This window comes from Amphiura filiformis, chromosome 1, assembly GCF_039555335.1.
Source record: "Amphiura filiformis chromosome 1, Afil_fr2py, whole genome shotgun sequence".
NCBI classification, from domain to species: domain Eukaryota; kingdom Metazoa; phylum Echinodermata; class Ophiuroidea; order Amphilepidida; family Amphiuridae; genus Amphiura; species Amphiura filiformis.
Genome location: NC_092628.1, coordinates 1,180,661 through 1,252,749, shown reverse-complemented (window position 1 = coordinate 1,252,749; position 72,089 = coordinate 1,180,661). Strand labels below are relative to the sequence as shown.

General features: G+C 37.0%; 1 protein-coding gene across 1 annotated transcript; it reads right to left on the bottom strand.

Moving 5' to 3' along the window:
* Positions 1-43,427: 43,427 nt before the first annotated feature.
* LOC140169003 (ATP-binding cassette sub-family C member 9-like) lies at positions 43,428-62,976 on the bottom strand. The gene is made up of 20 exons (XM_072192300.1): positions 62,933-62,976; positions 62,395-62,493; positions 61,531-61,696; positions 60,526-60,663; positions 59,727-59,907; positions 57,125-57,330; positions 55,742-55,914; positions 54,418-54,487; positions 52,673-52,830; positions 51,998-52,090; positions 51,009-51,111; positions 50,762-50,869; positions 49,692-49,803; positions 48,100-48,224; positions 47,169-47,247; positions 46,028-46,136; positions 45,532-45,635; positions 44,811-44,944; positions 44,406-44,468; positions 43,428-43,617 (listed from the first exon to the last, which is right to left on the bottom strand). Exons 1-20 carry the CDS (start codon positions 62,974-62,976, stop codon positions 43,474-43,476), a joined length of 2,409 nt encoding a protein of 802 aa, XP_072048401.1. The 3' UTR covers positions 43,428-43,473.
* Between the last annotated feature and the right edge of the window lie 9,113 nt (positions 62,977-72,089).

Sequence of the window (72,089 nt, the reverse complement as noted above, 5' to 3'; positions counted from 1 at the left end):
TTCCCCCCAGAATTGCAGTGCCCACAAAATGTGAGCATATTGTCCCAGGGGCAGATTCATTCTGGTGGGAGCCCAAGGGGTCAGGAAATTTGTCAAAAATAGCCGTTAAAGCATTAACAATCAAACAATTTTCTTTTAAGCCTTACTAGCAAAATTTTTGGGCTATTCCATTTTGCGTTTTTGCGAGGATTTTTTTTTACTTTTTGCTATCTGCCATTTTGGGGTCAAAATTTATTATGACTGAAAATGTTTGAAAAACAAAGGGGGTATTTTAGGGTCATTTTAGCCTCCAGAAAAAATCCTGACCGACCGACTATACTTTAAAACTCTGTCTGCCCATAAAACAGGTTTCTTTGTCGCCTAACAGGATATTTGTTCACTTCCCTTTCTCCAGAAATATCAAAATGTGTTTACAAGCACAACACAAGCACAGCTCATATCCTCATCAAGTCCAAGTTGTTTCTTATGTTTAGTTTTTCAAACACGTTTAGACGAAGAAAAAAAATTGTTTGCTTGCCCTCAAATGAATTTTAACAATTGGGTTGGTCGGTCGGTCGGTCGGGATTTCTTTTTCTTTTTTTTTGATTACTAGCAAACTCTACTGCTCAAAATATGACAAATCAGACAATTTTGGGTGTCAAAATGAATCAACTAACATTACAAAACAACTAAAATGTTGAACACAAGCTCTAAAATACTTTTTTTTTACTTCTTCAGAAAAATTTGAAAAGAAAAACAAAATTTCAGGAATTTCCAAAACTAGGGTCGGTATTCTTTTGTACAGTAAAAAGAAAAAAACACACCTTTTTTCTGATTTCCAAAATTAGGGTCGGTCGGTTGAGGGCAAGCAAACATCTTTTTTTTTTTTTTTTTATATTATAACAATTAGACTTGTGACTAATAAAGCTAATTGATGATAGGCAACAATTAAAAGATTTTTTAAAAGTGATGGAAAAGAAACTGTGGGTATATAGTGCATCAAATAACCTTTGATGGCTCTCTCTTGCTGATCAAACAGATCGATTGTAAATAGCCTTTATGTATCTTTTCAGATGCCGAAATCACAGATGATGGTTCCAAAAAGATATAGGTTCTAACTAGTTGGGGGTTATTTTGGACTCCAGACACGTAAAGGTACATCTGTAGAATGGAAGGGCAACTGATATAAGAAGCAGGTCTTGACAAAGGCAAAAATATGTTATACAACAGGGCCGTAGCAAGGTTGAAAAAATGTGGGGCGGCCATCACAAATGTGGGGCGGCCAAAATACAAATATATGCCCAAATTGAAATAAAGATAAAGCCAAACATAACAAATTTCTCAAAAAGTGGGGCGGCCATGGCATCCCCGGCCGCCCCGCTTGCTACGGCCATGCGCGGATTTAGAGGGGGCACAGCCAGCCCGTGCCCCCCCTTTTGGCGGATCCCAAAAATAAAAAAAAGAAGAAAAGAAAGAGAAGGAAAGGAGGGAAAGAAAAGAGGAAAAAAAAGAAAGGGAAAAAAGAAAAGAAAAGAAAGAAAACGGATCAACGTGAAAATCCTCGGGCCTATAGCCTAATAAATCTGTAGTGAGTATCATACACCGGGTGACACTCTCCAGGCACGGATTCAGGGGGCGGCCCTTCCTCCCTCCCAAAAAAAAAAAAAAAGCAGAGGAAAAGAGAGAAGAGAAAGGAGAAGGGGAAAGTTAAATTGCACGTAATTAGTAGGCCCATGCCAAATAAACCGCACAGTAGCTCACAGTCTGGTCTATCAAAAGTAGGCCCTATAATACTAGTATATAGGCCGGATTCTTTTAGGCAGTACTTGTTGATTTCTGCTGGCCCGCCGATGATGCAAGGCCAGGGCCCGTCACATTTTGTCACCAAAGTCAGTATTTTGAGTACGGACTCCATGCTGACTTCGATCCATGCATGCTTTAAATTGCGAATCTCCGAGTCTTAGGCTATTAAAGTGTCAGTGTAACATTTGACCAATGTGACACGATCTGGTCCATAAGGGTCAAAGCGCAAATTTGAAACTGAGATAAAGGTAAAAATATGGAATAAAAAAACAATAACATACATAAGAAAATAGACATCAAAAAACTTCATAACTTTAGAACCAAGTATGCTAGACCTTTGGCGTTTTCAGTACATGGTAGCCTATTGTATGTGTAATGTAAAAATTACAGTAACTCAATTTTCAAAAATGCCTCCTTTGGCCCCCATGGAGCAGATCGTGTCACAAATTGAGTTCGGCCCTGTTATGTTTTAAAAAGCGATGATATACTCTCGTATAGTGTAAAACAGATGCACCAAATGGCTTCAATTGGACCTTCAAAATTTCCAAATTTCGGAGGGGGAACATCAGACACCCCCTGTCTATATAAACAACTGCCCGTTTTAAGCTTCTGTTTATATTTCACACCCAGCACTCTGAATTTATACAATAACAGTGAAAAAAGGTGGCTTCAATTGCATATTGGCCTGTCATTTCACAAATTTTATATTTTCGGCTTTTTCAAACTCAAATTTTACACCATAATAGTGCCAAAATAGTCCACCAAATGGCTTCAATTAGGTTTTTATTTTGCAAATGTTTCTCATTTCTCAGGGGCATCCCCTCAGACACCCCCCATGTCGCGCAATGTTATGGTACATAAAGCAATAATTTTACAAAAGAGGTCATAACTTGTCCACGAATGGCTTCAATTGGGCCATTTTTTGGCAAATTTTAGGCTTTTTCAAACTTAAATTTTACACAAGAATGTTAACAAAATGGTCCACCAAATGGCTTCAATTGGGTCTTCATTTTCCAAAAGTTTCTCACTTCTGAGGGGGGCACATCCCCCCTCAGACACCCCCCTGCGTCGCGCAAGCGCTCCGAGATGGCCGCTTTGCGGCCATTTTTTATTTTCAGGAGTGTGCCCCCCCTTTCTCGAAATCCTGTACCCGCCCCTGGCTACGGCCCTGTTATACAACTACTCATTCCCCTAAATATTCAAACATTTTATCCATTCAAGGGAATGATCCAGGGGCATAACCCGATTTTCAGTGGGGGGGGGGGCAAATAAAATGATCCTAGGTTCGAACCCCATTCTGTGCTACAGATCGTGTACCTATATTACTCATAGGGAGATAAACTACTGGGAACCACATATTATTAGAAACCACACACTATGCTTGCTGCTTTCTTCGCTATTTGTGGGTGTTGCAGTCTCGGATTTGCAGCTTGTCAACCCCCCCCGTTGTCTTTAACAAAGACTAACTAGCCGTAAACTCTGGAAGGATTATTAAAGTAATTGTGATCTGGCAAGTATATCCAAACTAATTGAGACATGGATTCTTCCATCTGTGTGTGGTTTGTCCTCATATTTATAGGTCATCCTCTCCACAGGGACACTACACCAAGGATACCCATCATGCATTACTAGCTCCATCTGGTTTGTCCTCATAAGGTCATTTATCTCCACATGGACATTGGGCCAAAAAGCCATTATTAAGGCACAAAAACACCCTGTTCTATGGACCAACTTCAGTGGGGGGGCCTTTGGGTGCTGAAGCTCCCCCACACTTTGTTAAAAATCATGTAAAATCAGCCATTTTTTGGTGATTTTAGCCATTAAGCCCCCCATAACTCTGAAAGCCACTCTGAGCTCCCCGGAAAAGATCCTGGACACACCAGTGAACTTGGACCCATATTTTTAATTTTTAGCTGTAATCATGACTCAAAAATCATGACTTGAGACTCAAATACATGACTCGAAACTTGAAAGTAAATACAAGCTCTGCATGAACATGATGAATGTTGTAGCCAAACACCCCACCAGCCAGCCATAACAAACCCCATTCCAAAACATCCATTGAACTTGATTGTGCACTATCCCGGCCCAGCTCAGTCATCGCCTCCTACATGCAAACATCAACAAACTTGGCAGACATGTAATGCCTGAAGGATGCCTTCCCAGAGTATATTACAAGATCTGGTCCAATCAAGGGGCACATCCATGATCCCCCTCCTGTCAGTTATGAGGACTGGCTTTCCAAAAACAAAAGCACCCTACCACTTGTACCAGGCCCATAGCCAGGGACAGGCGATTCTTGTGCTGAACTTTCTTTCCGCGCAATTCCATATATTTAGGGATACATGATTTGCACTGAAAAAAAAAAGTTCTGCGCAATTCCGCGCAATTTGCTATTTTTTCCGCGCAAATCGCCTGTCCCTGCCCATAGCTAGGATTCATTGTAGGGAGTGTGGCGTTATCAAAAGTGGACCTTAGTGATTTTTCCTTTAAAAAGGGCCACTTTCAATGATCAATGGTGAATATTTCAAGAAGGGTGATTTTCAATGTTTTTTTACAGGAAAAATGAACTTTTCTTATTGGGATTGGTGAGGGAGGGTGTATATCACACCCCACACCCCCTGGCTGCAGCTTTACCACTGTCTGCTAGTAACACTATAAAAATGGTGTCTTGGCAAAAGACACTTTACGTGTCATCAATTGGGAGACATGTATCTATTTAGACACAAAGTCATGTCTCTGTACAAGATATGTTCAAATGTAACGTCTCTTTGCAAAACACTTATTCACAAGTCATCAATTGGGAGACATGTCTGGATGGAAGACGTGTCTTAGATTATGTTTTTATTGGTTCTATTTTCTTTATTCTATTGTTCAAGACATGTCTAATCGTCTATTGCCAAGACATGTCTTAAATATGATGCCAAGACACCATTTTTACAGTGAGTAAGGATATGAATGATTTGAGTCGAATCCCATAACTGGCAAGCCTGGCTATCATGGGCTGATGTATATGGTTTTGTGTTTATTTTGGTAATGCAAACATCCCATTATTTAGATTGATCCATTCATTTCATTCGGCTGAATACCAATCCAATTAAACTTAACATTGAATTGCCTCAAGTATAGCAACGCTAGACCAATTGAATTCATGTGAACTGTTAGCCTGACTTAGCACACTCATGGAATCGTATTCAGTGAGAAAATGTTAGAAAGCTCATTTGAGGTGATATCTTTCTAATCAATTTGACCATATGTGATGCGATCGGAAATATTACATTCTCAGTTTCTTATTGGATAGTAAAAAGCTAATTTGCAAAGCTCCATTTTGCAGAAAACTCTGTTGAAATTGAGTTCCAAAGATATGAGCAATTATAGAGTTTCCAAAACTACATGAAACAAACAGAAATATTGCCTTTGTTTGGCTATCTCAAAATCAATATTTCCGAGTTCCGACTGATTTTGCTTGATCGCATCACATATATCTATTGTTAGTTTTTAAAATTCATTTTCTTTTCACAAAATGGTATGGTCAGTGGCGGGCTGGCGGCGCCAGTTTTTTTTTTTTGGGGGCATTGAGGGGCAAAGTGAATTTCAGGGGGGCAAAATCAACAAATTGTGCGTAAAATTGCTGTAAAAAGTAAATTTTTCGCAATTTTGGGTTTTTACTGGGGAGCAACAGGGGGAAAGAGTTCTGACTGTGGCATAGTGGCAGACAAGTTAACCTTAATTACACATCATACACAGGATTATGGGAATATTAATTTGTAAGCCAAATTAAGGAGGTAAAATGAAAGAAAATCCACTTACTATCTTGGCCGATTTTAATATATGGAGCCCTATGAAGGTGGGATTTCATGTTGTAATTATAATGACATTATTTCAAAATTGCTCTGTTGTGCTACAAATGATTAAAGTCTGATTCTTACTCGATGTTGCGATGCTTTTAAAACCTCGCAGCATCGAGCAATTAAATTAAAATGTACATTTTAATTTCATCGCGATGCTGCGAGGTTTTAAAAGCATGTGGAGTCTGCATCTCCTTTTATGGTCATTCTGCTGACCATGATTTTCCAGCAGCCAATCACAAGCGTGCATGGCTGCGATATCGCAGCGCGATGCTATAAAGTTGAACAAAATCCAACTCAATCGCGGACCAAAATTTCCACCGCGCGATGAGATTTTTTACCGCCGAGCTCGTAAAAACCTGGCTCATATTTCAGTTTTTATAGCATTGCATCGCGCTGTGATGTGGAGTAAGAACCGAACTTAAAACAACATATTTGGCTAAAACCCAATATGGTAAGTGTATTAAAGTTGGGACACGTGTGTAAGCATTACAATTATGCCAAAAAATTAAAATGTAATCACTTGGGACAATTTTTTTTTACATGTATGCATAGATAAAAAAAAATTAAAAAATTTAGATTGGTTGACCTGTAGAACAGTTTGTTGTTGTTGTCGCAATGTCACCTAGTGACTTTTAAATCGATGGAAGCTTGAACAGAACTCTTGAACCGAGAATGATTGAAAAATAAATCAAATAAGATCAAATTGGATTCTTGACCCCTCACTCATTTAATTATTCCAATCCATCTGCTTCGTTTTGATATCAACTTTAATAATTTGGTGATTACACATGCATGGGTGCGGCCATCGTCATCATAAGGGTGCGGTCGTCATCATCACATATTACAGTATGACTCTGTTCCTTAATTAGCTTTAATTGTTGCTAATTACTCATTCACTGACCTTGACAAATGCTGGTTATTGACCACAGTTAGCAAAACTAAAAGTTACAATAATTGTTTCTTTCTGATATCAACCATTTCGAGTAATTATGGACATGGATCATCGATGATGCATGATGCAAATCCATGAGGACGGGTGTCGACTGTAAACAACAAAGTTTTTTTTATTTCTTGTAAATTTTCATGACCATTTCAAATTAGCATAAAAAATGCATTAAAATGAGTACAAACAAGCCTAGTATTGGTTCAATAGATTGCTCTTGATATTTTTAGGAAATATGTCAAAACTTTGGATTTTTTAATGTTGAAACCTATGGCTAGCACGCAAGGCATTAAATGAAGGAGGGCCTCAACCTCAGCAAGTCCTCTGTATTCAAAATAAGGAAATAATGAAGTTCAATGAACTCTCATTACGAGTTTTAGATTTTGAAATGTGGCCAACCATGCATAACCATGGCAACATCAAAAGCCAAAAGTACTGCATGCAGGATGTTGTATGCAGGATTTTTTGAGGTGCAGATTTTGAAAAAGGGGACATTTTTCTCCAGCAGAGGGGGGACAATTTTGTGAAAAGTGGACCTGCTTCCCAAAATTTTCCCCTTCTTTGACAGAAAAAGCATGAAAAACATTTTTTTTGCTTGCTTAGCTCACACATTGAAATTTTTGGGACTTTTTATAAATAATTTTTCAAAAGTATTTTCAAATACAGGGATGAGCCACCCCCATGGGTCTGTTTTTTCACACGTTCCTAGACACAGGGGTGAAGTTTTCCACAGAAAATCCTTTTAATAGATCCATTTTTGAAAAATCATCCAAAAATGGTGTAGCCAATTTTGGGCAACAAAAATTGCTGCAAAGAGTGGAATGTTTTGGTAATCTTGGGTTTTTACTGGAGACACAATAGTTCTGACTGGGGACCCGCATGGTGCCACCACTGCCCACAAAATATAGAAGAAAACTGTTTTCATCATGTGCGATTGTGTGATATGTTAAACACAATAGAGAGGCCATGGCCACCCCACCTTTTGAGAATTTTGTTATGTTTTTCTTTATAGTTTGATTCCAATTTTTGCCCATATTTTTATGTCAGCAGCCCCACATTTTGATGGCTGCCCCACATTTTTCAACCTTGCCATGGCCCTGCTGTAGCCCCAACCCTACCCTAGTGATTGACCCTGTCACCAATACCAAGTTCAAACTCAAACTCTGACATTCCATCATGCCCCATCAATGCAGTGATGCTTCCGACATTGACTGATGTGTTTGTTTGGATAAATCCATGAACTTGAGAATGATACCCAAACTTCCTGAATACACCCAAAAAGCTCCAAAACATTGACTTTAGACTACTATGTTATGTATGATTGCATTACCCATTTCATAACACATGACATGTGAAGACCACAATCAAGCTGATAACATTTGATGAGGCTTTTCAGAATGGAAAAGGCATTGACCTATCTGCAGTAGCTGTTCTGTAGACATTTAACAACTGCATGTATATTTTTTTTAACTCCGGCTTCTTTAAACAAAAATGAAGGATATAAGACAGCAACAGAAAAGAATTTCTAGCAACACACAAACAAACAGAAAACATAAATCTTGTGAAAATGACTCCCACTAGTTTTAAGGTTACACGAAGAAACATATAAAAAACGTATAAAAGATGTATAAAGTTGTTCTCTAAAACCGTGTTTTCTCAGCAATCAAATATCGCAGTGAGGCAAATGTTGGTGCATCGGCGTATCTTAACATTATTTTTGTGTCTTTATACAAATTTTAGAATCCGTTTGAAAATCCTTTGTTTAAATCATTTTTACGCACCGTGTTCACAAGATCAAAAACACGTTCCATGCAGTTTTTTTCAAATATTCGCTCCGTATAAAACTATGCCGAGTGATTGTTTTCTCCTTTTTTGTATTGAACTACAAATCGACCAAAGAAATAATGTTGCCATGGGGAAGAACCAATAACAGTACCGATTAAATTTTATTAGCCCGTTTTTGGGAACAATTTTCGAGAATCTTGTACCACAAAACACTGTTATGTTACATTATCGATATCTGGATTGTGGAACATTAAATTTGATTTCTAACTGCCTACATTATTTCTCAAAAGTATGTCGATTCCTTTCCCATTTGAATTTCACTCCAAATTTAAGCTACTTTTGCAAAATCGAGCTTTTTAAGCCATCGATACCTCCGACATTTACAGCGGTGATGAGATTGTTTATCTTAAGAGCCTGGTATGCACTATTCCATAATAGTCAGTTTGAGATCAATCGATTTCACAGATCACTCAGTAGCTCAATCGGTTAGCGCGTTGGGCTCACGTTCGACTATATAATACTATATTCGGCCTATGAATATATTTTTACAAATTAGATTAACAAAATATTGGTTGTTGGTTTTGTTACTGTTGTTGTAGTTATTGTTGTAGGCCTATATATTGCATAATCAGGGTATGAATAGGCATACTAGGGCTATTATAGCCTATAGAAGCATTGATTTATTTCACGACAGATATCATCCAGGATAATTTTAAAAATTGAAAATTTAGAAAATCCAAAGGAAAATTGCCGAAAACGGCTGCCCACAATCACCCCCCCCCCTATCAGCCCATATGGTCCTATCATGGTCGCCCCTTCCCTATCCCTGCAACATATAGGATGACTCACGAGCCGCGGTTTGTCCGTGATCTAGTTCAGATTGATACACTATTGTATGCGTGAGTTCATTCTTTTCTGCATGGCTGTTTCCATTATTAACTTCCGCCCCTCTGGAATCAAGCCTTGAAAATCAATTGCATTTAACCTTAATAAATTCAGCTGATAAAGGCAAGCTCAAGCTACGTATTAATCCTTAACTAATCAAAATAACAATATACATTTCAGATGTATCCCCTCCGTTATCAACATACTGTTTTGTGTATGCCATGGTGTATGCCAAAGTAACAAAAGATCCTTATTTGATTCAACAATATAACATAAAGTCCACTTTCAGTAAAAATGTTCAAAAAGTCCACTTTTGAGGGTTTAAGTCTTGCAACCCCAGGTGCACCCCTCTAAAATTAAACAAAAACCCTGTTTATGCAGCCTAGTCACATAATGAAATATTCTAGTTGCCATGAAAACGCCCATGATGAGAGCAAGTGATTAGGCTGCCACTTTGAGCCGCCTCCCTCCCTCTATCATTAGTAATCATCTACATAGAGCCAGCTGATGATCATTAGTCCAATTATTATAATTTAATAAATTGCTATCATTAATATGATAAACTTCACAAACAATGCCAATATGTCACAGTTCACATACCAATCATATTTTGTGTGATATGTATCATGATATAAAATTAGACTATGATCAGCTAATTTGTTATTGACACTGTGAGATAAAACCACATCAGCCCATCAAATGAATACTTTTTGTATCATTTAATTCTGTTGTGGCTACAATATGATGAAAATCATATGGATTACCATACTCAACCAAATTAGTGCTCCTGACAGAGGCAGTTGAGATTGGATAAAAGTATTTCTTTTCTCTTGACCCATGTTTTATCCCCCCCCCCCCAGACAGTAAAACAGTTGCCTTGATTGTTGGGAGTGGCTTTCTTTTTTTTTGTTCTTTATCCTCAAATCTATTTCCCAATTGCTTGCATTTGATTCAGTGGCATAGCCAGGATTTTATCAGAGGGAAGGGGGTAAAGGGGGGGGATTTAAGGAACTTCCAGAGGGAAAACTTCTAAAAAGTACAAAAATGGCATACAAATCTTAAAAATCTCATTCTCATGGCATCCAGCATCCTACAAGAGGGGTGTGTGTGGGGGCAGACTTCTCACAGATAGGGGGCAGCTTCCCCCTACCCTTATAGGCTATGCCACCGATTGGATTACATATTGGTGACAAAACTTTGGCATTGGAATGTTGATATAATGTAGACAATAATATCAATAACATATTTATAGATATATCATAGAAATGTCAATATTTGCAGAAATACGGTTTTATTTAGCTTGTCTAAATAGAACCAATTTACCCCAGCACTTGAGCCCTTTGATTATGGTATTGTTGTCAATGCTAATGGGCCTTTTCCGTTCATCCAATGGGCGTTCTCTTCTTTGTTTGTGCACTGTGACGTTGGCTGCCGAGCTCATTTGAATCGTCACTTGTTTGTCTGCAATTGATCAGAGTGGATCGAGATGAAATTTGTTCGAATTATTTAGATGAATTCTTACTGATTTTGCATTATCAGCGGTAGTTAATGGCGTATAATCAGGAACTATTTATGATCACTTTCGTGAATGATTGCAAGGACATGATCAATGGTCATTTATCCGCGGTGAGTCGTTTCAAAATAATGTAGACATAAACATAATAATTACATTTATTTACGTGGATCTATATTACAGTTGTATTAATTCGGTAATCAATAGATGGTATACATCCAAGAATAATGCACCGATTTCTCTACATGATAGATAGATAGATAGATAGATAGATAGATTTGGAACTTCACTTTTACTTCACTTTTACAAAAGTGGCACTCATCTACCCGATGGTGCGTCCACATCAATATTACAACATAAAATAAAAGATAAAGCATACAAAAGATAATCAACACAAAATAAGTCGAACTTTTATGTTAACAAATCAATAAGCCGTAAACGCAATGTTATCATAAGTTGTATCAAGAAACGAGCGTTAGTATTTTAATTATGTTCCCGGGATAGATAGTTTATCGATTTGGCTTTTTGTGTAAATTAAAGCAAGAAAGAAAGAAAGGAAAATCTGAATTAAATGTTTAAACGGAAGGAAGGTGAAATTGCAATATCAGTTCTGATGTAAAATTAGAGCCGGTTTTCTTACTTTCAAATCTTAATTATTATCGCTGAATGCGCCACTTTATGGAAGAATTAATAGTGCATACTTAAAATATTTCCTGAGCTTCAGAAAGTCAAGTGAACGAGCATTTTGAACTGTTAAATAATAATGAATAAGGATAATAAATAAATAAATTAAATAATTAATTTAATAATAATAATAATAATAATAATAAAATAAATAATAATAATAATAAATATATAATAATAAATAAATAAATAAACCAAAATATAAATTAATGAATCAATAAATACAAATTATTCACAACTCGAATGGTTAAATAATTAAAATATTGGTCAATAGTGACGAATAAGTAGGGCAGATATCATAGTGAATGAAAAGGGCACCATTCAATCGAAAATATAGCAGACTGTGAGACCAGGTTCACCGAGGGCTTCAGTAAAATATGAATTTTCAGCTGATAACAGAACATCAGTTTCGAGGATGGAATATGGGGGGGGATATCGATCAGGCCGAGAAACCGAATATCATGAATATGGGAGAATCGATGATCAGTTAACAAAGCACAAGGGGTTTTACATGATTGTACAGCGGTAATTTTATTTGGATTGAAATCTGTTTACAGCGAGCACAGCGGGGTGGAACATACACAATTTTGTCCCCTTTTTCTGTTCTTTGTTTATGGTTTGTTGCAGGTATACGGAATGATGGGAAATGAATTAGCAGGGTACTGTACATTATATGATCTTCATGGCTGTATATTAAAAAATGACGGGATCACCGATCAAGTCTGGCAGCACGTAATACCGATCATCCTGCCTGTATACAACTGAGATTTGTTGCATATAATACTGACAGTGATCCATTGCCGAGGAATACACATTTATAGAAATAAAACATTTCTTCAGCTGTGAACAAATGGACAATGTTATTATATAAAACACGGGTCTGTGTTTGACGTCCTCATCTCGCTTACATTTACGTAGGTAGGGATATGGCAGTAAGATGACGAAGAACGCTAACTAGAAGTATAATGCATTATCAACTTAAATTCCACGCAGATCACAGCCGATTTTCTTCATCTGCAAACAGATGGACAATGTTATGTCTCGTCGTGCTCATCTCGCCTACATAATAAGTAGGTAGGGATATGGTAGTCAGTCGATTATGAAAAGTTAGCTAACTTAAAAGGATGGTTTATTAACTTAAATTTGTCGCAGATCACAGATGATTTTCAACTGCGAACAGATGGACAATGTTATCATGGTTATGGTTCGTCGTGATTATCTCGTCTACATTAGTAGGTAGGGATATGGTAGTAAGCCGATGACGAAAAGTTAGCTAAAAGGATATGGTTATTAACTTAATATCGCAGATCACAGGTCATCTTCTTCAACTGCGAACAGATGGACAATGTTATGGTTCGTCGTGATTATCTCGTCTACATTAGTAGGTAGGGATATGGTAGTAAGTCGATGACGAAAAGTTAGCTAAAAGGATATGGTTATTAACTTAATATCGCAGATCACAGGTCATCTTCTTCAACTGCGAACAGATGGACAATGTTATGGCTCGTCAGTGCTCATCTCGCCTACATAATAAGTAGGTAGGGATATGGTAGTAAGTCGATGAAGAAAAGTTAGCTAAAAGGATATGTTATTAACTTAAATTTGTCGCAGATCACAGATGATCTTCTTCAACTGCGAACAGATGGACAGTGTTATGGCTCGTCGTGCTCATCTCGCCTACATAATAAGTAGTAGGTAGGGATATGGTAGTCATGAAGAAAAGCATGCTAAAGGAGTATGCGTATCAATTTAAATTAATCGCATATCACAGCTGATAAATCTTCAACTGTGAACAAATGGATAATGTTATACTATAAAAGGGTCTGTTTGATTTGACGTGCTCATCTCGCCTACATATATACGTAGGTAGGGATATGGTATTGGTAACTGATGAAGAAATAATCTGCATGAAGAATGTGAACATATAATCTTCTAACGTTTTCTTGTGAGGACAATTACTATGCATTCCTGGATTCTTACATTGAGAACAGTAAACTATTTGAATCAAATCAGTATACTATTTGAATCGAATCAAGAATAGCAGTTATTCACCTCAAATAGTGATAACTCAACAATTAAGGTATTTGCTACTTACCATTAAGCTTGGAAGGTTCAAGTAAATGCGTCTTATGAATGGAAATACCAATATCGTAAGATTTCATGAATTCAAATATTTAAGTATAGATTAAAAAATTGTACAATAGTAACAATACATTGAGTGTTCAAAATATACTGCCTATTTTATGTTACCAAATGTACAACTTCTGTTAGAAACAAAAGTGCCTCTTCAGAACTGCATGCAAAATAGAGAAGATTTCAATTGGTCAACAAAAAATAATTTGTCTTTGGTTCCATTGTTAGCATTAGATTTTATATCTTGAAATATGTTCATTTGTCTTTAAAATGATGGTAGCAGGCTTATTTAGTATAAGCATGCCAAAGCAACGCTACACTTGTTGAGATGCATGCTCGCTTACCATATAGTTAATTGGTAAGATATATTATAATTGGGTATTCATGCTGCTCTATATTATTGTGTTTTAGAATTTCGTGAAGTATAGTGAATAATTCAACAAGCAAAAATAATGAGACATGATCTTCATGGTGAACATTATTGTATAGTTTTAAATACTTTTTATAATTTCAGGCTTTTTACAAAATAACTGTAATATGCTCTATTGCACGCATACCAGTATAGTGAATTGTGGTAGGCCTATAGACATACCAAAGTGTGATGCAATTCAAGTGTGATGCAATTCAAATATCTAAATTGTGCAATACATTGAGCAAGCAAAATAGGCTAATAGCCTACTTTTTTGTTACCAAGGGTTACAACTTCTGTTGTAGGCAACAGTTTGTCTTTGGAACTACGTGCGATAAATAGAGAGTTAGCCAATTTGTCATTGTTTTCATGGTTGGCATTAGCTTCAAATCTTGAAATATGTTTGTAACTTTGGATTGTCTTTGACATAGTGGCAGCATGCTTAGTATAAGCATACCAAATGTGTACACTTGTTGAGATGCACGCTATATATTCTACCATCAACAAGATAAAAAAATTAGTTAATTGGTATAAGCTTGCGCATATTTATGTTATAGCTATTTCTTAGATGCAACAAAATGTTTCCAGAATTCTGTGAAGATATATTATGAAGAATTCAGCCATATCAAAAATCATGGGCCATTCACTTCATTGTTAACATTGGGTCAGTATTAAATATTATTATGCTTTGTTAGTCTTTGAAATAATTTGCAGTATGCTTTATTTCATGAAGCATACCAAATTTGTAATATTGTTAAGATTTCAATTCTGAATCGCTTACCTTAAATTTATATGGCGATTTATTAGATGCAAAAACGTGTTTCTTAAAATTTGTGAAGATGTAATGAATATTTCAACAAGCATATCGAAATTAATGTGGTCTAGTTTTATTGTTAACACTCTTTAGTTTCTAAATATGCTTTGATTGTCTTTTAAATAATGATACCAAAATGTACTGCATATGTTGAGATGCAATTTCTGTTACCATCAACACGAGTAAAGTGTATCCAAGGTTTATGAATATTATTGTACTTCGTATAATTTTAGTAACAACTACATGTACGTGTAGGACTGCTTAGGAAGGATTATTGGTTATTCCTACGAGCAGCTTGGTATTTACAGGGATATTAAACTATCTGATCGTGCTGAATCAAAACCACAGTATGTTTCTATGTTACAGAAGTTAGTTAGCTAACTTTGTTATCTTTAGAAGTTAAATGGTGCTATACAGCCATCTGGAAATAAATTTAGGAGAAATCAATAGGCTGATCATTGATCACTGGTACATGTATTAATCTAAAACCAGAAACTGACGAAACTTATACCTAAATTAATATGCTTTATACCGCCCCTCTCTCAAAAAAAAAAAGGAATAGCAAGTTTCTTTTTGCAAAGAAACTTGTTTGGCGGTTTATTGATCTTTATTCTATTTCTTAATCATGTTAATGATACCAATTCTGATCATATGGCCTAATAATTAATATTAGGTTAACTTGATAAATATTATGTTATGTTAAATTAGCATTCAGTGGTAGTTTTACCGGGATGTAGTGGCTATCGGTATGATTTACCAGGTCATAATATATACAGTTAATTAGCTTTCAGTGGTATGTTTACCGGAAGTAGTGGCTATGGATAATGTTTGCTCTCCGATTTATTCAAGCCCTAATATTATATTATATACTGTTAATTAGCTTTCAGTGGTATGTTTACCGAAGTAGTGGCTATGGATAATGTTTGCTCTCCGATTCATTCAAGCCCTAATATTATATTATATACTGTTAATTAGCTTTCAGTGGTATGTTTACCGGGAAGTAGTGGCTATGGATAATTTATTCAAGCCCTAATACTGTTAATTAGCTTTCAGTGGTATGTTTACTGGGAAGTAGTGGCTATGGATAATTTATTCAAGCCCTAATAATTATATTATATACTGTTAATATTATATAGAGTTTTCTCAGGTCCAAAGATATTTATCCAATTATGTGATGTAAATGATCAGTACTTCAAACTATTGCTTTATGTAGAAATATTGGTATATGTGTATTGAATAAATGATCCTCTCTGAGGACAGACAAATATCGCACATTTTAGTCCAAGTTTGGATATTCTCTGTCTTGGGGTAATACGGTTTTATTTAGCTTGTCTAAATAGAACCAATTTACCCCAGCAGAGAATGGTTGAGCCCTTTGATTATGGTATTGTTGTCAATGCTAATGGGCCTTTTCCGCTCATCCAATGGGCGTTCTCTTCTTTGTTTGTGCACTGTGACGTTGGCTGCCGAGCTCATTTGAATCGCCACTTGTTTGTCTGCAATTGATCAGAGTGGATCGAGATGAAATTTCCTCCCGCCCAGCCCTGATGTGAAAAATGTACTTCTTTAAGGGCGGTTTATTGATCTTTATACTATTTCTTAATCATGTTAATGATACCAATTCTGATCATATGGCCTAATAATTATTATTAGGTTAACTTGATAAATATTATGTTATGTTAAATTAGCATTCAGTGGTAGTTTTACCGGGATGTAGTGGCTATCGGTATGATTTACCAGGTCATAATATATACAGTTAATTAGCTTTCAGTGGTATGTTTACCGGGAAGTAGTGGCTATGGATAATGTTTGCTCTCCGATTTATTCAAGCCCTAATATTATATTATATACTGTTAATTAGCTTTCAGTGGTATGTTTACCGGGAAGTAGTGGCTATGGATAATGTTTGCTCTCCGATTCATTCAAGCCCTAATATTATATTATATACTGTTAATTAGCTTTCAGTGGTATGTTTACCGGGAAGTAGTGGCTATGGATAATTTATTCAAGCCCTAATACTGTTAATTAGCTTTCAGTGGTATGTTTACCGGGAAGTAGTGGCTATGGATAATTTATTCAAGCCCTAATAATTATATTATATACTGTTAATATTATATAGAGTTTTCTCAGGTCCAAAGATATTTATCCAATTATGTGATGTAAATGATCAGTACTTCAAACTATTGCTTTATGTAGAAATATTGGTATATGTGTATTGAATAAATGATCCTCTCTGAGGACAGACAAATATCGCACATTTTAGTCCAAGTTTGGATATTCTCTGTCTTGGGGTAATCATTTATTACAATTTGCTCATTTCCATGTGTGTGCCCATCACATTCCAGCCCCCCGAATTCCAGTAATGTTATGATATGAATTTGTGTTAAAATAGCAGTAGACACTTTGGATAGCAATTTCCACATTCAGAATGGGTTACTTTACATTTTATGCAATAGACATTTATAATTTGTATTCAAATCAGCCTGTAATTCTTGATTGAACGGTGGTGCAGTTTGGCATATTTATATATTGCACGGAAAATCTCTGAATGGGCTTTTCATATGGTGTGGCCTAAACAGACTTGATCAGAAAACATGATGAGTACATCCAGAGAAAACTTGCCTGCATGGATGCAGTCAAGTTAGCTCAATCGATAAGGCGTTCGACTATGGTGCGAGAGGTTGCGGGTTCGAACCCTGATGGTGCCTAGTACGCTCACGTGAAAAAATTGAGTTAGCTTGAAATTCCCCTGGACAAGGAACTTACTGCTAATTGTCTCGTTGTAACCCGTACGAAACTTGGGGAGCTGATCCTGGTTGCGAAGGTTATTTGTGGGTGTGCGCTCTTGAAGCTGCAAAATCCCTGTGTTGTTGTTAAATGGTTTATGGAATGATGTGGGCCCGTAGTGGTCAGCGACAACCTGTAAAGTGTGCTGAGGCTTGTGGATCAACGTCTAGGCGTTGTGCCTGTGCGTAGCGCACTATAAATCACTGCGCTTTTTTTTTTTTTTTTCTTTTTATGCAAATGGCCTGGGTGTATAGATAACTAGCTATCCCGTAACTGCATTGGGGTTCTCAACTTCGTTTTAGGTGGGGATGTATGGCTGGGACTCCGAAAAACTACCCAACTTTAAACCAAATTAATTTTGACAAAAAACAGAAATGAAATTATACTAATTTGTGGATTTTTTTTGGAAATTTTGCTAAAACACCCTTTCTTAAACCAAATTCCAAATTTTAATGAAATTGAGAGTCATCAATAAACCAAAATGGCTAAAAATGCAAATTGAATCTGCCACACCCTGCATCCCGTACCCTCAGCTCTACTAAACACCCCCACTCCCTTGCACAGAACAGAATCCAAACCGGACCACATTACATAGCAGTCGCTGAGACACTGTACTTTATACAGAGACTACAGGAAAAGTTTGAATGTATCATTCAAAATTCAAATTTGTGTATAGGCTGTTGAAATCAAAATGTTTTGTGTACCATTATTGTACAGAGGGGGTGTGACTCAACTGATCAATGGTTGAGTAATGAACAATCTTTGGTTATCCACAAAATAAATAGTCAATGCCAGACCAGACAGGGATATGAGAGAACATGCCTGGATATACAAACATTGTTGAGTTTATTTTACAATACTCATGATTAAAAATAATAAAAATTCAGAAAACAACCCATCATGGATACCCGGCATGGATAGTGGCTACATAATAATTTATATTGAGTGACATCAGCTCTATAATCATGCATGATAATGATGTTACAAAGTTCATGGACATATCACTGATAAAACTGCAATACCAAACAATTACATATTGAAGATAATTATCTCTGAGTTCATCAGTCATTATCATGTCAAAACCTGTGAACAGGGACACATTAACCTGCATTAATTATTCACAAATTGATAATGTCACGTTTACCAAACAAACACAACTGACTCACCTCAACAGTCACCCTGTGCATTTTATAACTATTAATTTATAAATAAAATAAAAATAGAATAAAATAAATGTTTGCAATTATACAGTGCATTTCACATACATGTATCAAAGTATTTTACTCTATTGTTGTTAGGTTATGTCAGCTGCCATACAATGCCCAAGACCTGCCCATACCTTTGGGTGGCGCTCAATGGACAATATTCATAACAGCTCCCCATTTCACCCCATGGTAGAGAGAGGCAAGTGCGGTAAAGCACCTTGCCACACAAACTCGAACTCGCAATCCTCCAATTGCGAGGCAGAGCCTGTACCACTGCGCCAACATGCCCCCACAATATTCTGTTAATTGAGTTTTAATCTGTTTGCACAAATTGTGCTTTACAGAGACCCAAATACATTATTTACTGTATGGAGGAAATATAAATTTTTGGCAGTTTCGATGGATTGTACCGCTGCATTTAGTGCTATATACACTGTACATTAGCTACAATGGATAGGACACATTTGCACTCCAGCCTATATTATACATACAAAAATATGGAATATCCAGTATCAGAGGATGATTTAAGCACTTCCCACCACGCCACTTGCGGTTAGCACAGCTGTGTGGGTGAACATGACACAACTGCTCGCACATTGTATTGACGGGCATGGTTAAATTTGAATTTGGACTGATATATTTAAATAAAAACGCTTTCAAAATGCTAGTTGATTTCACATTTTATGTTACCTACAGAAGGTGTGAATTATCCTTTATGCATACATCACTTTTGTTCTGAAATTGACCAAGTAAATGACACACGCACAATTCTTAAACAACATCTTTTGCACAGAATTCAAAGGAATTTGAAAAGTAAAGTGGCAGTTGAAACTCTAGTGATAACACGTTTGCAGTGCATGATGGGGCTTCCTTAAATCATCCTCTGATCCAGTATCCACATTTGAAAAAGTTAAGACCCTGGAAAAAGAAGTGCACACATATTCTGGCATTCCTTTGTCCAAATAATTTGATGATGGTTTTTATTCCACAAGACCTAACAAAACATCTCTTTTAAAATGCCAAACAAGTCACTGTATGTTAAATGACCAATTCTACAATTTAAGAAATATCACCTTGGGTGGGAAAAATAATTTCAAATTTCAATTGCCACTTAACACTTTGTTCTGATTGAATGAAACCATTTTGCATCTACTCGATTAAAACTAACAATTACTTCAATTTTGCCATCACAATTATTACACATTGACACTTTCAATTCGGATTTCAATGACACTGTCCATAATTTGTTGGCAAATTTCTTAAATCTAACAATGTTAGTCTAACATCCAATTGTTCTCAATGTTAAATCACCTTAGAAAAAGAAATTATTTTAGGTCCACAATCTCCTTGGCTGTTACATTTGAAATCAATACACCCCCAAACGGAAGACATGACCTTATCTCCCAGCTTCTCCCACACAGTTTCAAATGGAGTCACTCATTCAGGTGACCACATCATTTGAAATTCACATTCCATGTGTGGAACATTAAGATCATGCCTTATTATACTCTCATGTTACAAACAAGTGAAAAACACACTCTCTAAAAGAGTGAGAAGTGTGAAAATCAATCCAAAAGAGTACAAATCACTCCTAAAAGAGTGGAAACTACTCTTTCAAGATATGCTTATAAATAAGTGACATTATTCTTTTTCGAGTAATGTCCATATCATACCTAGAAGGAGTGGTTTTATTCTTTTGGGGTTTCACCCTTCTTACTCTTTTGGAAAGAGTTTTTTTTTCACTTTTTTTCATAAAGAGAGTATAGGAGATGTAGGTGTCCCATCTAGGATCCACAATATACTCATCTATCAGGGTCACAGTTTTTTAACCCCAATACATTGGCACATTCAATGAATAACCTTTTCAAATTTGGGTACAAAAACCCATACTCTGAAACTTGAGGTCAAATTTGCACTATGATTGTTTAACTGAGGTTATTGAACCATGCCCATTGGGATGAGGCCATTGTCGTCCATAGTGTGTGGATTTCAACTGGAATAGCCCAATTATTGGTGCTCCCAAAAACTCAAATATAATGGGCTATTCCAGAAAATAGATTCCCACCCCCTATAGACGACTTCATGTTCCCAGACTTTTTGTCTAGTTGTGATTATTGGAAAGCCAGACTTTAAAAGTGTTCGAAGATGAAAAAATCCAGCAGAATATAGTTTAAAAGGCTATCTTTTAGAATACCCTACCATTTTTACATTCACAGTGTATGTGTATGGGTCGTTCATAAAAGACCCTCATTGAAAATCTACAGTGGTAGGGTATTCTAAAAGAAATCCGTTTAAAATCAGATATTCGCAATTTGAGTTCATTTGATTTTGATTTATCATTCATTTCATGCATTTCCAAGCTTTTTCCAATAACATTGGCAACTGGAATTCCAGTCGTTTTCAGAAAGCAAACTTGGAAATCCAGACATTTCTTTTATTGAAAAATTACTCCTCTATAGGGGGTGTGCACTCATTTTCTGGAATAGCCCAGAAGCTTATTGTTTCCTTACTGCTATAGTTGCTCTCTTTATTGTTCTTGGTTTTAGTTTTAATATTGCTATTAATTTTTAATTTTTTATGCAGTTATCTGTTTGTTTGTTTTGTTTGTTTGTTTTTGTTTTTGATAAATGGCCATGGATAATGACACATTCTAAAAATAATTTTAAACAAACGTTGTTAGTATGATCAACATCAAATGTATAAACAGCCCATCCCAATCTTGCTGTAAACAAAACAAAACCAAAACAGACTCAATCTTCAACGATAAAAATAGCGCTCACCTTGCCTTGATTCTGCATGGGTAAGTCAAATGAATGAACACTGCAAAGTGGAAATTGCCAATCTGAAATAATGAAAGAAAACTCATTATGAAACACTTGAAAAATTGTGAATAAAAATGCTATAAATGTCACTAGTGAATGTTTGATAATTTCTAGGTACTGCCATATCTTCACACCTGGTGATGGTGTGCATATTTTAATGGAATCATGTTGAATCATAAATCAATCATATAGCCATTAAAAACTGTGATAAAATTAATTGACAATTAATACCAATTTTATGGGTTTTTTTTAATGTAGATGCCTGTCAGTTTCAGGTGTTTGAAATTTTTCTGAAGGATGTTTCATTTTATGAGGTCTTGCACTATTTTTAGTTCTATCATATTTTTTAATAAGCACAGCATCCCTGGCATTATACCCTAACCATACCAAACATCAAAAAACTGCAATACACAAAGCATCGCAAAGCAATTGCATCATCATGCGAACAGTAATATGGGCAGGAGGATTGGTGTTGACAAACTTTTTTGTGTTGTCACCCTTCATTCTTTCCTATTGAAACTTTAAAAAATATGCTCATGATTGTATCACATATAATATACATATTATTACAAACATTCAACTTTATATAAAATTACAATGGTTCACTTTCACTCTTTTATAGAAATTTATTAAAAGACAAACTTGTACAATTTCTCTCAACTTGTCCTAAGGTCATTGCCAGTACTAGCCATCAAATCCCAGGCATCAACACTACAACAGTCAATTGCAGATATCTAATGTCTTAAGATCTTCCCTTTTGTTCCAACATGCTCTAATTATTTCATACAACTCTCAAATTATACCATATCAATACCCTGACCTTAGCCAAAACATAAAGACAGAAAACTAAGCTGTCCTATAATCACTGTGGCATGTTCACATGGCAAAGAATATCGTAGATATTCCGGTATAAATCACATAGATGAACTTCACTGTGTGGAGTATTAAGGTCACATCTTCTAGATGTGGTGGATCATTACCATCTTTTAATACTGTCTTTTAAAAATATGATTTTGTATACCAGGAAACTGGAATATTACTGTGCTAAAACTTAGGCTCTCAAAGTTAAATATTCATTTCATCAAATGGGTGCCTATTGAATCATGGAGTGAGCCTTCTGATTGATTGTGTTCTGTGTTAAGAGTCATCATGTGAATATTGCATCATAGCTGATATCATGTGGGGTTTTTTTTGTTTGTTTTGTTGTTGTCTTGTCATATTTTTTAATTTGTCTGCAAGATATAACAAATGCTCTGTTTTAATAAGGGTAGGCACTAAACATAAATAAAATGTTTAAAACAGGACCCAAAAAGTCCTCTTTAAATGGGTTGAAGTCCACTTTTGTAGCAGATATTAAAGGCCAAAAAAAAGATTGTTTGCTTGTCCTCCACAACCTTTTTCAGAATTGGGTCAGTCGGTCTGGATTTTTTCTGGAATTTCCAAAATTAGGGTCGGTATTCATTTGTACAGTAAAACAAAAACAACACTTTTTTTCCAAATTTTCCAGATTAGGGTCGGTCAGTGGATCTTTCTTTTTTACCAAAATGCTGTCGCTACTACACCAAACTACCATATTTAGGAAATCTCATGAATTCAATTTCCCTGTGAACAGATTATTACATCTCTCTAACCACAATTAAAACACAGAACGCATAATACAATAAGGCAAAACAATAGCTATTGTTTTGCCATCACCGCCCTTAGCGGAAATTACACCAAGGCTAAGTGTGAATGCCCGGACACTTAGGTGCGATCCTGGAAAGGCTGATATATTGGGTTTTGCCACAGTTGCTACTTTCAAGCTTCGTAAAGGTATTTTTAGCTCTCAATAAAGAGCCTGTTGATAATGTTTGGACTTAAGAAAAACAAGCTGGGGCTGGGGCAACCCCACTCCCCTAATCCCCAAAAGCCCCCTAAGTCCCTTTTTTTAACCCCCCCCCCCCCAAAAAAAAAATTGGTTTTTTTATGCTTTTTGTTAGGTCCAAATTTTGGGACAAAAAGTATTTTTTCAAAATATGCCCTCAACAAGTCCAAAAAGGTTCAAATTATGTAAAAAAATGTCCACTTTTTCAAAATCAGCCCCCAAAATAAATCCTGGTTACAGGCCTGCAACTAACTTTTTTTTTACATTTTTTAAACAAGTATGACATCAAGCTACATCAAATTTATCTGCCCTTCTCTCCAGGTTCTTGATACTGGTAAAAAGTTTTGCATGTATGGTGTCATTTAGTGGGTGTAAACTTGGAAGCTAAAACTGGCAACACTTCTATATCTATTATGGACTTACTGAAGCAGCGTTTAAGTCCACAGGGCCTGGGCGGGGATGGAATTTCCTTTTCAGTCTCTCCCAGGTTCGGTTTTCTCCTGCTGAGCTTTTCATCTGATTCCTGCCTGTCAATATAATTTGTCTCCAAATTAGTTTGAAAAGTCCACCTGATAGCACTTGTTGTCTTGTAACTCCATGTTTTACAGAAGGTTCCGAACTGAAATTGTAATGTTAGAAGGGAAAATTATTTAATAAAAATTCCCTTTAAAAGGGAAGGCCAGCCTCAATGCAGAAGAGGTCTTGTAAATAGTTTGGGTCACCGTGAAAGGCATTTTTTAGGATCACGCTTACATCCATGTTACATGACAGTCCACCAAACCATCAATGGTGAGAACATGCACACTGAAACAGCAAAAAACATTAACTCCTATAACTCCTGTCAACTCTTTAATTCATTACTCCAAATTGTTCTGTATTTTTGTCTTTACTGCTTTTTACCCATGCTTATTATTAAAATCAAGAAATACACTGCAGTTGTTAGTTAATTCGCTATGTAAACTCAACTTACATGCACATTTTATTTTAAAATGATTTTATATTATTTCGCAATGTATAGTTTACTATAAAGTAGATAGTGGCAAGCACATGATAAAGGACTGATCATTCACTACAATCTTCACTTTTAAACTGTATTTTTTGAATGTGTTGATTGTTAGCCAAACTCCTACAAAGCTATGGACATGGCATCTTATACCTACTCCATTCTGTAATAGTCTGCATTGTGTGTTTTCTCAGTCTTCAATCATTTTGTTGAATGTAATTTTATGAATCAAATAAAATGATAGAAAGTGGCCTCACTTTAGTTATGTGTCATTTTACAGTATTTATAATTTATAAAGTAAGACAATAATTTATTTTCTATAAGTGCATGTCAAAATATGGGATATATTGTTCAATATTATAGCTAGCCCCTAAAAACTTTATTTTCCATCGGATTTTTCCAGTTGAAAAGACAAAACTGATGTTAAAGATAGCAATAATATCATCAATAACATTTTGAGTCAATTTTATCCATAAAACGATACAGGATAGGATAGATAATTACTTTGACTTCAATGTGGTTCATATAATGAAGATTTTGATTCTACAACATTATTAGATCTGTTATCAACATATCAATTATGCACTCACAGGCAACCAAACATCATGCTATGCTCAGTAGTCCACTGATATGACCTCGTTGATCACCCCGCTAATTACTAATTTATTACTAATTCATTTTCTTGTTATGCTGATTGCTGAACAAGTTTATGTTTATATGTGTAGGCCTAACCTATGATAACTTTTTAAGTCATAATTAATTCAAGCATAACTTTGGCAATACTCAATCGTTTTAGTTCGTTGAAACGGCAAAACATGCTTTCTTTTCCTTGCAAATCGAATTAGCAGACATCAAAAACATTTCCACCACAAGAAGTAAAAAAATAATTCATACCAATAGAAGAAGGCTATAATCTTAGCTAATCTTTAGTGTACACAAATCCCATCTCAGAATTAGATACCAGCCCTATGGGCTGGCGAAAAGCATTATAATATTAATGTCAATTTTGTTTCTAAACTAAACATGCTAAACACAGGCACTCACAATCTGCTAACCCACAACCCTAATCAAATTTGGTTACATATTGCACTATTCTGCCTGCTGTTTTCATAGTGAAGGGCAAAACGCAGTGTCATAACATCATGGGAGCGTACCCTCAATAGATTTGAAAATTTAGAAAATCACTAAGGAAAATTGCAGAAAAACTGTTTGTAATCCCACCCCCCCCCACCATGGTCGTTGCCCCCCCAAAAAAAAATACTAGGTGGGCTCAGGCTACGCCACTGACAAAATGACCAAAATGGCCAATCTTCAGGTTATTTTCAGCACACACTTGCTCTCACTCTCTGGGGGGTATCAGCATATTATGACGTGATGAAGCGTTCATAAAATGCTAAAGAATGTCCACCAGTCAACGACTCCAATCTGTTTATCTTTCCTTAAATTGCCGTTGGATTAATGTGAAATGAACTTGAAATAAAGCGATGTGTAGAATTATCCAACTGGTTTGACCGTCTTTCTTTGCTGTGTGTTATCACCTATAGAGGTGGACAATTAGTGCACTGCTGGAGGCCGTGGGATAATGCATGCAACATCTTAACAAAGTATTCCACCTTAAATATTTGGATTTTTTCTTCAATTATTTCAGTATTTTTTTTCGCATTTGTGAATTTGTTCACGATAGTTACTCTTAACCTTGAGATGTGTTTGTGGATAGAACCCACTGTGACCGGATCTGATCATATTGGTCGGATTTTTGAAGAATCAAATTCCCAGTTTAATCTAGTATGCCCATGCTCACATACTATTATAACAACCAACTTGTTTTAGTTGTAGATTTTTCTGTGAACAAATTTCATATCAGTTGACTATTTTTGCCCTCTTTTAATATATTTGTTAGTACCTTAATTTCATTTTCAACATTATCTGCATAAGTTTGCATACCCCGGTGTTCATGTTACTGTGACATATTATTTTGTTTCATGCACTTTTCGTGCGAATTTAAAAGGGCATTTCGTGATCCACAACATCATCCCGTCACTTTTCTCAAAAAAAGATTTTTATATCACTGGAAACCTCTGTCTACATATTTATGTACAAATAATTTCTTGCACATTAATTCGTTTAGCAAAGATATCGCGAAATTTGAATTTCGTTCTGGTATACCAGAACGAAATGACAACACATTGTGTTTGGAGTAGTGTACTATTAGGGCCTACACATAATCATGCATAACTCGCAAACGCAAAATCGGACTCAACTGAAATTTTGGGAATAAGATTTTTTTGTGGATATCTACTGAAAATGTCAAAAAGAGGATGCTAGGATTACGAAATACTGCTTTAAGTAGTTGTGACAGAAATAACTCAACAGTTTTAAGGAAACGATGAAGCAAAGTGCCGGTAAACAAGCAAATGTAAGATTTTTTCACAAGAATAAAGTTTCAAGTCATGAAAATTAATCCTTGAAACATTTTTAGAAGCAACTAGTAAAATTAGCTAAAATGCAAAATTTGCCTAACTTTATTACCGTATACTGAAGACTTGCAAGCACCCCGGGCAAGCACCAAGTAACTTATGTGAGACAAGGGGGAGGCTAGCTAGGGGGTACAGAGTTGGCTTGGTAGGGGGCACAGATAATCCAAGGTATAACTCTGTGCCCCCCTACCAAGCTGTGACCATCATGTGGCAATTTGATGATCAGTCCCACAACCACACAAGTTTGGACAACTATACAGCCATGATGGTCTGGTAAAATTGCCTAACTTTATTACTGACTTGGAAAAACATCAGTGGCATGGCCAACATTTGGAAAAGCGAAGAGGACACAAAGTGACATTATTAACATGGTCTGGTGTAATAACCTATAAGGACATGGTCTTAAGTAGAATTTAAGGTCAATGTTTATAACTGGACCATCAGGGTGACCAGCATGTGACTCTTTCCTTACAACTTGACAGTCATGGTCTATATTAAATTTGCCTAACTTTATTATTGCCATGGCAAAGGGGAAGTTAGAGGTGAAAGAAATCAATTTCCATAAATAATACATAGCAAAGATGGCAACCTAACAGATGTAGGAAATGGTACAAAACAAAAACAAACAAGCAAAAATAAAACGCGACAAAACAACTGCATGTGGCATTGGCTATTTCAGAATGCACACCCCCAATATAGCGGATTTCGGATTTCTGGACTTTTTGTCCAGGCGGGCATGACTGTTGGAAATCCAGACTTTCTAAGTATCTAAAATAAATTTGATTGCATTTCCAAGCTTTTTCCAGTTACATTGGCAACTGGAATTTTGATCATTTTCAGGAAGCAAAACCTGGAAATCCAGACATTTCTTTAAATTAACTCCTCTATAGGGGGTGTTCACCTATTTTCTGGAATAAAAAATTGTCAGCTTTTCAAGGCAAAGGGGAAGGGGACACAACATTATTTATGAGTAAAATCTACAAATCATGGTCTTGTAAATTTGCCTAACTTTATTACTGAAGATCATGAAACCATGCATTTTTGCTTCAAAGCAGTGGCATAGGGGCAAAGGAGGAAAATTCCCCCAGAGAAGTCTTGCCCCCAGGGGCGTATAGCCAGCTTTCTTGGTCAGGGGGGGCAAAATAAAATTTTGGGGGCACAGACGAAAAAAATTGCAGTTGCATCATACAATACATAGAGACTGTACATGTCTTCAAGCTTCTCGAAAAGGGCCTTATTGGAATGATGTGCACGCGTAGCGCGAAAAAAATGGTATTTTACACTATTTTCGCCCATTATCCAGCTAAAAAGGGCTTTATTGTTACAATGTTACAAAATTTTGTATTTTACACTATTTTGGCCCTGAAGTTTGCTAGAAAAGGGGCTCCTTGCCCTTTTTCTTTTCCTTTGCCCCCTGCCCCCCTGCCCGCCCCCACCCCCGCTGGCTACGCTACTGCTTGCCGTCTTGCCTCACCCCATTGTTGCATGCCCTGATACACACCAACATTGCCTGGTTAATAATTACTTTGTCAGCAGAGATACTAAAATCAATACCTGGGATCGATACATGTGAATGTACTATGCACAAGTTTGATATGAGAAGAAAATCTTTGGATACCGGGGTAGAAAATGATGAATATCTCCCGTAAATGATTTCGTATAAAGAAACCAGATAGGGTTCCTTGCACTTGAATATATATTTTGAACAGATATGATAGTTGTTAGCTTGCGTCTTGAGAAAGAAGCTTGCATCTTGAGTCAAAAACTAACAATAATTCTGATTTATATGTGCCGAATTATATAGCGCAGTGTATAGGCCAATCGTGGAGGTAGTCTAAAAGCATATGACTTATGGCGTACCATGCTCGACTCACACACAGCGAGGTCAGTCACCGGCCTAATCGGGGCTATTGTCAGTAGCATTAGTCAGATGTCCTTCGGCCCATTATGCGACTCAAAACTATTAAACAGGTCAATACAAAATGGCCATGCATGGCGGTGGATTCAACATACCATGACGATTTCTGTCATGAAGATATCGGGGCGATGACACTGTGTTATATTTAAGATTTGAAGCCTCTTTTTGTACTTTTTAGCCCATTTTTGTCAAAGTTTGCCCCCGAGAATTGCCTTGTCCCTCTTTGCCCACCCTCTGAAAAAGTGCTGTCTATGCCACTATTTCAGGTAACTAGTGTAATTGCTATCTATTTATTCTATACTTCCATGGTCATATATATTTTGCTATATCGCTAGGATCCAAAACATTCTCATCTATTAGTGCACAGTTCTTTAACTCCAATACATTTGTACAGTCATTGAATGACCTTAGAAAATTTGGGTACAAAAACTCATACTCTGCAACTTGAGGTCAAATTTTGCACTATGATTGTTAAATTGAGGTTATTGGACTATGGCATTGGGATGAGGCCATTGTGCTTCATAGTGTATCAGGCCTATAACAATTGTAATAGGCCTATAGGCTGGTCATTTATCTTTTTCCTGAATAATTTTTATGCTGAATGCTTTGATCTTTCAACAGCCATAGCCTTGGACCAAATGAATGGAGCCAGCTAGAAAATTGGGTCAAAATGAATATAAATCATTCTTTCAATAAGTTTTCTTTTTTGCAGCTGCCGAAATGGTCCTAGTTCATTATCACCAATTACTTCATTAAACTATTGACCTTAGAACTAGTAGAAGTTATCATATCTGCATGGCAAAGTTCTTATTTAACCATAGGCTTTCATGTTGAATGTGTTGAGTGTAAAAACTCATAGATCATACTCAATGAAGTCAATTTCTGAAGTCACACCCTAACACCCAAAAATCTTACAAAATCTTACCATGAAAAATTCTGCGCATGCATGAATCCCAGGGTCTGCGATGACGCAATCAGCCTAAGTGTTATATGCACACGGAATTGCTGGCCGGGAATTGCAGCAATAACCTGTGTAGCTACCGGACCGTGATCGTGTGGTTGGCATGCGAGGGGTCAAAGGTTCAATCCAAAAGCCAAGTCAAAATTCTTCTTCTCCTTGACTTTTTCGGATCTTCTTTGACTTCCGATCCCAAAAAGCAGGGTCCAGTGTTAGGGTTAATTTGAGCTATTCCAGTTGAAATCCACACACCCCCTATGGAAGATAACTTATTCCCCACAGGGTGTGTGAATTTAAAATGATGTTACCTGAATGGGTGTCTCCATTTGAAATTCACACTCCTTGTGTTGAAAAATAATGTTGTGTCTTCCAGAAGCTCAGAAATAGGGAATTACCATGGTTTCATGCGACTACTTTTATAGAATTATGGCATTGTAATCGTTCGCAAGGTCATGAACAAATTATATAGGCCAACTTTTAGTAGAAGAAACACAATCAAAGTGAAAATAAGCTTGGCAGAATTCATTCTAATACAAATAACATTTTCCATAAATGGGACCAAATTTGAAAGAGTTTTGGTTATTCCTTCATGTAATTTTACACGAAATTAGGGTTAGGGTTAGGGTTAGTTTAGGGTTAGGATTAGGGTTAGAGTTAGGATTAGATTACACGAAATAATTACATGAAGGATCGACCAAGAGTTTGAAGACACAAAGAATATTTTCAACTTTGGGGCTTCTTTTACATCTAACGTTTTTAGTACATTTACCGGGTACGGGTACTAAAAGAAGAATATTCTCAATTATTTAGGAAAATAAACCTAACAAAATTAATTATAAATCTGTTCATCTTTCCATTTGTAGAAAATTTAAGAGAAAAATTGCATGAGGTTGGGAATTATTTTGAAGAATGGACAGTGTCCATGAGCTACATCAATAGAGGTTATCCGTATTCTATAAGCTGCATCTCCTATCAACGACTGCTATACCTTGTTTAGGACTTTCAAAAGAAGTACCTGCATGTGCAACCATGACTTTTTCAAAATAGCCCGCCAAGAGTCATGCAGGTAACTCCGAGGTCATGCATTGAATTGTTTTGAATAAGGAATACTACGGGAATCAGCGCCTTTTGTTAGAAGTCACACATGAGTTAAGTGGATAACCTCTATTATTGTCCTAACAATACTGCTATGACTGTTTATCTTAAAACAGGCACCAGCACTAGAAGATTAGATCAACTAAACAATAATTGTCAAACAGTAATTTGTTTTCCTTTGTGAATCACACAATAGCACACAAGTCACAATTTGGTTTACTATTATATTCCAAGGTAAAATGTAATGACCGAGGTTTTATAATGTATACAAGTATATTCATTGCATTGTATTGTACAAATCTCATCAGACAAAATGAAAATAAGTAGAAGAAATGCTGAAATAAAACTATATTGATAAAATAGTAAATAACTTTCCCATCAAGTAAATACAAGGTCATTATGTTAAAGCCTTAATGTACGATCTTTTTCAGGATATACCTTTATTTTTTTTCAAAACCAATTTTTTGGCATATTTGTAATACTTACACATGTTCCATCTCTTACATCTATGAGCAAACTGTCAAATTCTCCCTATTTGTAGTAAAATGGGATGATTTTCTGTTGGTCCAACATTTTATCATAATTTTTCAGAATATGATAATATGTCAGAACGATTGCAAATCTTAATCTCCTACGAAGACAGTTTGGTTACGCTCCCTCCACACATTTCCCACTGTTTTTCGCATCAGGAGGGAGCATAACCAAACTGTCTTCGTAGGAGACTAACTCTGAGGCCGCACTTGGCGTCAATCCAAAAAGTGCGAGATATTTCGAGTGATAGAGGTGAAATTTATGATGTTGTTTCTTTGCCAATTCCCACTGTTTTTTGTGTCCAAATGTATTGGGAACTTTCATTTAAATGATTGCATATTATCATTTTGGAGGAAAAAAACAAAAATCTAAAAATGTAAAAAGATTGTACATTAAGGCTTTTAGCAGTGGCCTGGGGTAGCATGAGTCATGGGCAGGTACTGACCATGATTTTACAATGTTTACTTGATGGGGGACACATTCCCCCCTTCCCTTGTGATGTCTAGCAAAATGATGTAAATAGCAATCAATGTTAAACCCATGCAGGACCATTTCAAGCTTTTACATGGCTGAAAATACCCTCAAAGGGGTATGGGGCTAAGGGCAAAGACAGATCCAGGAGGGGGAAGGGGAAGGGGAAGGTACTTGGCCCCATCTTCTTTAAAAGGAGAAGAAAAAAGATACAGGGGGGGCAGGGCTGCCAACTCTCACGCACTGGGTGTGAGTCTCACGCATTCGGCAGTGGCGTAGATTTCCTTTTGACATGGGGGGATGGGTTTGGAAAAAAATTCGGGAAGTATATTGAATCCAGCACCTTTTGGTGACAGTACAAGTTTTAGTACCAATGCGCGCGAAGCGCCTGGAAGAAATAATGCTATTTTGAAGCTTAACTGATGAAATATGGTGCAAAAGTGGAATAAATGCGCGAAAAGCGTGCGAAAATTTGCACTTTCGGGGCTAAAATGGGCACATATGAGGTTAATTTGGTTAGAAACCCATATTCAGGCATCAACATGGGGGGAGGATAATTGTATGGACCATCCCCCCTGACAAAATATTGGGGGGATTTATCCCCCCCTCCATCCCTCTGGGATCTATGTCTATGGCATTCGGTCACTTTCTCGCTGTCTCACACCAAGGTAGTATAATCTCACACCTAGGTACTAGTAATCTCAGGCAAAGAGCTGTCAAATTATATCTCACACATTATAAAAATAACTTTTTTCTCTTTTAGCAATGATTAAACCCAGGGATAGTGTAAAAATGATGCACCAAATGGCTTCAATTATTGGACCTTCATTTTGCAAGGGGGCAACATCCCCCTCAGACATCCCCTGCGCAGTGGATAAATAAATGGCCATTTTCGCTTCTGCTTTCAACATTTGCCAATTTATATTAATTAGGGGGCCTATATTATAGGCCAACAATAATAGCAATTCCAAAAAGTTGACAGCCCTGATGCATCCCCCCTCTATGGCAGCATGCCCAACATGAATGAATGAACTCCCAAGCTGCTTCCAAGACTGAATTTGTAGCTTTCAGAAAACGATTTTCAAAATTAATGTTCCGAACAAGACTTCAGAATTTTATTATCCTGCTCTCGGCCCCTGCACCCCTCCCTGTACCACACCCCTCATGATAACATACAATTGCTACATCGATGATGATAACTGCAGCAGATCCTTTTCCAAACTTGATTGGTTTTATCAACCGTTCTAAAAAGCAACATTCAACACAATACAGCCATCTGACAAGTCTGCCGAATTCAACAGTATAGGGTGTAACATAGCCCATCAGGTTGAGATACAAATTTATACCAGGATTTATACTAATAAATGAATAATTGGTATTCCTCATGTTAAAACTTACTTGGTCTCAAGTATTTTCTATAGGCACACACATGTACACCCTTCAAAGTTCCATGAATATTCGCGGTTGACAGTCGAATAAAATTAACTAACAAAACCAAAGAAAACTTCTCTGCTTTTAAATCCCATCACTTGTCCACGCCAAAAGTTTCTAGCAAACGTGAAAGAAGAAGCAGACATCAAACAACAAATGGTAGAATTCAGGCCCATAAACCAGGATTTATTTTTTGGAGGGTGTGGGGTGCTGATTTTGAAAAATTGAATTTTGTGTCAAAATTTGGACCTTTTTTGACCAAAAAGGCATAAAAAATTAAAAATTAAAAATCATCAATCAATCAATCAATCAATCAATCAATCAATCAATCAATCAATCAATCAATCAATCAATCAATCAATCAATCACTCAATCAATCAATCAATCAATGAATCAATCAATCAATAAATAAATAAATAAATAAATAAATAAATAAACAAATAAACAAATAAACAAATAAATAAATAAATAAATAATAGATAGCAAATGAAATATAAAACAAGACAAGAAAAGGAATAAAATGTAATTCAATGTTTGTAGCCCGGTTTGTAGCCGTAGATCGGTCTATTTAATGCTATCAATGCTATCAGCAGTAGACAGCAAAATTTGCGTTACATCAATAAAATAGGCCTATTAATGCAGTAGGCCTACGTTACGTATAGATACTGGATAGCAAAATCAAAATATACTGTAGTTCTTCAGATCAGCAGCTAGTATGATAGGAAATAAAATAATAGCAACAAAAAATAATGCCGATCAAAAAATAGACTCTACCACCGGAGCCAGCAGCAAAAATGTAGGCCTAGGCCTAACGATAAAACAAAATAAAACAAACTATGTATGTGGAGTACTCTAAGTAGCAGCACTCTTTCAGAGAGCGAGCAAAGGGGGAGTGGGATCAAAGATGAGCAAAAAAGTACAAAAAGGCCTAACAATCTTAAATAGGCCTATCAGGACCACCAGCATCACACAGGGGGAGGAGAGCTTTTGCCCCTGGTTACGCCACTGTTCAGTAGTAGATCAAATTATCATTATCATCAAATTAGGCCTAATACTTTCAACCAATATCAGCCATTATAGCAAAATTAGCAAACTATTAGCAACAGAAATATAGGCCTACAGAATTCTACAGTAGTTATAATTTTCATTATTTTCTAATTAGTTTCGTTATTTGCACGTCATAAAGTTTTGTAGAATTTTTAGAATAAAGCGGTAAAATATTATTTTGTAGTCTATATAATTATGTCACTAATATTTATTTGTTTTCTCACGAGACAATCGCAAAATATGATGTCCCAAATTCCAAATCCCCAAACCACAGACCAATAGATGGCGCAGTTTCAGTTGTTCCTACAGTCAGGCCTGGTAAGACACGTTTTTAATTGATTACAAAATATAACATTCCTTGGGTAGACTTAATTTTAACATTGGAGGTGAGGTGACAAGTAAAGGCCTTAGGGAGAGACAGGGGGTGTTCGCCCTATTTTTCTGACTATGTCAATTTTAAGATTAGAAGGGACTATAATATCGTTATGAATTCGGCAGAGTGACCAGTGGCGTAACCAGCGGGGGGGCAGGGGGGCTGGCCCCCATTTTGAACCCTTGCCCCCTGTTTGCCCCCCACCCCAAATGAAAAAGTTAAAGTAGGCCTACTTCTGAGAGTTATTAATTAAACAGGAAGCCCCGCTTGGCCAGTTCTCCACAGAAGAACTGACTTACACCTGTTACTTTGATAACAGACAGAACAGAGTTTACATGGATAAATTTTAACCTTGGCTAATTCTATAAGGAACATGAACCAAAAGTGGGGCTTCCACTTTAACCTCATAGGCTGGTCATTTTAACCTTAAAAAACACAAATTCGCGCGCATTTATTCCACTTTTTTTACCATATGTCACCAGTTTAGCTTCAATATGCCAAAAATGTTCACGCATTTGTACCATACACTTCTTTTGTCGCCAAAAGGTGCTGGATTCCTGCCCCCTCATTTATTATGTTTGCCCCCGCTTGCCCCCCCAAATGAAAATGTCTAGTTACGCCACTGAGAATTGTGAGTAAATTGAGTTATTGTATGCTATTGTATGCTTATGATTATGAGGTTTCAGGTGATCTTTTATATCCACCCAAAATTAATGAAAAATCTTACTCCCTTTTGACGTAGATAACAAAATTTAGATTTGGACGAATCGCGCCTGAGTATGAATTTGACCAAAAGACATAGGCCTATATGCCTACTGTGCAAATCAGGTTGATCTATAGTAGGCCTATTGTATAGTTGGAAACCCCGCATTTTCTATATTAGATATCCTATACTATTATTGATACCAATGGATAGCTATCTAGGTATCTGCTATCCAGTGATATCAATAAAAGTACAAATATTCCCCACAAGACACGATACTGCTATGGCTTAATAATGTGAGTGCGCCCTCGTGAAATACCAAGAATTATACGCAAAATATTCTAGAAACTCATCTGGAAAATGCTAATGATAGTAAACATCTAAAAAAAAAAGTAACTACAATAATTGCCATTATTCAAAAAGGGGCTATTGTATTACAAATCTGTAAAATGCGTGTAAAGTGCAACTGTGTTTTCCATTGCCACTTACAGATGAGAGTCTTGGGCTATGACCAGAGGATGATTTAAGCACTTCCCAGCACTCCACTGGGGTCAACTTGCGGTTAGCAGCTGTGTGAGTGAACATGACACCATGTACCACTACCCGGGACGCTTAATTTCTTTCTGCAACCATAATGGGCCGCAATATATCACTAACCGCATAGTCCGAGGCAAGGTTCATTATTGTCAGGGTTAGGGTCTTAGGGTTAGGGTCTTATGGTTAGGGTTAGGGTTAGGGTTAGGGTTAGGGTTAGGGGTTTAGGGTTAGTGTTAGGGTAAGGGTTAGGGTTAGGGTTAGGGTTAGGGATTAGGGTTAGTGTTAGGGTTAGGGTTAGGATTATATTCGTATTTATTAGTACTAATATACTACTAATAGTATATTGTGTGTATGCACTTTATTCCGTAATCAATAAGTATCATAAACAAACACCTTTCTGGCACAACGAATCATTTTTTAGCACAGTCGTGTAGGCATTAGACTATGGATACATAGATTGTGGGTTCGAACCCCAGGTAAACCGTTGTAGAATTTTAATTCTATCGATTTCTTTTTTATTTTATTAAGTAAGAGGAAATAATAATGGTAATAAACTCGTTATAGGCCTATCTAGCCTCATAAGCCTATAATTACATGTATGTACTATGTGTTATCGCATTGCGGCCCATTATGGTTGCAGAAAGAAATTACGCACCCGGGACCACTGCATAAACGTGTATGGTTAAATTTGAATTTGGACTGATATATTTACAATAAAAACACATTCAAAATGTCGGTCGATTTCACATTTTATGTTATCTACAGAAGGTGTGAATTATCCTTCATGCATACATCACTTTAGATCTGAAATCGACTAAGTAATAATGACACACGGGCAATTCTAAAACAACATCTTTTGCACAGACTTCAATGGGATTTGAGAAGTTAAGTGGCAGTTGAAACTCGCGTGATAAAACTTTTACAGTGCATGATGGGGCTTCCTTAAATCATCCTCTGGGCTATGACCAAGAATGATAGGAAAAGAGTAGATGCTTTTTGTGATGTGGTATTAGGAGGCTTCTACAAGTGACATGAAAGACAGGAGAACACTGAAATTCCTGGATCCTCGACAAGATTGGTACATCATCAGAAGCGACATAATGAAGAGAAAGCTGAATTTTGTCAGGAAACATGGAGGTGTAGAAAAACAGATTTTGCAAGGGGCTATGGAAGACAAACGAGGAAGGGGACGTCCACCAACATCTTGGACTAATGACGTGAAGCTGGTTTCTAACCAAGGAATGCAAGGTGCGTACTCTTGTGAAGACCACATCAGCGCTACACAGCGCCACCTGACACACATACAGAGAGAGAAAATGTGTTGGAAGCAGAATTTATTTCTGCGCATTTTGAAAACTCATTTGATACAATAGCCCAGAAAACAATAAAACACCGGTCATTTTAATGTAGTGAAGTCCAGATTTGAAAGTTGCACTTACATACAATACAAAAACACTCAGATATCATTACACAGTAAAACAGAATTCTTTATAGCTGCATCACCATTATTAGAACAAACATTTGCCACCTAATATAACTCTATCTATTGGAAATGAACGCATCGAATCTGCAAAGACCATTAGGAATCTGGGTGCTTTTTTAGATACTCACATGACTATGTCTTCTCATATTACAAATGTTAGCAAATCTGTTATCTTTCATCTTCGAAACATCGCTAGAATTAGAAAATAATATATACCAACCTACATGTCATCATGCCACACGTTCATTGATACTTTCTCGTCTTGACTATTGTAATGGCCTTCTCTCCTCATCACCATCTACTCATATTATTCGTCTACAACGTCTTCAAAACCTGGCAGCACGTCTTGTATTTGAAGTGGACCGAAAATACTCACCGGGTCCACTTTTGAAATCACTTCATTGGCTTCCAATACGCCAAAGGATCATTTTTAAATTACTTTTGATTGTATATAAATGTCGTCACAACCAAGGACCAACATATTTGTCAAATTGCTTATCATTGTAGGCCTATGTTCCAAAGAGACTCCGATCTTGTGATGATTATCTTCGTCTTGACTATCCCATGACTAGAGTCATAGCTGGTGATAGAACTTTTACAGTTTTTGCATCAAAAGAGTGGAATAAGCTACCTGTCTATATTAGACAATCTTCATCTACAAATATATTTAAAAAAGCGCTTAAAACTTATTTGTTCCCTTAACATGTTCTTATTGGTATTGTAATTTGTATTTTTAAGATGCACCTTCAAAATGTAGTTTTAAGTGGTAGTGTTAAAGTATTTTGTAAGCGCTCTGAGCCTTATGGAAATGGGGCAAATGCGCATTTTACAGATTTGTAATACAATCACCCGTTTTTGAATAATAATGGTCATTATTTAAGGGGGGTTTGTAATTTTTTGAGATGTTTAATATACAACCATATATTTAATGGAAACTAAAGAATAATCATGATCTCCCAAGAACAGCAGGAAGTGATGGCGCTATTACAGAAATCATAGTACAGCACTGTACCAGGTAAAGGATTGTGATTGGTTTGTGTGTTGAGGTAATGTGCTATTGTTAGAACCGACGTATTCAGAGTAGAGTCCGATTGGCTTGTGGTGATTAGAATTGATGTAATGTGCTATATATATGGGATGATTAAATGCTGTAATATGCCATAAATAGTTCGGAATTTTCTAGAATGCTAAGAAATGATATATAAAAGCATGGATAGGAAATGATCTTAAAAGGCTGGATGAAGTTCTAAGAGGGAACTCTGTGAAATCTATGTTAGCCAGTATTGGTACAAAGTTACCATAATTGAAGTCTTCAAACTTCGTTTCGCGGTTCTTGTGTTGGAGAGCATAAATACGCCAAGGCGGTAGCAGAGCCAATAGTCCTCGATTGTGCTGTCGACTCAAGCGGCAGACATAAATATCTCCATCGTCGGAACTGTGGTGTTTTGGTCTAACATGTGTTATCTGACTATCAAGTGGAGCAGAAAGCTTGCTCAAGAGATCTCCGAGAGAGGAGCTTACGGTCAACATAGAAGACCATTTGGAAAGCACTAGTATAGCAGCTAGGATAGTGAAAACATAGTCATCAGGACTTTGGACTGACATTGTGGTATACCATGGGTTTACCTTGGATAGACAGGATCTTGGACATTACCAGATCTTGGATCAAGAACTGAGACCATCACAGGAATCTCATCAGATCTTCAGCTAATCAAGATCGACAGGCTTTAGATAAGTTATCGTAGTAAAAAGATATCTGTGTAATATTTCTACGTTCAGTTATTCTGTATTGTTAGTTGATTGACAGCCATACTGCACTAATTAATAAATAGTAATTAAGATGTTATATAATAAACACTGTGTTTGTGTGTTTGCTGTTGCGTGAACTCGGAAGCAGGTGATTTTGGCCTTTGGCCTGGGTCATTTTAGTGATCATAACATTATCGTGTCTGTTTATGCGTAGTGGTTTTCATCACGTGTTCTAGTGTTGTTGTTGTTTTGTTATGATGTACCAAAAATGGTGTGTTATTGAATGGTCTGGAGAATTAACTCAGGTAGAGACAAAGTGAAATTACGATGAAAATACAAAGTTAATGCTCCTTTTGCTTGACGATATTTATTTAATGATCCTTCTTCAACTTCAACATAACTGGCAAACACATTTCTTAACCCACATCACTCACATCCAACTTAACCATACAATCATCATGCAGGAAACACTCACTACAGTCAGTCTACTCTGAAGTACAAAGTACAGACGCGGACGCACACATTGTGCAGACTTTGAAGGCACGCATACCCGCAGTAGTAGACTATGCCATAGTCGAATTTTATTAAAAATATGTTATTATTAGTCATGATGAACCCATTTCGTTGAACTCAAAATTATACTGATGTTTATTAAAATTATAGTACTCAATAGTAAAATGGTCATAAAGAGTTAAAAATATCAGACGATTAGTGAAAATAAAAGTAATTGAATGCAACATTATATTGCATAATTATAACGGCTCGCTTTAATACTGAACAATTCTGATTTTGGAATCTACCAGTTTATTGATAGCGAACCCGGAAGCTAACAAACAGAGGGAGTAGGGTGACTGATCAGATGTGAAAATCTATCAATTGTGCACACATTAATTAAATCAGAGTTTTAGGCTTAAATACAATATCCAGAGTATGCACAATGGGCAAGTGGACTACGGGGTAGTCTACCGCAGTAGAGACGCAGCACTGCGCACTGTTTTCGCGCTGTATACGCGTGCGTTGTCACTTTGTACTTCAGAGTGGACAAACTGTATCATAGATCTAATATTGTTTTACCATGATACATTCAACTTGTTTGTACCATTAATCTTAAGAAGATGCTGGGCAGTAGAAATCATGCAAAACCACCTTATGAATGATATACAATTTTGTACTCGGAAAAGGATGAAAGTATTATTTATTCTCCGGACGTCATCAGTACAATGACATAGATTGTGGTTGTTCATAATCACTTAAGAATTCATGATTACTATAAGAAAGTCATAATTATACCAGGTAAGTCATAAGACCCAAAGCCGGGACCCAAAGTTGACTGACCATCATGATTATTACTCACCAGTCATCAAGGTAGCAAACATAGGAAAACATAATTCTAAAACATGTTAATTAACAATACAAAATAATTATCACAACCAATTACAAATTACAAAGTAATAACCAACAGTTTCTTTGGCCTATGATATAACCATGGAAGTAGATAGTAGTTAGTTACCTCTACTTTGGTGTTTCATTTGCAATCACTCCCTTTCTTCAGGAAACGGGCTTCTTTCTGCACTGCTCCATTTTATTGACAGACTCTAGCAGGCCCGTACGCAGGATTTCATTTGGGGGGGTGCTGATTTTGAAAAAGTGGACCTTTTTCCAAGGGGGGGGCGATTTTGTGTAAAGTGGACCAAATTTGGACCTTTTTGTCCAAAAAGCGTTAAAAACCCATTTTTGGCTCGCTACGCTCGCAAATTCTGAAATTTTGGGACTTTTGTACACTTTTCCAGATTTGGGGGGGTGCTCCGCACCCCCTGCACCCCCCTGCGTACGGGCCTGGACTCTAGCAAGTCTTTCATACACTCAACATCTCCTTCGTTGCTGTATTAAAATAGTACATTATTGGCTATGCAAACTGGTTCAAATGTACCTCCTACAATGACGACCAACACATTGTAGAGCTTACAAACTCTCTTCAAACTCAAATCGCTTTCCACTTTTGTACTCATCAAAAAACCCATGATCTATTAATAGACCATTATGTCACATAACACTTCCTGTGGGTATTCCCCATGATGGCATATCCACTTTATATTATCAGGGATCCCCTAATGACGTGATTTACCAACAATTCAAAATTAGATATGATTCAATTTGTTTTGATCAACTTGATGCATGAGAGGGATTTCCCCATATGTCTCATGCATTATCTCTTTATTTTGTAAACAGATAACAGATAAATAATCAACTTCAATTACTTAGGGCACATCACACAAAGTTAACTGACCATCGTGATTATTACTCATCAGTCATCAAAGTAGCAAATATAGGAAAATGTATTCATTTCTAAAACATGTTGATCATGTTAATTCACTTTACAAAATAAGTAATCATTATCATGTTCCAATTAATAAAACAAAACAAAACAACCAACAATTTCTTTGGCTTATGACATACTTTAGTTATATAATTACAAAATAATGGCACTTAAGTAGTAACTGGAATGCATTTGATTTTGCAGCTTTCAAATCACTTTATTTCAATAACTTATGAAATAATATTAAATAGTATATAAAAAGCCTACAGCATTATTAATCATAAAAGTCATTCATGTCATTCATATCATATTTTAAACTATGTACTTCCTACAAAGCAAAATTATACTTCTACGCTTCTCAAATCTGGTACAATCACCGGAGCGCTTTCACAGGGTAAACAACAACAAATCTTCAGAGCGGGCTTCAGAGCAATAACATCCGCTGAAGACGCCGGTTCCGGTTGACCAGTTGAAAGCGCTCCGGCGAGTGTACCAAATTTGAGTAGCGCAGGAGTTTAATTTTGCTTTCTATTTACGTTTACCGCTACTACGTATGAATATCGTACATTATGGTATATTTAATATTTACACTTGGAGCGCAAAAAGGTAACTGCATGGGCTGCTTGATGTACAAAAGGGGTAAGTGCTAAGATTAAACAAAGACAGTAAGGTTGGTCTTAACCCTGGAATTATGAAAACTTTCAGGCCTCATAACTGCTAAATTGTTGAAAGTATACATATTTATAATGGCAAAGACTTGATAAATTCATCTGTGAGGTTAAATCTGGGCCAAAATTAGCAAAATTCTAAAAAACAGGTTTTTTGGCTCACTTCTTTTTCGTTCAACGTAAATTAATTATTTTTTAAAAACTAGATAAAAATATCTAGGAACCGTTTAAAAAAAAAAAATTTGACCAACTTCACCAAAAACGTATGAAATTTGGGCAAAAATCAGGCTGTTTTATGATTTTGTTGAACATTGACCATTTTTTGACCATTTTTGGTGCAAATTTCTCAAAAATGACATGTTTTTTATCATTATTTAACAGTTTTGATAAAAAGATTCCCCAAATTTATCCGATTGGCATCGATTTTCCCTTTCCCTCTATACTAATTACTGATCACGATTTAGGGGCAAAAAAGAAAAACCCAAACAAACAAACAAACAAACAAACAAACCGGACATGTTTCGAAAAGAAACTCTGATACCTCATAATCATTTGAGATACTAATAATACAAAAACAAACAACAAAAAACAGATTTTGAAAATTATATACAAATATTTTTCCCTCATAATACAATGTAAAACAAAAGAAATAAGATTTTCAAACCCTAATAAAACAAAGTCAAACATAATAATAACTTTTCTCTATACTTTGATCAGCTCGTAATCGGCGGGAATTGTTAGGCTTTTACCACTACGCCGAAAAAGTAGATCCACGTTAAGAGTGATATTGTTTATCTGGAAGATCTAAAATGTGCATGTTAAAGAAAGTAGATAAATATAGGACTTGAATTAATAATTTGTGATTTTTCTGGCGAGGTGTCACAAGACAATTCTCCAAATAAAATATATTGATATTAATCTGTGATGTAAAAAAAGTATAAATATTTACAAAACCTAATAAAACAAAGTCAAACAAAACTTTTTTAGATGCTTAATTTTAATTCTCATAATTTTCCTCATAATACAATGAAAAACAAAGTTCCATTTATTATCCATACAACCCCTATGGAACACATAATCTTAATCTCCCACACAGGTGGTATAGATTTCAAATGCAGTCGCCCATTCAGGAAACCCCATGTGATATTCACACTCCATGTGTGGCAGATTAAAGACATGTCTTCCATAGGGGTGTATGGATTTCAAATGGAACATCCCATTTGTACATCCAATAACTACATCTCACAGGCGCTTTTGTAAATAGACGAGAAGAAACCGTGTTCTTTGGCAATGAGATTCTTTGGAGTGCCACTTTCTACAACGTTGCCTCCATCCATCACTACTATGGTATTTGAATCCATAATAGTGTGTACTCGATGCTAAAGGGTAAAACAAAGAAATAAATCGATATTATTGTAATTAATCAATATTTATAATAGTATATTAATATTATCAGTATGACGAAGTTATTCATTATACAGTTTTTAAATATACGTTGTTCTAACGGGGAAGTATACTAATGTAGCACTATACTGGGAATTTAAATTGAATGAACACAGCTGCACAACAGTGTGACGATTGTTTTGTCTTGGTCGTGAAATCTCCTAAGGCACTCCGTGGGTTATATAGATGGACGGTTTACAATTATCTCGGATTTGTCCGTATGTAGTGCTTATGACGAAGGTGTATGTATGTGTTTGTATAATGTTGGCATGAACACCGCAGAGTGCCGAATACCAGTTTACTACAAACCATCCCTATCTAACTCCTGACGCCCTTTCGGCGAGCGCGTGTAGCGAATAAGCTTTATTTTTGTTCTATACTGTCAAAAGAGGGCAATGTTGCTGATTTTAGTGAAAAGTTTGTTCGCCAATAAATTATGATGTGATTACATTAATGATGAGATATGTGACCCGCTACCACGAAATGAGCGTAAAGTCGCAAGTTTGTAGTTTTAAGACGCCTGGCTACTGCGTTGGTGTTCTTCAAGCCAGTATTGTACATCTGTATGTCCTTAGTGAAGGGGGGGCACAATGGGCCATACTACTGGCTTGTACAGGTGCGCGGTAAATAAAGAACAACTCAGTCTCGAGGATGTCTCGAAACTACCAACTTGCGACTTTACTCTCATTTCATGGCAGCAGGTAAAAACTACTACAAAGCTTACCGCAATTGATAAGACGGTTCGATCAACGAAAGCAGAGCTTAATAAATCTTGAAGCACTTTACTCTGAAATATACAAGTTTTGGAATATAAAAAATATGCAACTTTTAAAGGTATCAAAAGTGCTGTATATTAACATAAAAATTGGTAATATATATGACACATGCACACGACAGGGTATGTTGTTTTGTCGAGCCAATCTGTAGAGCCAAGTTCAGCCAACATATTATAAACCATTCTTTAACAGTTCCCCGTTCATTGGGGGCTTCAAATGCGCCATATTGGTCTCCCATAAAGTAGCATTAGCGATAAAATACAATAATATTTGCTATAATCTCAGTACTGGTAAAGAGCATATTACATAGGCTAGACTTGAATAGTTCGTACATAACAGATTTATAACCTTACCGTTTCTTTATCAACTGATGCAGTAGGCTCATCCATGATGAGTACCCGTGATTTGCGTAGATATGCCCTGGCTAAACATATCAACTGTTGCTGTCCTACACTGAAATTGTCACCACCATCCGAAACCATAGCATCTATATTGTTTAATTAAAAAAGGATAAACATTTCAGTCTTCTGTTATCATGCTCATGTACCAGAAGAGACGAGGGGCGCACCGACTAATCATAGATTCTAGACCTAGAAAATCAATTGTGAAATTAGCTGATCATAGATCTTAGACCTATCAATTATTTTGAAATTAGCTATGTTTAGTGCGACGTCACGTGCATTCCAAACATTTACAAGATAGGATACGAGTTTATATTAACATTTATGCGCATGTACGTCCATTGCAATCCCCGCCCCGTGACCAAGGCAATAGCGAAGACTTAGCCGGGACTTAGCCTGGGATGTAACAGCTCATTGGGTCCCCGCACTGCCGGGACATTGCTGGGATTTAATATTAAAAGTCCCGGCATTACATCCCCGTATAATACGGGATATAATCCCGGGATATAATGCCGGGACTTTTGCATGTTTGTAACAGTTTCTACGTCCCCCATATGTCCTCCTACATGTTGGCCCGGGTCCCGGGGGCTGGAATTGCATGACAGCCGCAGTAGTGTCGGAGTTAATGGTGTTAGCAAGCATAATATAAGGTGCGAAATGTTTTATCACTTACCCAGAGCCCCGTCCAATTCCACAACTTTGTCAGTAAGTTGTACAATATCCAACGCATGCCATAATTCTTGGTCTGACCGGTTTCCTTCAGGATCAAGATTCTTTCTGTAAAAGTGCACAAGAAAGTATTCTCGAAAATAAATTGTTACGTTTATTGAATTTTCACACTGAGTAAACGTTTAAACAAACAAACAAACAAACAAACCACCCAATCACCTATTGTCGGAAAACAGCATGTACAAGAAGGAATTTTAAAGAACCGTTCACAAACATTAGAAAATTTTTCGGCCCCCCCCCTTTTCAGATCTCAAAAATTTCAGGCCCCCACCTTTTGACATGAAAATTATTGGTCAACCCCATAGGAAAGCATATATATAAATAAACTCAATTTCCCCGGGCAAATTTGTGGCCAATTGTTTAGGCCTCCCCTTAGGATGGTCAAAACTTTTAAAGGGGGCCCTTTTTGCATCAGGCACCCCAACGAGTCTCTTACTGACCTGATAGAACCCATGAACAGTACAGGTTCTTGTGGTATAATAGAAAGTCTTTGGCGTAGAGTGGTCAATGGTACCTCATGAATGTCTATCCCATCTATCCAAATAGTACCTGCAATAATTTAGTATTAAAAAGTAGATATAAAGAGTAGTTATAGCTTATACATCCACCCAAATCCAAGGCGTACTGATTAACTGATTATTCGCTGTCGTAGTGCACGTTAGAATATGACCGTTGCCAGGTCAACTGGATCACGCTTTCCTTGTTACGAACCACTGATCGAAATGATCACAACACAAAGCATATGGCATATCAAAATTCGGAACAGGTGCTTGAGCCCAGGCTTGGAGCAGTAACCAATGGTTACTAACGTGCACTACGACAGCGAATTAAGCATTCAAAACATTCAAAATACATCAAAAAGTATTGCAGATATAAAATATTATGACACAAATAACCCCTGGACCATGCTCACAGAAAGAGCAATTGCACGATAAATATGATATACACTCTACTATTAAATGAATATCGGGATTACCCAAACATGGAAATAGTAGATAATAGTAGTACCTTCCCAGCATGCTCCGCGGTGCTTCCAAATATGGTATCATCGTTACGCAATATGTGATAAGTGGCGATTATCGCATTACGCTAATATAAGCTGCTAAATGGGATTGGAATAACAATTGAAGTAGAAAGTCGGCAATGTGTTTAGAGCTTTGATCAGGGCTCGATGTTCTTCCTTCTTATCTACTATTTCAATGCCCATAAAGCCAGCTGAATTTCAACGGGGTAATATGCATGTTAGCCTAAAACAAAGGCTCCAATCATTATAGCATAGCATTTACGTACGGGTCTTAAATATATAGGTATTGTGCACATCTCCCTATTTGTACCAATGTTTAAATAACAGTGGTGCAACATTAACAAGACATTTATTGATAAACATCATTCACAATGTTGACTTTTCAACTGTTGCTGCCTACACTGAAAATGTCACCACCATCCGAAACAATAGCATCTATATTGTTTAGTTAAAAATGATAAAAATTTTAGTTCTCTATTATCATGCTCATGTATCAACAGAAGCGAGGGGTGCACCAATGAACAATGAAAGCATTAAAATCGACTTTCCAAGCCTACCTTTACATACATTATTACATCTGAACAATGACAGCGCTAAGGTTGACTTTCCACTTCCAGTTCGCCCACAAATACCAATCTGTTGAGCAAAGACGTTACGAAATTTTTAAAAAAAGCGTCAATTCCTATTTCAACTTATTCTGTCAAACAGTGAAGATACACAACGCTAAACGTGTTATTCTATTCTATTTAATTCTATTCAGCTGACGATGCATTATGCTCCATGCCTCTCTAAATTTGCAGCAATTCTTTGGCAACTTTAGATCCCTAAAAATTATATCCCTGTCCCTGGAATGACCAGTTTGCTACTTTAATCGAATACCTAAGTGGAAGAAGGGCACAACTCTATTTTTTTACAAAAAAATAGTTAGACCTAGTAGTTTATTGCCATCAGACTGTTCGTCCTTGTATATATGAAGAGCTTTGTTTCAAAACCCCTTACATCCACTTGAGCAATTTTGAGAAACATAAAAAAGCATCCGAAAAAAGTACTGATATAAGAGGGTTTGCAACAAAAGCAATTTTTGGTGGGATGCTTAGGTAGGATGAGCATCCCGCCAAAAGCTGCTTTTGTTGCAAACCCACTTATATCAGTGATTTTTCGGATGCTTTTTGATGTGTTCTCTAAATTGCTCAAGTGGATGTAAGGGGTTTTGAAACAAAGCTCTTCATATGTGAAAGAAGGGCCCAAATCCATACTCTAAATAGTCTTCCAAGTTCATGGAAGGCCCAACTTCATGGAGTTGGGACTTTCATCAACAAATATTATTTATTTTCACTAAAATAAACTTTATTGTTAACATTTTACAAGCGTCTTAACAAATCTGTGAAGCTATTTATAACACACCTTCCTTCCTCCCTCCCTTCCTTCCTCCCTTCCTTCCCCCTCGTCAAAAAAACACCAGTTCGGTTAGGGTTAAAGCAAACCTACCTTTTCTCTTGGACTGAATGTTAAGTTGACATCATGTAACACAGGTCCCGTGTCATCATATTGAACGGATACATTCTCAAAGGCAATGGAACCATGTTTTGGCCATTCGTCAGGTGGAGGATTCCCTGTAGATAAAAATATATGATTACAATAAGCAGCAGAAGTAGTTTTTGCAGTTGGAACTCCTGCTGTATTGAATGTAATACAAATTATGGTAATTGACAGTTCGGATTACGAAGAAAAAGTGTCGGTTTTACTTCAAAATCAGAAAGTCTACGAAGAGTTGAAAAAAAGATCCAACTCAAAAGTTCCAAAGTAAGCTCAATAAGCTCTTGAAAGAACTAAAAGAGTAGGGTGCCATAGACAATAAGACATATCGGTAGCGGATGTCCCAAGATTTTACGGACTAATTAAGATCCATAAAACCGGTGCACCCATTAGGCCAGTTGTCTCGAGCATTAGTGCAGTAAGAAACACCTCCTATTTTGTATTCAGAGGGAAGTTTTACCAGCAGAAAGATGGATGCGCGATGGGAAGCCCCTGTAGCCCGTTGGTAGCCAACGCGTACATGGCATTCTTCGAAAGGAAAGCTCAGCTCCTCACCCACCGCGGTTGTTTCTTCGATATGTCGATGATACATTCTGTGTGCTAAAGACCGCACACGTGGAAGAATTCACCAGTAACATCAATAGGCAGGATAAGAACATTCAATTCACCAGGGAGGAAGAGGAATACAGGCAACTTCCTTTCCTCGATACTCTAATCGTGCAGGTTAGCGACGGCACTGTGAAGATTAAATCACTGACCAATATCTGAGTGTTGAGTCGCACCACCCTCTGGAACACAAATTAAGTGTCGTCAGAACGCTGATTCACAGAAGTGAAATAGTGACAGATCCTTCGGATAAGATAGGGGATATCGCACATTAAGTCAGCGCTCCGTAGTTGTGGACACAGAAATTGGACCTTCTTACGCTCTCGCGAAAAAGAAAGATAAATCCGACTCACAGGAAACTGTGTCCGAGTCCGCGAGTAGGGCCTTCACTGTCACCTTGCCTTACATTGAAGGCACCTTTGAACGACTGCGTAGAGCCTTCAATTTCAGCAGTTACAACTGCATTTACCGTCAGACCTTGGTCTCCCCGAAAGACAAGGTAGACAAGTTGAAACAGTCGGGAACAGTCTACAACATTGCACGTGCAGATTGTCACATATTATTGTTATAGATGTGCTTACATAGCCTGCTAGTCGCTAAGCTGAAAGCTGTGTATTAAAGACAATAGAAACATTTGACACGAATCTGTAATGTCTCTACTTAGAGAAATTAGATACATGTATATGAATGGGGCTTCAACTTTGTCAATACTGCTGTATTCAGTATGTTGCTGTCATTTTTTTTTTTCATTTCAAAAACACCTGATGACAATTTGATGACTTGGCCTTCACGTTACGTTTAGGGAATTTATAAACAATTTTGATTTTGTGTCACTTACGCCGGGATATGAGCAACAACATATACAAGAATTATATCTTCAAAATAATACGTACTATATTGTATGCGAACAGATGAAAAGGAGTTATGATTTGCCTTACCTTCAAAGTCTTCAGTGGGCAGGTCCACATAATGCTTCACTCTCTCTACCGCATTCATCTGGATTTCTAAATTGGACAGGTGTCTGATTAAATACCCGAATTTATCGATGTCCTGTAAACGAACCAACAGAGTTAAACACAAAGCTTAGTGTTCGTTCTTTACAATATAAAGTAATTGAATTTATATCCGATTGTTGCGTGTAACTGAGGTCTGTTTGTAACACTTCTATAGTCTTACGACGGGTATCTATCTCTGACATGACATTCATTTAATAAATACAATGTAAAATATTTACCAGACACCATAATACCTTAATGTTTGTCATGCCTATAATCAGCTGACAAAATTAGTGCCTCAACAATTCCATCCCTCAAGGCCTCAACCACACCTTCGAAGTTGGATGGCCTACCGTATACCTCCAGGTACGGTGGTAGGATCAAATCTGTTTGGGGGAGGGGGGCTTGTACCCCAAATCCCCCCATATACGCGATTACGCGCATGGTCAAGTGGAGCCGTTTGGGGGTTTATTTTTACAAGCGATTTACACATACTATACGGCGACAGAATAAAATATCGGCACTGGGGTTTGCACCCCCTCCCATTTGTTAGATGAGTGTTAAGGAAATACGTGCTACTCAAGAGATAAAACTTCTCTGTTGTTAGACTTCTCTATTTTGCGTTGGGCAATATGAACGCATTCCATAGCTGGTGACTTATTTGATATAACTGGCTTGATTTGATAAACATCTCAGTGGGCACATTTTAGGATTTCGACGTTGAATCAACGTTGATACAACGTCGAAGTTTCAACCTAACCTGATTTCAACCCGATTTCAACCTAGAAGTTAGTCGAAATCAGGTTGAAATGTCGACGTTGATACATCGTTGAAATTTCAACCTGTGTCTCAACTAAACTTTAGGTTGAAATCCGGTTGAAGTCTATCAGGTGGAAGTCCATTTGCAAATACAACGTGATTTCAACCTGATTTCAAGGCCAAAATTGATTTTGACGTCGAAATTTTAACGTTATTTTAACGTCAGGTGTGCCCACTGGGATAACAATAATTACCTTAAATGCATAAGAAATGGCGAAGCCAATAAGAGCCGGATGAAGAGAATCGGCTGAGAGTATGGTGATCAACCCAGCTATTAACCCCGTGATTGCTGCCAAAGCATCCTGTGTGTCATGGTACAAAAAATTCGGAGGAGCATTCATTAGTACGAAGTGTCTTTTGTCGGAAAAGGTTAGTTTATTTTTAACACACAATATTAAAAGATTTCGGAGCTTTTGTATAAATAATATCTGCATAACTTACAAGTCTGACATTGAGCCACATACGTAAAGAGTGCTGGTACAAATACGCAGTCGCATTCACATTCATGCGGTCAAGAAAAGTCAAGAAAAAACGTCGCTGGTATCTGTTGGAAAACGTTTAATAAACAAAAAACATATTAAGGGTAGACAATGTGTTGTTGGTCGAAGCAACAAAAAAAAATCGATTTTCATTATCTAGATCAATATATTATTGACAAATAACACCTTGATGTTTTGCAAAAGTTCATTTTACAAATACTAGGCCTATAATTTGCAAACTTGCTTAATTTATTGTTGTTATTGAGTTATGTACGTTTTACAAAAGTGTTGTTGTTTCAGCCCTCTTTACAACATAACTCAAGAACCACAAGACCTACAGAAGTATAACTGTGATATTTGAATTCTTCTACACGCTTGCAATGAAATGAGCAATGCAGTTTTTGCCAAAGCTCACTACCATTCACAAGATGCTGTGAACTACCAAATCACAACAGTTTGAAATAGTTAATAACCTTAACTCTTTCCGGATGGCAGGGTATTAAAGAGGTACGACGCTATATAGTGCTGGTTAGTTAGTTCGGACGCGCGGATTGCAACTATTTTGAACACCGCTCCGATGGTATAACAATCACAACCTACAATATTAATCTTTTGATATTTTATTTTTGTCGATGTCAATTTTGTTGAGCTTTGCATGCTCAATATCATTTTCATAGCTACCTGCAACATTAACACGTTACGGATAAATTCCCCACCGATATACACCAGGCACAAAAAGAAACTCGTCAGTTATAGTCATCCTTGATAACAACCTGATAATTTTGGATTATTCAGAAATATACATTTTGTTAATTGGACTTTGTTTTCTCATTTGCAGATGATCTTATTAATACCCTCCTTGATTGGTTAAAAATTCAGTGGGATTCATTTTACCCAATCGGCAGGTAGTTCTCATGGATACAAGGCAAATTGGGGTAGATGTTTACTTACCTATAAGCTCTTATGGTTGATATGCCGTCCATTGTTTCTGTGGCATGTGAATACAGAGCAGATTTGGACACACTTTCTAGTCTACGTAATTGTCTGTGTAAAAAAGTGACATAAGTTAGTTCTACAGCAAAGATCGATTGTTGAATTAATTAGATGAAAAGTATGTCAGAAAATTATTTTAACTAATCACGTATTTGATCATACTTTCACATTTGACATTTGTTGGCACTAATTTTATATTCTTAATAGTAGAATAAAACGCTGTAGTATATAACCAGGGATATGACTACATCAGACTAGACAAAATCAGTAACACCATCATCAGAGAAAGTCTAGGTTGACAGAGTGACCACAAAAAACTGAAATACTTTGACCAGTACTTCCATGCTTTGACCACGTCAATCGGATACAACCATCAAGATATCCATACATACTCCTGACCTCCAATATCCATGGAGACAGACCACGTGGAAGACCAGCCAAGAAATGGACAGATTGTGTAAAGGCAGATTGTGCTACTAGAAAACTGAGCTCCCTGGCTGAAGCTACCAGTCTATCACGTGATCGGAGGATCTGGCAAGACATCTTGAAACAGAAGCCATCACACATTCTCAAAATGGTGTGGATGGCTAAAACATGAATAAATCAATAAATCAAGATAGGAAATAAGCTTACCTGGATGTGCGTAGATAAAACCTCTGTATGAGGCAAAAGATGACGAAAACGGTAGTAACTACAAACGTGAATATTGGCAATACAAATATGAGACCAACAAACGAAAAGATGAGTCGCCATGTAGTGGCCATAGAGGCATCCATCGTACGGAACAGTTTCTGTAAGTTTCCCAAACGTAAAAAAAATTAGTAATAGAAAGCACTTGATGTACATTAATTTACAGTTATGTGCACATCCTACCACACCCCCTCTATACACACACACCCGCCTAAAATTGGTCGTTCCAAACTTTTATGACCTCCCTCTTGTGATCCTACCATTTAGAGGTTAATAACTGCGCATCGGTTATTTGGAGGGCATTGTGAAAAATCTAAACATTTTGACTTTGGAACCGAGGAATATCCCGAGGGGCGTATCATAACCGTCACTTTGATCTCTTCACTTTACAAAATAACACAAAATTTTGCTCAAAAGTTTGTAAAAATAGATGATTTTTACATCTTCCCTTTCCAAAAATCGACCAGGCTAAAACAGGACGACCAATAACAAAAGTGCGTATCACAATCTGTGCAAATATGGTAGCGCGCAATCCAAATACGGCAGCCAGCGCGCGCGCAGTTTGTTCGACGCACAACAACACGCAAACGCCGGTCAATTGTGTGCGCCATTGGAACAATTACGCATTTTGCGGTCAATTGTGAGATATTAATGACCTCGATTTGCGTTCGCGTTTTCACAAATAACTAAATGTAATTGGATCGCACGCATCGCGTTTATTAATGAGGTTATGAATATCGTACAAAAAACGTTATTCTGTCTTATTAGTGTTTTTCCAGTGGGCGGTATCTGGGTCGCATGTCATCGAAGGATGTTCCCGGTGGGGCAACAGCACATATAGCAAATGGAAATTGTCATTTTTACTAAATTTAGATTTGTTCCATATATCAGGATATTTATCTGATTTGACAGGGATAAATGGAATAGAGGATGTGGAGGTTCATTAGCACAGCAGCATAATTTGGATCCGTTTCTATTTTGATAGTACAACTGCGCGCGAACCGCGCAAAAAATTAGGCCATTATTGAAACTTATTGAAAACACCGAAACACCTAAAACCTACCTCTTTTAAGGCCCAAAACGCTTTGCCCTCTCCCTTTTAACCAGCCCCCACCATGGTATTTATGAACACTCCCTAACCGTTCGGCTTTGCATAAACTTACGCAATGTCTTGATCTCAAAGCGACTGTATAATTATATTTATATGCAATAAGGTGACGTCCGCATATTAAGCTAGAAGAGCTAGCAACCTGGTCACCCTAGTATTTATGACGTAACGATGGGCGAAAGTTTTTATGCAATGCAATAGTAGCTTCAATTTGGAGAGACATTGAAGTGAGTATCAGAATGTTGAGAAGTATGTAGGTAGCTAAATGCCCAAAATAATTTCCCAAAATGCTCCCTCCAAACGGGGTTCTAAGATTTAATCGGTTCTGATGAATGGTGACGTTATTTTTTGATCGGTTTGTAGCACGATACAAAAAAGGAAGAAAAAAAAGGAAAGAAGAAAGCAATCACTAGGCGTGGTTTTTAGGGGCACGCATTTAAAAAAAAGACCATGGTACGGTTTTTTTGTTAAAGTTACGTCAGTCAATATTTTTTTCTTTATACTCTTTTTATTATGACAAAGTAATTCCTCCCAGACCTCTATATTGTAAATAAAACAACAAGTACCCTTAAATATTTACCATATCAATAATTTCCAAGTCACTCGAGAATCTGTTTAGAATTCTTCCCACAGGATTGGTGTCAAAAAATCTATACAAGTGATAAAAAAGATAGAATTACAGACACAGTATTATGACTGATTATGACTCAAGTAGTAGTACAACAATAGATTGAATAAAGGTAAAAAAGAAGAAAATTCAGCTTCACGATTCACATTCGCTCATTCATATTCATATATGCTAATTAGCCGCGCCCTCATGAAATTTTTGTGATTTTTTTTTTGATAATTTCTTTTTCAATTTGTGGGGGAGTTTTTTTGAACGATTGGCCACGTCACCTCATTCATATTCATATATATGCTAATTAGCCACGCCATTCTCATGAATATGTAAACCAGAAGTGACCTCGATTAACCTTTGACATTTTAACTGGAAGTGACCTCGTGACCTTTGTTGACCTTTGACCTCTTGACCTTGAAATGGTCCTGAAAGCTCTATTACTACTCATATATTTAAGCTATTTTTAACATAGGTGTTCGTATCTTTATCAACTTATCTCATCCTTTTCTGCTTTTTGTGATAATTTGTTTTCTATAAACTGTATATTTGTGTGCAAATTGAGGGCGCTATTTATTAATTTCTCCCACTCGTTCAAAGGGTAAAACATCATTACTCTACCAATTTTTTTGAAATTAAAAAATATTACTCTGTTTTGCCAAATGAAACATAGCTAAATCCTATTCCTTTAGTTAGTTCTAACTGGTATGGCAATTAAAGTTAAGGTTAATATTTGGCCAATTTGAGGGAAAATGGACCAAAAACATGCAATTTTACATGTATTCGTACAATTGTAGTCACAAAATTCTAATACTTGGCACAAGTCTAAGCGTTCAATATCTCCAGTATAGGCTAGGAGTTTGCTTTATTTTTGATAACTGGTTATGAAAAAGATTAGAAAATGTGTCTTCCAAAAAGTCTTTGGACTTGATTTTCACAGCATACTAAAAACACCCTAAAACGCTTGTTTTGGCCCTTTCACAAATTGACCAAACAGTAAAATTTGACTTTTAAAATCAACTGAAGGATTAAGATTTAGACATGTTTCATTTGGCAAAACAAGAAAATATTTTTGTTTTAATTCCAAACAAATGGTGCTGTGTATTTCTGGAATATGTAGTAGTTTGTGTGTGCCGTTGAAATAAAATGATGCAAACATTTGCAATATGTTTCGTCCAAGGGCAAAAATGACTCTGTAATAACATCCCGCATTTTATAATACAACCAGGGGAAATCTTAAAGGAAACTAAAACAAGAACTGTCTTTAAAAACGACAACGCCAGCTTACCTCATTGGGAGTTTGGTGACATTCGTAATCATTTTCTTGTGTAGTGTTATTCCCAAGACAATAGCTGATATCACGTAAAGTGATTGAGTTAACATATTGAAGAAGATGGTTGCTGACGACAGACTTCCGTAGCCAATAATGAAGCTTCTAGTTTGAAATAACGCACTCGTGCCCTGTAATGAATACAAATAACAATAAAGCAACATAAGGGGTCAGACAGGGTCACTCTAAGGGAACAACCCAAAAGTTCGATGAAGTCCTATAAACGAAAGCCCTTTCGTTAGAATGCTAACCCCTCCCCCCAGAAAGCAACTAAGGGGTCAGGCAGGTTCACTCTAAGAGGGAAATTAAAAAGAAAAATCGAATCGTATCTTCAAAAGTATGATGATAAGTACATAAAAGTATACATTTTCAGAAAAGAAATGATGTAAAGAATCCATCTAGCACAGTAGCTTTCTAAAAAAAAAAATTGCAGGTTTTGAGAAAAGCGCCAAATTTGATTTTCCAAATTTGATTTTGTCCTAAAAACGGGCAAATTTTAATCCTTTTTAACCGATATTTTAAAAACAAAAACGTGCCTATATATGATAACGAGTGGTTGCATCCCTCCATTCGAAGGCAAAGCTTTCCAACACGGAGCATTATTATCTAACATATCAGATATGAGCGTGGTCACATCAGGACCCAAGTGTGTATCTACTAATAAACCGTATCGAATAAACTCAAGCGGAACAGTATAACAATTGAAATGGCAGCCACGTGGGTTCTAAGTTTTAAGTGACAGAGGGACAGGTGTCTAGTTCAATTCACAAACCATTCATACCTATCACATGTTTTACTGTATTATCGTGCGAATTGCCCTGTGGTACTTCTTCTTCTTTCCGTTACTGTGCATAAACCTCCTAGGAGTATACTCGCACAAAGGTACCTTATGGTGGACACAATTTTATTTAAATGAGGACGAGCAGGGCCGGATTTACCATAGGGCCATATGGGCCCGGGCCCAGGGCCCCCAAATTTTTGGGGCCCCAAAAATTACCCTGTGCAATGTGCATCTTCCATTTAATAGCCGAAAAACGCTGTTTTGGGTCAAAATAGCCTACAAAAATTGCAAAATTGTGCTCGCTCTCGCGCGCACTTGGGTTACAATAGTCTATAATTGAAATTTTTCGAGCGCTAAATCTAAAAACTTGGTCACCTGAGTGCATATGCCTTCTTCCTGGTGCGTTTGGGGGCCTCCAAATTTTGGCCTGGCCCAGGGCCCCCAAAAAGTTAAATCCGGTCCTGAGGACGAGTGACGTAGTATTCGATAGGGTCTATACGGAGTGACTGTTTAAACAAAATAGAGAGTAGTCAAATTTCTGTGTAGCGTCTGAAACTTACGTTGAATGCAACTGGTTGATAGTTGTCCTTAATCCAATATGCCATCCATAGATGTTGACTTACAAAAAATGCGCCTTCTACTCCATAACTCATAATAACAGCAATCATTAACCATGAAGTAGACTTGATGAGGAACAGATAGACTGACATCAAAACGGAACCATCTGCCATCTCTTCTGCCTCAACGAGCTTGCCGTCGTTCTCCTCTGTATTAAATAGAAATTATGAACTTATAATATACTTACTAGACCCCATATCACTTGGGGGAAAGTTGTAAAAATTGTCAAAATATTCTAAAGTTCCTCAAAGTTTCAAAATGTTGCTTAAAACATTCTCAAAATTTAGCAAAATTGGTTACAGTTGCTGAATTCACGCATGAAAAAAACCCTCAAAAGTGTGCAAAAAAGTGCCTTGCAAAGGTGATCCAAAATTGAAAGTTGCGCCATCCTGCGAGAATTGTATGACGTTGAGGAATGTCTAGGTGTGTGCTTCTTGTTTAATGGTTTATGGAGTGATTATGGGCCGCAGTGGTCAGCGACAAGCTGTAAAGTGTGCGGTTGAGGCAGGAGGATGACATTGCGCAGGATTAAATGTCGGGATCAAGTTCACAGTCTCGAGAAGAGATGATATACCATCACCGCCCTTTGCGGAAGCAAAAAGCCACGCCAGTTACCTGTACCATAGTTTGGCCATCCAGGAAGGTGATTAATATCCCTGCATATTATACCTCATCAGTTTGGTATAATCGATTTACTACAGAATAGTTATTATACAAAAGTTCATTAATGTTTTATCATATTGATAAAATGTGACTAAATGTTTATTAAATATCTTCCAGGTTCTATGGTAAAACGGATGTGCTTACTAAGCACGCCGGGAAATATACTGATCTATTTCAATTCAGGTCATTATAGATGATATAACTGATGACTTTTTTCAGTCTCAATTCCAGTATCAATAATCGAAGTTCGCTGGTTGAGACTTGTGCACTCAGAACGCTAGTTAGTCGATGGCTATTGGTATTCGCTGGCGAAGTGATGTAGGCCTAATAATCGGATCAACTACCATAGCAATAGGGTAAGACAATTTTTGAATATATCGTGCTGCACTACAAGCAGGTTGCACTCATCACCCACCTGTGCATGTCTGCAATCATAGATTGAATACAATACCGTTCTTTTCAAAGGTGCGAGTGATCAACATGATGTGGTTAAACACAGAGGTACCGCGTGAACGTACTCGTGATGTGCTGTATAGACGAATCCAATTTAGGTGTCCAATTTCACGCATTCTTACACCTCAATGGCACCAATAGCTGGGTCCCCGTCGGGTATATCCCACCTGAAAAGTGAAATGATGATGCCTTCGCGGGAATTTTAAACCGCATTCCATCACCCGTGTTACACGTAGACAATAGAATGATGAAAATTTACTATACAACATCGATTTTAAGCGGCTTTAATCCACAACACCAGTTGGGCCCAGTAACGACTGACTGAATTGTGACCACCACTTGGCTCGTTGGATTCGTATATATTCATCAATTGTTTTACCCTATTTTCTTTGGTAGTTAATCCGATTATTACATCACTTCGCAAGAGAATGCAAGACACACACAGTCACTTAATTAGGCACTCAGCTAATTCGCCAGCGAGCAGCGCCTTTTGTTATGATCATGCATTTAAATGAGATGTCTTCTTTCGTATGCTGCTAACGAGGGAGATTCAGATCACAAGTTTGTGGTTGAGCAGCCAGTCTCGTGTGGAAACATCAACTTCAGAGAGTCCCATGGCTCCATTTGGGGGTCGATGAAGGTGACAAGCTTTGATGATGTGGTCTGCTGTCTGCTCTTCCTTTCCGCACTCACAAATTGGGCTTTGGGTGAGGCCCCATCTATGCATACTGGCCCTGAAGCGACCTACTCCTGTCCGCAGGCGGTTGAGTTCACCCATGCATAGCGTGGCAAATCCGAGCCAAGGCTGGATTTCGACGTACCTGGGATATAGCTCTTCAGGGGCGAAGATGACAACCACTATCTCTGCTGCCATTCATTGCCAGTCCAGTAAGTCGATGTCTCCTTGGTCTGTGGCTGAAGGATCAAAGCATGTGCCTCCGATGTTAAATGGGTGCCGCGACTTCAGACGAGGTTGCTGAACGTCTCTGTTGACCACTTCATGGAGAAGATGTCCTGGGTTCAAAGCACGCCGAGTCAGGGCCATGGTCTGCGACTTTCTCCTCAGATCGGCCGGTGGAATACCTGCTAGTACTGGCTGTTCTGCTGGGGTTGGGCGAAGGCAACCACTTATGGTGCGGAGAGAGTTGTTCAGGCTCGTGTCCCCTAGGTGTGCGTGGGCACTCCTACTCCATACAGGTGCGCAGTATTCGGCAGGGGCGTAAACCAAAGCCAGGGTTGCAGTGCGTAGAGTTTCTGCGAGGCGTCGAATAAGAGCTCTCCGCGCTGTGACTTTGTCAGGTCTGAAGTTTGAAGACTGTGTTTTCATACCATCGTAGTTTCCTCTAATTCCATTTCCCTGATCACCCTCCTTTGTAAACAATTTTCATGAATATTTAAGGGTGTAAGCCCTTACTCAAAGTTACTTACCAAATTCAAACTTCTCGATCTGCTTTCGGATTTCTTTGCGTTCAACGTTATCTTTGTCAGGACCAATGTCTTGACCATCATGATGCAACTGGCTCCACTGGATGGCAAGTTGCTCATCTTCCTTGGTGACTGTTTCATATTCTCCATGATGAGTGATTGCACCAGCTTTCAAAACTATCACCTGTTATTTGCATTTTAAAATACATTATTAAACCTTTAAATATTACGATTTAGTATTAAAAGGGCATTTCGTGATCCACAGGCCAATCCTCCCACTTTCCCCTCCAAAAAAGTTGAGATGTTATACCACTCGAAACCTCTGGCTACATAATGTTTATGTACTAAAGATTTCTTGCAGATTAATTCGTTTAGCAAAAATATCGTCAAATTTGTGAATTTCGTTCTGGTATACCAGTGGCCTATGGAGCACTGTCATACACATAATCATGTATAACTCGCAAACGCAAAATCGGAATCAACTGAAACTTATTTTGAGAATAAGCTTTTATCGTGGATATCTACTGAAAAATGTCATAAAAAGAGGATGCTAGGATCCAATCCTCCTTTAAGTACTCGCTGTATCATGAGTTTCATAACTGGAATGAAACTTTTGTTTGTTTCCCTACACTACCAACACCTCTATGTGGTGACCTCAACACAATAGTAAGCGGTAAAAGCGATTCATCGCAAAATTCGGCGATTGCTCATCGCTTTCCAAAAGCGGTGCATCGGCGATCGAGTATAAATTCAGCTGAATGCCTCCTATATAGCTCTATACTGACCACAGCCGTGTACCTACCTTGTCCGCATGCCTGAGATATTGTGTCTCATTGGTGACCAAAACAACTGTCCTATTGTCTCTTTTTAGAAATCCCAGAATTCCATTCTCAAACAAGTCTCTGCTGACATGAGCATCTAGAGCAGAAAATGGGTCGTCCTGTAGAGAAGCATGACCGTGGAAATAGCTCGTAAAAAATAGGCATTGTGAAAAATTCAGTATATACTATCGTTTTATATATAATTATGGAACAAGGGAGCAAAGACTATGGTTTGAATTAGAAAAAAGATCGTACCGTAGCACAACCGACGTAGTGACACGCATTGGCGACATCGTCACTTGCACGGTTGTTTGATGGCATGTAAAACTGAATCATTTTTAAGAAAAGTTGAACAATGATGGCGCTATTGATCTAAAATCTTGTTTGCATCTTGGGGGTGACACTTGTAAAATGGTATTAAAACAACAGCAAACAGACTGAAAAATGACAGGGGAATTTTCAAAAAACTTTTTATCATGAAATGTAAGGTAGAATGCATATTATTTGGATAATTTAAATATAAAATATATGTAAATAGCGCCCTCAATTTGCACAGAAATGCACATTTTATAGAATTAATATTACCACAAAAAAGCAGAAAAGGTAAGTAATTTGACATAGAAACGAAAATATATGTTAAAAATTGCTACAAAATATATGTGTGTATATACAGTTTATTAGTGTGATACCTGTTGGTATTATTCAGGTTGAACATTATAATAATGTTTTGTTAGAAAAATGAATACGTGATCGGCTCAAAATTAAAAGGTTACATACCTAACAGTAAAAGATAAGATTTTATGGAAAAGAAATACTAATCTAATTCAATGTAAATGTTACAACATGACTTAAATAACTACGAAAGAGTAGGATATAGAATAAACCTGAGTGACACACAGTACAAACACCCATATCCCTATCGCTACCCTAAATACATCCCTCATACACCTCTGCAAATTCATGCCCCCTCCCCCGCCCACACTTACCAAAAGCACAACTTGACACCATGAATACAACGCTCTGGCCACATTTATTCTTTGTTTCTGACCACCACTCAAATTGATACCTCTTTCACCAAGCTCAGTCAAATCTCCTGCTGCTAGAAGCTTAATGTCTGGTTCAAGAGCACAAGCTGAAATTACATCATCATATCTGCAAAAAAGACAAATAAGCTTTTTAAAAGCTTAGTAAAATCTTAGTAACCATGGTAACAACGTATAAATATTGCGAACAAAAGTATCCGTACACTTCAAACACTGTCGTAAAGACACTAAACTAAATTTATACTAAAACTATAAAGCAGTCTGTTGTATAAAAATAGACTGTTGTATTGTTCTGCGTTCTGTGATACGTCGTCTGTGATTTAAAACCACAACTGCTGAGGAGGATACCCTCAATATTTTTTTTAATTCTTTTTTTACACGATTATAGTATACTTTATAAAACCAACATACCCTGCAAAAATCAAAACTCTGGGTCTTGTAGTTTTGTCAAAATCCGAGATTTTGAATAAAACGGAGGAACCGTCGTTTTATGATTACGATGGAAATATTAGTCGAACGCATACATGATGTTTACAACACAGTACGTACATGGCGTGTGGGAATTGGGCAGTTACAACACAAGTAATGGCGGGACGAATTCTGACCATAACATGTGGCGCAGGAGTGTAAGAAAATGTTTTATTTGCGTTTAAGCAGTCCGTATTTAACGTTATTGAAACACATGGCGACTTATTCCACATTCTATTTTTAAACCAAAGTGTACGACTCCCAATGCGAAGAAAGTAACGATAAAATCTGAAAAAAAAAAAAAACAAAATCAAAAAACAAAATCAAGAAAAAACGTACCTTGGTTTATTAAATGGATAACCACATAAAATATTATCACGAAGTGTAGCATTTTGTATCCAGGCCCTCTGAGCTGCGAATGCTGTTGTTGGTTTAATGCTGGAGAAGTTACAAAACAATATTTTAAACGAATACACATTATACGTTTGTCTATTTGAATGCGCGTGGTTCAATATCTACAAAAACAGATTGTTGTTGTCAAAATATTATTGAATAATGCATTTAACGTGTAAAAAAACACTATTTTCTGGACTTTTCCAAAACCGGACTTCACTAGAGAACAAGGATCACTTTCAAGCGTTTTTATTTCACTCTTGTGGGTTTATCCCCGAATCTTTCATTTGAAAACAAAAGAAAGGGGAACTCCTTTTCCTCGAGCACTACATGTTGGGAAAGACAGAAGACTACTAACAATGCTAATTTTATATTGAAGAACAATTTTGATTTCTGAATTGAGCAATATTACATGTAATAAACATTTTGTGGCAAATAACAACAACACCTAATAATAATTTCATACTACTCTCGCAACCCTAACCCAACCTTAAACCCAAGCCTAAGTCTAACCCATAGAGCCTCCATAGCCCTAACCGTAACCCTAACCACAACCCGTAACCATAATCCAAGTCTTTTTCGGACTAACGAACCTTTTGTTTCTGGAATAGCAAACATTATTTTGAGACTAGCGAAGCTTAGAACCCCAAAAAATACCTTTATCAAAAAGCCAATGGCAGTTTCACAAATGAATGCGGAATGCCTTTTCCTTTTCTTTTTTTAAATTAAAAAAAAACCTTTTCCCGATTTTTTTGTCATTTTCGAGTTTCCAATTGGTACACGGCATAACATTGTGGTTGATTTACACAATTGTATTACAATAGGATTTACCTATAATTCACAAACTAGGAAAGAGCGGGTACCAGTGGCGTAGCGTCATAGGGGCACGTGCCCCAATTGATTGCAAAATTCTGAAAATCCCATAGGAAAAATTGCAAAAAGACGGCTTGTGCCCCACATTAGACCCGGTGTCCCCAAATCATGGTCGGTGCCCCCCCCCCAAAAAAAAAATCGGATGACCCACGCTATGCCACTGACGTGTACTCCTTTGTATTGGGATTTCCCCTGTACAAGGAATAAGCATATCACATTGATCTAGTTGGTGATGTTTGATTCTTTCTCATTCTCTGAACCGTTAAACTTACACGTGGCCTTTGAATTTCCCGCTTACAAGAGCCATTTCTCCCAACAGGCTGTAAAGTAATGCAGACTTGCCGCTTCCGACAGGACCGACTACCATGGTCAATTTGCCTATAATTAAATAATTCATACATGCAAACGTTATAATAATCGATATGGATGGCACAATATACTCAGCGCTTCATAAATGGGTTTGACATTTTTCTATTGTTAACAGTAACCCCCATAAGTCCCAAACATGCCAAAGGTCTGGTATTGTTATTATAACAAGATTATGTTTCTATTTCAAGAGGGAGTAAAAAAGGTGGGTGAACGGGGGTGGCGGTCTGGGCAATCGAAAATGTTTTATTTACGTTTGATCCGGGTGAATTAGTAAATACTATAAATCTTTGCTTACTATTATAACATGATGGGAATTCTCGCGTTTCACAAAAAATTAATACGATCCACCTCCAGCGGTCGCTGGGTCGAGGTCAAAATACGCAGTGCATCATGGGAAAATCGGTCGACATCCAAAGCCCGGGTAATACAAATACAATACAGGAACATGCATCATTGTGTGTTTAAATGTCATTATAATGATGTTACATGCGAATGCACACTAAAACAACAATTTACAACTATAGTAGATCTATTTTCTATCTACTGATCACAGGGAATCCTTCGTGGAGCTGTTTTCAACATAAACACAGCCAAAAAAGAAAGTCTCCAGTAGTTCCATCCCCATTTAATCAGATTCGGATGAGTTTATGGCAAAATAATTTATATAATAATATTTTCTATACACTTTCCTGCGAAGATTGATACCAAATTTGATATCAAAAGTTTAATCATCATGAGCAAAGGAGCCGTTGTTTGGAAATTCGTGCAATTTTAAAAATGACAAATTACGAATTGACCACGCAAAAATCAATGCATGGTATCAGCTTATTATGTGGCCTGAAGCATGCCCGTACAGGAATCATTGTACACTTGCCTGCGCACAATTGAAAGAGCGGGGTATTTGATTTGCATTTTGACATGCATGGGCAAACCTTTAACCTGCCGGCCTATTCAGGCGACGTAATTCTTGGCACTCACGCCAGCTCTGCTACGTGATACAATTCCCTATGTCATTTTTAAAATTGCACGAATTTCCAAACAAATGTTTCTATGCTCACGATGATTAAACTTTTGATATCAAATTTGGTATCAATCTTCAAAGGAGAGTGTATAGAAAATTATTATATAAATTATTTTGCCATAAACTCATCAGAATCTGATTAAATGGGGATGGAACTACTGGAGACTTTCTTTTTTGGCTGTGTTTATTTATTATCACACTCGCGTGAAAATTCAATAGCAGCTAGAACGGCGTGTCGACTCTGGAGTCGAAAATTTGACTGCCAAAAGAAACCGCTGGCGGCGCATCGTATTGTGAAACGCGATAATTCCCAGATCAATCAGTGAATGACATATTCATGATAATGAATCCCCAGGAATGTGGTTGCACGGAAGGTCATTAGTTCAAATCGTCTTCCAGAAGACATGCAAATCCATGGAGTACAATACCAAACACCTGTTAAAGTGGTATTGATTCTTCTGTACTCCATGCATAATTAGTGCATGTCTTCTGGAGGACAATTTGAACTAATGACCTTTCGTGCAATCGCCCTATTCGCTGTCGTAGTGCACGTTACAATATGACCGTTGCCAGGTCAACTGGATCAAGCTTTCTTTGTTATGAACCACTGATCGAAATGATCACAACACAAAGCCTATGGCAGACCAAAATTCGGAACAGGCTTGGAGCAGTAACCAATGGTTACTAACGTGCACTACGACAGCGAATAATGCGGCCCATACACGTTCAATTTATTGATCAATATCAAAGACCCTTGATACAAGAGTGTATATAAAATCTACCATTGTACACGAACAATGGTAGATTTTGTTTCCACTTCTGCATCTAGGGTCCGCAATATTGATCAATAACGTTGATCGTGTATGGGCCGCACACATCGTCATCATCCCTATATCTTCGTGTTAAAAATTGGCCGTGATAGTACAGCGAATCCTCTCGTTTTTTAACAGCTACGCATCGCGATTTTGTTCGAGAGGCCGAGCGACTCAGGCTATAGCATACCATGACTATCATATGAGATACCACAGCGTTTCTATATTCTACACATTATTACGATTTGTGCATGCTCTAGTACCCCATATGATGTTTCTATTACAAGAAAAAAAATTGTTTTCAGGTATAACCAGGGTTTTGTTTCCAGTACACTCACTCGAAAAGCAGTACACTAATTAGCGGGGCCTTGCAGCTTGCTGTGGATATCTTTTACTGCATTTTTAAAGTAAAACATTTGAAATCCAAAGTAAAAATTGAGATATATTTAATTTTGAGAATGACAATTATACTTTATAGGTATAAAGGAACGCGTTTAGCCCATTCAGTTAAGTCCAGGTGCACGTCCTATAACACAATGCATATGTAAACTTTCTTTATCTCTGTCAATAATAGAATACTGATTTCAACGGAGTATTGAGCTGTATGGAAAAAAATATTTATAATACCGGGTGTTGACACTGTGCCGCATTACTGTGGTGCGGGGACTGTTTAGGCGATAGTGCGGGGACTGTTTTGGTGGTGCGGGAACTATTTCGGTTATGGACCCTGCATGCAACAATGCTTTATAGTCATACCAACCTTCTTCTATTTCGACAGTGATGTTTTTCAAAACTGGTTCCGAGTCTATCTTACTCCAAGCAAAGTTACAATGCAATAACTGAAAACAGACAATAATAATATTAGACTTTTTCCGATGTATAATAGGTTGTATCATTTTAATGGTATGTGATGATGATGATGATGATGATGATGATGATGATGATGATGACAATGACGACGACGATGATGGTGATGATGAAATTAATGATCACAATAGCGGTAAATGAAAACAGTTATATTAATAATATATTGCAATGATGACAATGGCGAATGATGAAAAAAATGATAATAAATGAAAAAATTAAATTGATACTATATATTTTTAAACACCATACCTGCCAGATTATTGTTTCATCATTGATGCCCTCATCAAACCCTTTAGTGCCGTCCACTGCGTAGCTACTCCTTTGGTTATCCTCATCACTGTACGAACTCATAAGAAAGTTTTGAATACGCATGATACTGACATAACCTCCAGCGATGAGAGGTAGACAGTCGACCATAGAAATTACTACGATATCAAAAATGCCTAGCAAAGTTAGAGACGAGAATGCTACATCGCTGCTTAGTGGTTTTCCAGTCAGGAAAGGATATGTGCTAAAACACTGAAATTGAATAAAATAATAAAAAAAACACATATTTCTTGTGATAGAGACATTAGCGCCAATTCGGTTTGGGGTGTGTGTGTGTGTGGCACAGCGACTACGCCTGATAAATAATTATGTTGTACATACAGGCAAACTAAATCAATACACGTGTATCTGCGATGCAAGCCGATACACGTGTATTGATTTTCAGATACCGGGGTAGAAAATGATGAATATTTCCCGTAAGTTCAAAAGAAGCCAATTGTGTATATCATTTAACTTCCAAATGATATCCAGAAACGGGGTTATAGTTTGTTGAACTCTGTTCCTTCAACAAAATGGTACCTTTTTCCGGTTCTACACGTGGCTCTCTTTCCACGTTGCTGGTAACAAATATCAAACAGTCATAATTGGCGGTCATTCCAAATCATCCCACAGTCAACGATGTTCAGGAATGTCCTCTCATTGGTTAAACATACCTAGACAAAATACAATGCTTTGTAACCTATCACTTGAACAGGATTTAGCCAAAGCAAACAAAGACTAGTGCTATTTTCTATAGAAGCTTATGTAATATGATCTTCAGGATTATTGATTGGTTAAAACGGTGTTTGACTGGCGCTATCAAATGAGATACATGTCGCACCAAACTGAGGTACCTATGAATACGACCTTCACGCACATTTTTCACTACAACTCAGAATACAATTTGCTGACTTTACGGCTCATTCGTAGTATACGGCCACATATATGTGTGTTGAAAGAACATGATGATCTTAAGTGAGCGTATTGAACTTCAACCGTTCGTTTTGAAATCAAAAACGGACAAAAAATCGTAAACACTCGGCAAGGGTGCGTGGGTTATAGGCCGGGCATGTGCAGGGAGTCTTGGTGTATGGGTGTTCACAAACCCATCTTTATTTGGTGGTGGTGGTGGTGGTGGTGGGGGGGGTAAAGGGTTGTATACTCACGGTTTTGTACGTACAACAACAGGTTCTATTAAAATGGCAGGGACTATACAAATTTACAATATCGCAAATATACTTACAACTGCAGCTACCAAAATCGGTTGTGCGTCCGCTGATATAACTGCATAATAAAAAAAGAGAAACTATGTATCATCAGTAAAGCTTAGGAGGAAGATGGGCCAAGCATGCACCTTCGGAAATTAACTTCTAATCAACGTTACGCATTTCAGAAAACGAGCGATTGAGCACTATCCTTATTTGATTTAATTTACATGACGAACAAATTGAGACTATTTTCATTGAAATTGAATCATGTTTAGTTTGTGAACCCCCGTGTGACCCAAAAACCTGATCACCCCCATTTTGACATTTCTGCTTATAACTCAAGAACGGTATGTCGCATAGGTAAAACTATACTTTTTCTGAATCGTTATGACCAGAGGAACACTGTAGCGTGTTTTTTTTTTTTATTAAAATCTGTTTTCTAATCTAGAAACATTGATTAGAAGTTACTAGTAATATCCGAGGGTGTATGCTAGGACTTTCTTCCAACTAAACTAGTAGTGCTATTTTGTTCGTTTGTTGTAGAGAAAAATTATATTGTTATTTCCGATAAGTGCATTATGTAGGTCACTATGTTTAAAGGGTAATACGAGCTGTTTTCAACGCTATGGGGAAAGGCACCGTTTTACACTTGGCGTTCATTGTTACACACATACCTGTAGCTGAAAATGCTATATATTTGTAGCATATCTGATAGACCTCTTTCAATCGTAGTTGTAATAATGTATCGCTAATTATGTTCTCCCAAGCGTTCAGTTTCAGTACTTGAATTCCTCTCAACAACTCTAAGGTATGTTTAACCCGTGCATCTGTGAAAGTCTTGAAGATTATAAAACAAACATTCATGTCATTGGTCATATTTTAGTGGATCTAAAACCATGCATCACAACTGTATGATTTTTCATGTCACGTTGCATTATTGACCTCATAAAGTAATCATTACAATGAACAATATCTTCAGGGGTTCTATGATTGTGGTCAATCACTGAATTCTTATAGTTGGTCGTCACCTGCCGTTGATGGCGTTTTGGTTCCACTTACTCCTATCAGGTTGGAATTAGCGAACCGGAAAACTTAAAGCGAGGCAAAATATTGTAATTACATTTCACAGTATTCAAAGTTGCAAAGTAACTGTAAGGACTATCGAACTTTTGCTAATTTTAATCTGCATAACTGATTTGGAGTAATTTCTTGACAAATTATAATGAGATCGAATTTATTATGCGGATTGAAATTGAATATCAAAAAGTTAGATGGCCCTTACAGTGGGCCAAATTTGACGTAATTTGACAATTTGTGAAGACTGTTACAGCCCTAGCTAATGATAATAATAATCGCTTTCGCTATTCAGTTTCCCTTTCAAACATACCCTATACAAATTCTGAACCCCATTTGCCCTAGGTTTTATATAATTCTTTTATTTTTACAGGATACCTGAAGCATTCTACAGTCCATGCCTGAAGTTAAATCACTGCCTTCTACAAATGCGACCATATTTCGAAAACGTGAGCAGAGGTGGGGGCTTTTTAAAGACCTTCCCAGTGGGCACATCAGAAAATTGACGTCAATACAACGTCGGAACGTTGTATAATGGTTGTAGGATGGTTGTATATGAAATTGGTTGGTTTAACGTTGTAATTGCATAATATTATGACCGTGGGCAAATTTTGTTATTACTAACGTTGAACCAACCAAAATATGGCCAAAGTCGTAAAATTATGTTATAACAACGTCAAACCAACCAATATACGTCAAAAAATCTTCATATACAACAATCCTACAACCATTATACAACGTTACGACGTTGTATTGACGTTCTAATGTGCCCACTGGGTTGCTGCTTTCTTTACGTTGTAAGGTTTAATTTGTGATTCATGTACTTACAAGTGCTCTCTTATGGAAGACAGAAATCAACCGACTCGTAAAAGTGACGATGGGCATGAATATTGCATACACAGCCAAAGCAAACACGATGGGTAATCCCAGTGTGTAATATAACAAAGCACAGGTTGGGAAAATCTAGTTATGACATAGAGGAAATAGTTACTATTATTTGTTTTATAAATTATTACAGTTGCGTTTAAGCTATCGTACTTTAAGTAATATAAATAAATAAATAAATAAATAAATAAATAAATAAATAAATAAATATGTAAATAAATAAAAAATTAATCAAGATATGAAATGGAAAGAAAGGAAGAAAGAAAAAATAAAGAAAGCAAGCAAGCAAGCAAGCAAGCAAGACGGAAAATAAATTCAAACTGTATTCGATGTATTATTGATGTAACAGGATTAATATACCATAGCGATGTGAAAACAATTTTTGAATGTAACACCCATGCACCGCATGTGAACGCTATATCGCACCATTGATTATAAAAGAATAGGCATAAAGATCTGGATCGTAATTCTACGGCAATATCACATACTGAGTCAACTGAATGTACGTTTCACTAACACCTGTACGATCAGTGTCTTCGAAAAGAGCGGTATAGTATTCAATCTATGATTGCTCACATACACATACATGACAGGTGATGAGTGCAGCCTGCTTATAGTGCAGGGCAATACATGTTTTTCACCTTGTTTTCACCTATCGCTATGGTAATTTATCTTGTTACATCACCACTTCTACGACGACTATACCATTACAATAATGATCCAGAAATGAATAAATTTGATAGCGTCCGCGATATTTTCAGCATCGATAAACATAAAATTGGTTATTTGTCCAACGGAACTTCCAATATTTTGCATCCCTAGCTGTAGACTTTTTTCGTAGATCTCCGCCTGAAAATAAAATGAAATTACGGTAAATAATGGTAAAATAAATGCGTTTATTAAAAATGGTAAATGTAAATGTAGTTCACAGCATCTGGCGAATGGTAGTGAGTCCAGGATTGTGACGTAGCAGCGTGCAACTTGAATTGATACGTATCGCCACCTCTTTTTTTCTTTTTTTATCTAAAGCATTTTTGTACGGAATATGGTGTTTTGGCAAGTTTTGGACAATTTGCACAATGCACGTACGGTTCCGGCCTATGTGAGGTGAGTCTCGGTCTGGACATGTCACGTACCGTACTTCCTTTAAATGTCTAATGCTTTTCTCCTTGCATAGGCGAAGAGGGTCTTATAAGCATGCATGTCTTCATGAATGATAAATAAATTAAAAAAGAAATACTTGGGAAAATAGGAATAGAATATGTTTTGATCATGTCTTCCTAGAATCCAATATTAAGACTGGCTTCAATCGGCACGTAGACGCGTCTTGCATGGAGAATTGACTTTCTTTCTTTAATTATACAGGGTGTCCCAGAAAAAATTACCGGGCAAATACATTTGGCCGTAAGTCAAGAATTAGACATCAGAATCCACAAATTTAAAAATCAGTGTGTAGCCCATCTTATTTTGCATCTTATATGCTAATTGTACTGGATTCGGTTGACTGACTGCGAGGAAATGAGCGATTACATAACGCATGCGTCGATTCACTTCATTCCAAGTTTGAAAAAAAGATCATTCAACACAATGCGCACTAGTGGTTAACTGTCAATGGGCTTCATATTTTGTTCGGTGAAATCCTTTTCGTTCTTTTTAAACAATCTGTTTCTTGCAAAACATTTAATTAGGTTTTGTTCAAATTTGAAATCCTGCACGATATTGAAAATGAAAGCTTGTATGTAAGATGATGCTTGGTACTTGTAAATATCTTTTTTCGTTAATGTTGATATAAATGTTGCATAATAAATTATTGCCTAAAGAATTCCAGCTGGCTTAAAAAATTTCTCACACGGCACATTGATGTTTTTGGAATTGTAATGCGAATTGTAATGCAAAGTTTAAATCTTTTAAAACTTCAACATTAATGTTGCATGGTATCAAAAACCACACGTAAAGCTGTAAGTACTTAAACATTGTCATTCTTGGCTCAAATGTTCTTTGCAAAGTTAATATAACATATTTGCACAACTTAAAGATGGGAAGCTTTTAATTGCAGAAATCAAGGTTTTCTCGGAAAAACTGTTATTCATCTTCAGTGAAAGCATGAATAACATGACACCGTCGGATTATAAAATAGATAATGTGGACTAAATGTAATTAGATACACAGACTTTAGGAAGCGGTGAGCGAGTATGAAAAACGCGCCTGTTGATCAAACTTGGAATG

Excerpts from the sequence above, each read along its gene's own strand:
- LOC140169003 (XM_072192300.1), bottom strand. The coding sequence starts at position 62,976 with ATGGAGGCTCTATGGGTTAGACTTAGGCTTGGGTTTAAGGTTGG. Across the intron at positions 62,494-62,932 it reads AGGCTTGGGTTTAAGGTTGG|CATTAAACCAACAACAGCAT; the intron begins GTTAGGGTTGCG and ends TAACTTCTCCAG. Across the intron at positions 59,908-60,525 it reads ATCTCAGGCATGCGGACAAG|GTGATAGTTTTGAAAGCTGG; the intron begins GTAGGTACACGG and ends TGCAAATAACAG.